The sequence below is a fragment of the Gossypium arboreum genome, chromosome 1, assembly GCF_025698485.1.
Source record: "Gossypium arboreum isolate Shixiya-1 chromosome 1, ASM2569848v2, whole genome shotgun sequence".
In the NCBI taxonomy this organism is placed as follows: domain Eukaryota; kingdom Viridiplantae; phylum Streptophyta; class Magnoliopsida; order Malvales; family Malvaceae; genus Gossypium; species Gossypium arboreum.
In genome coordinates this window covers 39,306,537-39,378,625 of record NC_069070.1, presented here as the reverse complement: position 1 = coordinate 39,378,625, position 72,089 = coordinate 39,306,537, and positions in this window count along the sequence as shown.

Below are 72,089 nucleotides of genomic sequence, written 5' to 3'. Positions count from 1 at the left end.
GAATTCAGTTAGTAGGACTTGTGTGACACTTTTGAAAGGTGATAGGCTAATCTATAAGGACCTAATAGTGCATGTAATCAAAAGGGAGGACTTGCATGTCAAATTTCCCCCCTAAGTGCTAGTGGCCGGCCATGACAAAGAGTTATGGGCAAAAACATGTCATAAAACATGTTGTGACAATGGTGTATGTAAAAATCAAATAAAATAATGAGCATGGGAATTGAATAATGAAAGGGAAGAAAAAAAAAGAAAATGGTGTGAGTGTCCCCCCCCCCCTTGCCGTGAGTTGAAGAAAAGAGAAAAAAAAAAATTTGCTCATCCTTTTTTTTCATTCTTTTGGCCGAAACTTAGAGGAAGAAAGGGAGATAGCATTTGGTTGTCTTAAGTTCAAAACAAGGTTAGTAATTCATGTTAGACTTTGGAATTTTAGCTTAATTTAAGTTAATTACTAAGTTCTTTAATAGCCTATGTTAAAATTTTGGACTTGGGGGGGAGGGGTGAATGAAGCATTCGGCCATGGTTGTTAGTGAAGAAATTTGATTACCTTCTTCATGTTTTAATGAGTAAATGTGATATGGGTGTTAAGCCGGAATGATGTTTAAGTACGAATGTGTTTGGATGGATGTGCTTATGAGTATGACTTGAGATAAAATGGTGGTAATGTTGTATACACTTGATAAGTATGTTAGATGGTTTGAGATTTGAACTAGTTATCAAGTTCTTTAGGTAGCCCATGCTAGGAATTTTGATTTTGGCATGACTAGGACTTTCGCCATAGTAGCTATTGAGGGTCTAGGTTTGTGATTCATGTTAAATTGGATGAATCTTGGTGTAAGGGTGTTTGAACTAAACTAATGATCAAATAGGTGCATAGATACAAAATGGAAGGAATCGCCTAAGTGTTTTAGTCATTGACATATATGTATATATGTTGCCGAATGTGTGCTTAAGGAATTGGTTAAGTACATTGTTGTTAAATGCTTGTTGCTAAGGGATTTTGAATGGGTTATAAATTGAGTTTAATGTTCGAGAACATTGGTTTGGACACCTAGTGCCGAATGTGTTCAAATGCAACTTACCAAGTGCATAAATATGATAATGCTATGATGGTAGACTTTATTAGAATTCGGCATTTTAAGTGATGCCTTGGACTCTTATGATGGTTAGGGACAAAATGTGTGTTGTGAGGAATGAAATGATGTCTATGAATTCGAAAATGCAAGGTATTAAGCTAGTCCTATTATTCGGTGGTGCATGAGTAGAGCACATGTATAATGCTTGAGTAACTACACAATAAAGCTATTCGCGCCTAATTGTATAATATAAATGTATGTAATCGGATTGTTAAATTGATAAATTATTAATAAGCTCTACTTGTTTAAATTAAGCTGAAGAGCTTAGAGGACCAAAGTTGGACAAGGGGAAGGAAAAAGTGAGCGAATAGCCGTCGAAATCGTTCGACAACATCCGAGGTAAGTCTTCGAGTAATGACTCTACTTGAATTATATTGAAATGATTTGTCATATTATGGCAGATAGCCGAATGTGCGTAGGGACTACGTTGTAAAGTCAATTGAAATCATGCTCTTTGTGTGCGGCTATTGAGCCGAAATTGGAAAGGTTTGATAAATGTTTTGTGTTTGAGCCTTAGTAACGAAAATGAAATATGGATGTGTCGTGATTATTGATATATGTGTACATGAGCATTTGATTGATACCGGGCTAAGTCCCAAGGCATTTATGCTAGTGATTGTATCCGGCTAAGACCAAGGCATTCGTGCGAAGTTGTTATATCCGGCTAAGACCCAAAGGCATTTGTGCAAGTTACCAACCGGTTAAGACCAAGGCCATTGTGCTTGTGGTTATATCCGCTAAATTCAAGAAACTTCGGTTTGAAGGTGAGCGTTTTGGTGCTGTAATAACTTCAATTAATACGCCGAAAAAAAACCCATACGATAAGGTATGTTTACATGTGCATCGGAATAGTCGATTCGTTTGAAATAGTGTTCGTTCAATCGACTAACGAACTTTTGACTCTTAGATAGGTTGATACCTTGTGTGTGTATATGTTGATGAAGTGTGAAGTAAGTATGATTATGAGAATGTGTATTAATAAAGTGATTCATTTAGCTATGTGAACGTAATGCTTTAGTCAAAGCTGATTTCATTACTTGAAACTTACTAAGCATTAAAATGCTTACCCCGTTGCTTTGGCTCTTTGTTTTCTAGATTTTGTTCGTTAGCTATCGGATTCGGGATTATCGAAGTCGAAGTCATCCACACTATCAAAGTCCTTTGGTACTCTTTTAGTTGAACTCTGGATATGGCATGTATAGGACTACCCTTTGTTGTTTTTCAAGTACTTTTTGTGATGTATGTGTGTACAGCCATGCGAAAATGGCTCGTAGAAGTGGAGTATGGCATTAGACCATTTGTGTTTATGTATATATATATGGTTTCATGATGTGACTATGGACTGGAATGGAAGTGTTGGGCAATGATCAGCCCTTGGAATGGCTAAATATGATCATATGTGGACCTATGTATGACAAAACTCTAGTTGGTCCATGGAAACCACGAAATAGGTAAAGTTACCTTGAAAACAGATGCTGACAGCAGCAGTGGTGTGGATGTGAAAAATCACTAACAATAGCAGGAATTGAATTAAATAGTGAATAAATTATGTAAATTAACCTTGATGAATCTACTTTCATATGGAAGAAACGAAATGGTCATATGAGTTGTATATTAAGAGATGTTTAGGTTTTCGTGAAACAGGGCCAGGACGGTTTCTGGAATCCTTGTTCCGACTTTGGAAATTCACTATAAATTAACCAAAGATAATTAGGAGTCATCCATATACGTATAGATTCCTCTTTGAGTCTAGTTTGTATAGAAACAAACGGCATCAGTATTGAAGCCCTGTACAGGGAGATATCAAGGTCGTAATGCATGAAGGTCAGTGTAGTCGCACCCTGTAACAGGGGAGACTTTAACTAATAAACTGTACTAATTGGCCCAACCAAAAATTCTAGAAAAAAAATGTGTAGGTGGACATATGAGTCTAGTTTCAGGGAAAAATTACAAAACTGATTTTCGAGCTTTGAAACTCAAGATATGATTTTTATATGGCACAGTGACGCAGTAAACAGCTTGCCTGGAAATTTTTTTATGGATCGTGAAAATAATTAAGTCTCAGACGCACCTTTGTGTTCGACTCGTGAACGGACTCTGCACGGGTGTTACATGTGAGACTTTCAAGAAAACTTTATCTCTGATCTGAAACTCTATATCCTTGCGTTTCAAGTCCACATATGATTTCTGACTATCTGATGATGCTTTTAGACTTTCACAGATCACTTTCACTTTCTGCTCAGTTTCTTTGATCAAGTCAACCCCGTATATCTTATTTTCACTGAGCTCAGTCTAATACAATAGTGTATGGCATTTGCGACTGTACAAAGCCTCATAAGGTACCATTTTGATACTCGATTGAAAGCTGTTATTATACGCAAATTCAATCAGAGGTACGTATCATTCCCACGTACCTTCGAACTCAAGAATGCAACATCTAAACATATCCTCAAGTATCTAAATGATTCGCTCAAACTGGCCATCTATTTCCGGATGGAAAGCAATACTGAAATGTAATTTCGTACCTAGTGCATCTTGCAGTGTCTTCCAAAACCGCGATGTAAACCTTGTATCTCTATCTGAAACAATAGATATAGGTACACCATGTAATCTCACAATCTGAGAAACATAAAATTCAGTCAGTTTATCCGGTGAGTAGTCTATACGTATTGGGATGAAATGAGCTATCTTAGTTAATCTATCCACAATAACCCAGATTGCATCTTTCTTGCTCGGTGTCTACAGTAAACCAGATAAAAAATCCATAGTAACTCTGTCCCATTTCCACTCAGGTATCATAACCAGCTGGAGCAATCCAGAAGGTACCTGATGCTCAGCTTTTACTTGTTGACAGACTAAACATCTTGTAACAAAGTCAAAAATGTCTCGTTCCATACCATGCCACCAATAAAGCTGTTTCAGATCATTATACATCTTTGTCCTACCTGGATGAACAGATAACTGGCTGCTATGAGCTTTATTCAAAATTATCTGAATCAACTCTGAATTTTTCGGAACCCATATTCAGTCTCTAAATCTCAAATAGTTATCAGCATCAACTCTAAATTCTGAATCCGCATCTATCTCACATTGAGCTCGTTTTGCGATCAACTCATTATCAACCTTCTGTGCATCACAAATTTGTTGAATAAATAACGGTCTTGCTTTCAATTCAATTACTATCGAACTATCATTAGACATGGCTATATGTGCATTCATTGTACACAAAGTAAATAGTGATTTTTGGCTTAAAGCATAAACAACAACATTAGCCTTTCTAGGGTGATAGTCAATTACAAGTTCATAATCTTTTAGCAATTCTAACCATCGACGTTGTCTCAAATTCAGATCTTTTTGAGTCATCAAGTATTTTAGGCTTTTATGATCAAAATAAACATGACATTTCTCACTGAACAGATAATGATGCCAAATTTTCAATGCGAACACAATAGCTGCCAATTCCAGGTCATGTGTCGGATAGTTCTTTTCATGTAGCTTCAACTATCTTGAGGCATAAGCTATAACTCTGCCTTCCTGCATCAAAACACAGCCTAAACCATTTAAAGATACATCACTATAAATAACAAATTCTTTATCCGATCCTGGCTGAACTAGCACTGGAGCTTCAGTTAAAAGGGCTTTCAACTGATCAAAACTTTTCTTGCACTTCTCTGACCACTCGAACTTAACATCTTTCTGAAATAGCTTCATCATCGGAGTTGCAATCATAGAGAAACCTTTCACGAACCGTCTATAATAACCAACAAGTCCTAGTAAACTTTAGACTTCAGAAACATTCCTCGGAGGTTTCCAATCGAGTATAGCTGAAATTTTGCTCGGATCAACCCAAATACCCGATGCTGAAACCACATGACCCAAAAAACTGACTTTACTTAGCCAAAACTCACATTTATTGAATTTCACATACAACTGCTTATCTCGCAAGGTCTATAACACAAGTCTCAAATTCTCGGCATGTTCAGTTTCATCACGAGAGTAGATCAAAATGTCATCTATAAACACAACTACAAATCGATCCAGATACGGTCTACAGATCCGATTTATCAAATCCATAAAAACAGCAGGTGCATTAGTGAGTCTGAATGACATAACTAAAACTCGTAGTGTCGATACCTCGTTCGAAAAGCAGTCTTTGGTACATCTTTGGTACATCGGAGTCTTTAACTCGCAACTGATAGTAGCTTGACCTCAAATCTATCTTTGAAAATACTATAGCCCCTTTCAGTTGGTCAAATAGATCGTCAATCCATGGCAACAGATTCTTATTATTTATAGACGCCTTATTAAGTTGTCTATAATCGATGCACATTCTCATTGTTCCATCTTTCTTTTTCACAAACAACACTGGTGCACCCCAAGGAGAGAAACTCAGTTGCGCGAAACCTCTATCTGTCAATTCTTGCAACTGAGCTTTCAATTCTTTTAATTCTATAGGTGCCATTCTATACAGGGCTATGGATATTGGAGTCGTCCCAAGCATTAACTTAATACCAAACTCTACCTCCCGAATAGGTGGCAAACTCGATAATTCTTCAAGAAACACATCTGGATACTCACATACAATAGGTACTATTCAATGTTTCTTTCAGCCACTTTACTATCAAGTACATATGCAAAGTAAGCTTTGTAGCCCTTTCTTACATATTTCTGAGCTAACATCGAAGAAATCACTGCTAGTAACCCTTTCAAGACACTAGATTCAATTTGAATAATCTCATCATTCTAGCTTCGTAAATCAATAGTCTTTCTCTTGCAGTTTACAACAGCATCGTGCAAAGTTAACCAATCTATACCCAAAATTATGTCGAACTCATCAAATGGCAACAACATCAAATCAGCCGGAAAGCACGAATCTCGAACCATCAAAGAACAATTCTTACACACTTTATCAACTATAACACATCGGCCTAAAGGGTTTGACCCTCTAATCACAAACTCAGTAGACTCAACAAGCAGAGTCTTGCTGAATACTAAAGTCTCATAGACATAAGAATGAGCAGAACCAGGATCAATCAATGCAATTACATTAGAATCATAAAGAGTGAATGTACCAGCAATAACATCTGAGGATGAAGCTTCCTCTCGCGTGTGAATAGCATAGGCTCTGGCAGGTGCACGAGCCTCAGATCTGACTGCTGTATCTTTATTTCCTCTCTGACTGCCACTCGCATTACCCGTATTTCTCGGTAGTCTACCCCGAGCCGCAGTATTACCCGATCTCGTGTTCTACACTGGATTTTCTTCAGCTAACCCTAGGCAATCTTGAATATAATGATCTGTCAATCCACATTTAAAACAGGCCCGATCATGCAATCTACAATTGCCGGGATGTCATTTACCACAGTGTTTACACTCGAGTTGACTTGATCTGACATTCCCCACACTCGCTACTGAGGTAGCTCTCAAGCTAATAGGTGGTCTATTCTGATCCAGTTGAGAATAACCCGGAGTGGCTTTTGAATGACTGAAATCATCTCGGAACTTCTTTGGTGTCGACTGGATTGACTTACTGAATGATCTCTTACGCGAGTCTCTAGCTTCAAAATCAGCTTTTTTCTTCTCTTTCCGGAGCTCTTCAGCTTTGCAGGCTCACTCAACCAGTACTATGAACTCTTTTATCTCAAGTATGCCAACTAACAGTTTAATGTCTTCATTCAGCCCATCTTCAAATCTTTTACATGTTTTTCATACTCTCGAGCATACCAACTGAGTAGCACAAATTTCCCCTCATACTCTGTTACGGTCATCCAACCCTGTTTTAGCTCCAGAAATTCTTTACGCTCCTGGTCGATAAATCTCTGGCTAATATATTTCTTACGAAACTCAGTCTGAAAGAATTCCCAGGTCACCCGCTCTCTCAGAACCACTGATACTAGGGTATTCCACCAGTGATATGCTGCATCTCGAAGTAAAAATATGGCACACTTCAAACATTCATCTGGGGTACAAGACAGTTCATCAAACACACGGATAATATTATCAAGCCAGAACTCAGCCTGCTCAGCATCATCATCATCAGTAGCTTTAAACTCTTCAGCACCATGTTTTTTGATTTTATCAACAGGTGGCTTATACAATCTCAACGGATCACTTACTTGAGGTACAGCAGGCATCGAAGATGGATTAGTGAGGGGTGGAGGTTGTTGTGCAGTCGGATTAGTCCGGATATACTGAGTAAACCAGTCATTCATCATTTGGTAAAAAGCATGTCTAGTGTCTCCATCCTGGTTACTCCAAATCGGTCGAGAATCAACCGGCACTGTCCCTTGCGTGGGAGCAGGCGTTACACTCTCGACATCATTAGCTACAGCTCTGTCGAGATCCATTTACTATATAAAAACACATTTCAAATGTCAGAACTCATCACACTATCCCAGTATATACTTCTGGCATGTATAGCTAGACTCACACATGCTACGTTGTCCTAGAACTGACTAAACCGTAGCTCTGATACCAATAAAATGTAACACCCCTAACCTGTATCCGTCGCCGGAGTGAGGTTACAAGGCATTACTAAACGAAAGCACAGTTCCAAATATTTTCATATCAATTCAAGTCATAATCATATATATTTAACAACTGCATTACAAAAGCAAATCATACGTTCGTTGCAATTCGAGATAGAGATCGCATCAACGCTTATAACTTAATTTAAATACCTAACCTTAAATTTACTATCATTCACCACATAACTTAAATAAAACATAATCCAAGATGATTTAAAAACATATACGTAATATATAACACATCAATAATTTTATTATTGAATATTAACCCTATATTATTATTATTAATTAAACCTTGCATATACACAAGTTATATATCAATTGAACTAAATTTCATTACTATTCTTTTCATTCATATTTGTGGCTTTAATGTGTTAGTCTATGTGAAATTCATATGTTTGCATATTATCTCAATTTAATAACAAACAATGGGTTATAAGTAACCCATTTCATTTCTATGTCTTCTTGGCTAACTTAATTTATTTATACATATATAATAACTTACAAATATCCAACGGATTTATATTGCTAAGCACATATGCATATCAATCATATTATAAGCACATATATTTGTACATGTAAAACATGTAAAAACTCAACTAACATAACATCCGTATTATAAACACCTTATACACAAGTAAAGTACAAATAAAAATTCAACTTAAATAATGTGGCCGAATGTCATATACACATGTTCTATATAACACCCTATGACCCTCATCCGTCGCCAGAATAGATTCACAAGGTATTACCTAACAGAAGACAGATTAGACTAGCCATTCATAATCAATCATGCATAAAATATAGTTTCTTTGATCTTTCAACCATGAAAGAATTTTAACCAAATTAAAATAACTAATAAATTTCAAAATAATCGACACATAAGTCCATTGAACCATATGCTCATGTTTAGGAATTAAGCAAGCCATTTTCGCATGGCTAGAATATTTACAATTTCAAATTATAACTTGTTTCAAAAGGGAGCTAAGCCTATACATGCCATCTTTTCAAAATATAAACTATCAAAAACTACCAAAATAGTGACGATAGTGTGGATGACTTTGGACTTGAAACCCCCGAGCTCGTAGCTTTCAAACAAGATCTATAAAATAGGACCAACACAAAACATCCACAGTAAGCAATTAAGCTTAGTAAGTTTTAAGTATTTTAAACAACAAAACTTATTTATGCACATTATTCACAAATAACATATTCGAAATGCAACACTAATTAGCCAAATATACATAGCCACATTAAATCCATTTCATTGACTTATCATTTCTTCAAAGTTCGAATTACATAATCACACCATCTAAATGACTCGAAGTAATTCTTTAATTCGACTTTATAAAATTAATTCAGATCACTGCATTTACATATAATTTCAATGATCATAATCATATATATATAACATATACTTTCATGCACTAAATTCAAAATGGCCGAATATAAATATACACAACCACATTTCATATACTTCTCGTTTCACTTCATAATTTAATTCACAATGCATAAACAATTTATACGTACCTGGACAATTTAATCTATCGAATGATTCTAGATGTCGTATAGCATAAATCTCATATTCATAGACTTTTATTATTTCACCGGCAATTAGCCTGCTAGGTAATAACCTGAACTTATCACCGACACGAGGCCTGTTAGGTATAAACCTGAATTTATCACCGGCACGAGGCCTGCTAGACATTAAGTCCAAAACTCATTCACTGGCATTATGTCTGCTAGGCTCATGGCCCGAAACAATTTCACCAGCTAAAAGCTTGCTAAGCCATCAGCCCGAATAATAATTCGAATATAAATTTCACAAAATCATAACATATACACTTCTTGTATTTATGCATTTCACACAAGTTAATCACATTAGTCCACTTAGACTTCATTCACGTATAATCACTTAATAACTATCACACTATTGCTTCTTAATTTACCATTACATATCTTCCATCTCATGAATATAACTTACGGCAATATGATCATAACAAATTTCCCTATTTCACTTTCATGCATACCATTCGGCTTTATGCATGTATATATATGTATATATGCTAAAGGTATGGCTAAATTCTCGTGACATATCATGATTCATTCACAAATGACTTATGTTTAAATACTTAAAACTTACCTCGAGTATTTTCGAACAACTACGGGTCGGCTATTCAACTACTTTAGCTTTCCCCTTATCCAAATTTGCCCCTCTATGCTCTTGAGCTTAATCAACTTAAAGGTTACCGAATGCCTTAACTTCAATTTCTTCTTTTCTTTCTTTAGGTACGGCAATAAGAAGAAATAATGAGCATGTCTTTATTTTATTGTTTTTATTATAACATATATTAACATGTTATTTATTTTACTTCATTAACCTTTAACATTAAATAATAAACCATTATATGTTAAGGTCATGACCGTCCACCACATATACTTTTGGTCTAATTGCATCTTAAATGCTTCCACTTACAAAGACATTAACAAATAAGCACTTTCACATTTAACCACCAAATTTTCATTTTACGCGATTAAGTACTTTTTTTAATCAGACACTCAAATGACAAAATTAAATCACGAAAATTCACAGATATAAAGTCACACGACATAAACACAGAAAATAATTTTTAAATATTTTTTTGACTCAGATTCATGGTCCTGAAACCACCGTTCCGATTAGAGTCTAAATTGGGTTGTTACAATCGGTGGAAAGCTAAAGCCATGGATTACTCGATCTTGTTCATACGCCCTAGTCATCAAGGTAATTTCGTATGTTAATGTTATATCAATTTATATGTTAATGTGTTATTTTCCGTGTAATTAAATGATGTACATCCAAAGCAATGTTATGACAATTATCAAGTCTCGGTTGAACCTTAAGAATTCATAAGATACAAATGACATGTCATTAGGGACTTCATGTTTTAGGTGCTGGTCTTGATTGTCCTACTGATGGCTAAAGTCCTGCATTTGTTGCAGATACTCCACAGTTGATGTAAGCAGTATTGTGTAGCTTACATTCTGACCTATAGCTCGTGTAAGCAGACCCATTTCATAGCTTGTGTGAGCAATGATATAAATGAAAGGTTATGGTTATATGTTTAAGCACACTTCATGTAAGCTTTCCCGAGTATCCGATGAAATTTTGATGGTTCAACGGGCATGAAATGGAAAGGAAAGGAAATGGTAAGTGTTCAAATGAAACATATCATGTACTTATGAAAAGGTGAATGAATCAAATGATAAATGTTCATGTGAAAATGGCTTACCTTATGTTCAATCCAAGTAAGTTATGTATTAATGCACTAACTTGTGTATTGTTGATGGTGATGCTTAGGCTTGTGCCAAGCTTGTGGTTGGATTACATTATGCTTATACTTAATGTTATTTATATGAAATGGAAAGTTATGTTTCATGTTCTACGAACTTACTAAGAATTATGTGCTTACGTAGTTTTCTTTGATATGTTTTATAGATTATCGGAAGCTCGTCGGAGATCTATCACACTATCCAGTATAAATATCGGTATTTTTTATGTTTTGGTCAAAGTTATAATGGCATGTATAGGTGGACTAATAATGATGTTTATTTGAATGTTTAGATGAATATTTGGTATGTATAAGTTATTTGATTTGGTACATTTGATGCCTTTCTAGTTTATGTCAATGTGGCTATGTTGTTACATGTTTGAATGGCTGAAATGGTATGTGTTAAGTTGGTTTGATTATGGTTAAGATATGGCATGTTTTGGGAATGTATTGAGCTAGATGTTGATGATTGAAATATGGTAACATATACAAGTTTAAGTAAGTTTATTGATGAATGCATTGAGATGCCTTGTATGGCCCATTGGTTGATTGATTTTAGACTATTGAATTTGTCATTACATGTAAGTTTTGGTCATGTTGTGATGTCTTGATTATGTGTACAAAAGGCCTTTAGGTGTGTGCATGGTTTGGTGTTAGAAATGGTTTGATTTTAGGCAAATTCATGTCCACACGGCCTAAGACACGAGCGTGTGACTCAACCGTGGTGAAACGATCGTATGTCCCTTGTAGGTTATATTGCATGCAAGTCAGTTAGTTATACGGCCTAACACAAGGTTTGGCATACGGCCGTGTGATGTTATTTCGAGAGTTACACAGCCAGGCACACGGACGTGTGACACAACCTTGTGACCCGGCTCAGAGAGTTACACGGGTAAGGACACAGGCTGCGACACGACCGTACATCCCTAGTTCGAAGGTTACCCGACGTGAGACACAAGTGTGTCTTAGCCGTGTGAGACAGACGGCTTGGCCACACAGCCGTGTGACCTCTATAGTCAAGTTTTTCTAACTTCTTCTTAAATTTTCCAAATGTTTCCAATTTGGTCTCGAACTGTTTCTAAAGTGTTTCTTGAGCCTCGATGGCTCGATTAAGGGATGATATGTATATGAATGAATGTATTAACATATTTTTTTAATGATGTATGAAATTTATGTTCTAATGTTCCATTTATATGATAATGCTCTGTAACCCTAATCTGACGACAGATACGAGCTAGGGGTGTTACAAAATCATTCTGACCTTGTCTTATAAAAATCATTATATCTCATAATATACATATCCATTTCTTAAAATGTCTCTCTTATGCAAAATTAGGCTCAATAATCTTTAAGCTTATGTTAATTCAACCTGTAAATTCATTTCTACAATTTTTGGTGAATTTTCAAAGTTGTACTACGACTGCTACTCATAAAGTGTTTAGTTGAACAATTTGCTCTTCCTTGATTTGAATAAGTTCTCATTTCATTATCCATACACAATAATCGTAATCATATTATATTTCATAAACATATTTAAATTGCTATCAAATATATACAAATTCATAATTCAAATACAATCATACCATATAAACTAACTTGATAAAAACAATAAACAAGTTGATCTACAGGGACTAGTAGATAGTTGTTTCTTTTCTACGATTATCTTCATTTGATCCAATTCTCGATCTATACAATAATTTAGTTCAATTTATCAATTCCAAACATCTAGCAGTAACAAGATGTACCGTGACTTCCACGAACTATATTCATGGCTTGGTTTAAAGCAAGCTGTTACAAAATTTGTAGGGAAGTGTTTAGTTTGTCAGAAGGTGAAAGCAGAGCATCAATACCCTTCAGGACTGCTTTAGCCACTCAAAATTTCAGAATGGAAGTGGGAAAGAATCACCATGAATTTTTTGTTCGGTTTTCCACTAACTTTGATAAAGAAATATGTTGTTTAGGAGATTGTAGATTGCTTTACCAAGAGTGCACATTTCCTAGATGTTCACACAAGTTTTACTCTACAAAGGCTCGTAGAGATTTACATTTCTAAGATAGTGAGACTTTATGGCATACCAGTTTCCATTACTTCCAATTGAGATCCTTGATTGACTTCGTGATTTTAGAAGAGTTTGCAAAAATCTTTGGGTTTAAAGCTTAATTTCAACACTGCTTATCACCCTAAAATAGATAGCCAGTTCGAGAGAGTGATACAAGTCCTAGAAGACATGTTGTGAAGCAATGTATTGAAGTTTGCAAGAATGTTATTTACCTTTGGCAGAGTTTGCTTATAACAACAATTATCAAGTAAGTATTAAGATGGCACCCTTTGAAGCATTGAATGGAAGGAAGTGTTGAACACCTCTATGTTGGGTTGAATTGCATGAAAAGTGAATCATTGGACCTAAATTTGTTCGTGAGATTGATGACAAAGTAAAGATGATATACAAGAAGATAAAAGCTGATTCAAATAGATAAAAGTCTTATGTTGATTTGAAATGGCGAGATATTGAGTACCAAGTGGAGAAGCATGTGTTTCTTTAAGTATCACAATGGAAGAAAGTCCTAAGGTTTGGGTACAAAGGAAAGCTAAGCCCAAGATTTGTTGGTCCTTATGAAGTGTTGAAAATAATTGGTCCTATAGTATACCGACTCAAGTTAGCCCGCAAACTTATTTGAATTCATGATGTGTTTCATGTATCCATCCTAAGGAAGTATCGTGCAGACCTATCCCATGTAATATCTGTAACACCCCTAACCCGAGACCGTCGCCGGAGTCAAACACGAGGCGTTAACAAACTTCAAACCACTTATTGATAATTTCCCAGACAAGCTGCCAATCTGTGTACTAGTCGCTTCAAAAATCATAACTTGAGTTCTACAACTCGAAAATCAGTTTTGTAATTTTTTCCTGAAACTAGACTCATATTTCCATCTACATATTTTTTTCTAGAATTTTTGGTCAAGCAAATTAGTACAGTTTATTAGTTAAAGTCTCCCATGTTACAGGGGTCGACTACACTGACCTTTGTACATTGCAACTCGAATAACTCCCTGTGCAGGGCTTTAATACTGATTCTGGTTGTTTCTATAGAAACTAGACTCAAAAAGGAATCTATACATATATGGCATGATTTCTAAATGTCTCGGGTTAATTTATAATGAATTTTCAAACTCGGAACAGGGAATCCAGAAACCGTTCTGGCCCTGTATCACGAAAACCCAAATATCTCATAACATACAACTCATATGACCGTTTCGTTTCTTCCATATGAATATAGATTCATCAAGGTTCATTTACATAATTTATTCACTATTTAATTCCATTCCTACTATTTTTAGTGATTTTTCACATCCACATCACTGTTGCTGCCAGCATCTATTTCTAGGGTAGACTTTCTCTAACACATAGTTTCTATGATTCAACCACCCCTTTTTCATATATAGTCCAAAATATAATCATGATGACCCATTCTAATGGCTGGTCATTGCCAAACATTTCCGTGCCTCTTAATGAGCATATACATACCAAATGATTATAACATTATGCTCAAAACATTTATAAGCCATTTTCGCATGGCTATTCAAAATTTTACATACCAAGTTCAAACAAAACATAATAGCCTATACATGCCGAAATGTTCTCTTAGACCATCTAAGAAGAAGATACCAAAAAGTCGCTAGTCAGTGTGATGACTTCAATGACGGTCCCGAATACGCAAAAAAGTCGAGTCCAAGAAACCTAAAATAGGTGACAAGCAAACACCGAATGAGTATATAACTCAGTAAGTCATAAGTAATGCACTACCAACCATTAATAACATTATCGCAAAAGGAAACAAAATGGAACGAGGCTAATTACTCCATTCAAACCGAACTATACCATAGTTCCTTAAACCATTCGATTCAACCACATACCAAGTTACACATTCACATTCCATATACTAATCAATAGGATATTTGAAGCATTTCTATACACCATTTTGTTTTCGTCACAATCATACATCTACATGACCTTTCACTCATTCCACGATAATTCTTATGTACGTGACTTCAATTTACATTGTCACATAGGTTACCAAGCTCAACCCCAAATATAAACATAGCGCCTATTAGCCATGAACTCAAGGTACTTACCCGATCCGCTGTCCGTGATCAACTCAATAGTGTCGCACACTCAGTGTCAATAGTGATTCAAAAGCATATAGTGAGTCCGCACACTTAGTGCTATATAATCAACTCGCACACTTAGTGCTATATGATCAAACTCGCACACTTAGTGCTGTACAAGTTTTAAACCCGCACACTTAGTTCCATTCTCATGATCACAAATGTTTATACCCGCACACTTAGTGCCGAAATCAACAACTCAATACATCTCACCTCTTTTCCTTTCATTCAATACTTCGATCACCACATGCATACATGTATATAAATTCATCATTCCTTTCGGCATAATTATATAGACATTATGTCTATTCAAATCAATACAAAATATATGCTTAGTGACTTACCTTGTGTTGGGTAAAATAGTCCAAGTCGGCTACTCGATGACCTTCGCTTTCCCTTGCTTGATTCTCCTTCTTTAACTCCTTGAGCTTAATCAATAAATCAACTAGTTTAACCATCTTGCTAAACATTCATAATTCAATTACACATGCATATGTATCTTTGTATATTCGCAACCATCCTCACTTATTACCCATTTAGTCAATAATCTAAGCCAAGATAAGGCTTCAATATGGTTGCCTCTAACCGAATACATGCACACCAATCTACTTCATTTGGCCGAATATGCATGTCTATGTTGAGGCCAATTTTACATTTAATACTACACAAAAAAAACAGCATACATTTTACTAACTAACGATTACATATTGTAGCTCAATACACATCTCTCGCTTACTTCATAACCAAACAACATCACAAGCAAATATACACCTTAAAATAGTATATATGTCATACCAATACATCATGTGCAAACATATATTCATGTAGGTGCAAGGGCCGAATCTCAAGTTGTTTATATCCAAATATAAACACATATCCAAAGCTCAAATCTTACCTACCATGCAACATGCATGAATCATACTTATGGATATACCATGACCGAATACATCACAACACCATAATTTTGGTCATGATTAAGCAAAGAACTTAATGTCTTACTCAAAAATACTAAAAAGAAAGTCCAAGAGCCATCAATCCACCTGTGACACCCCTAAAGTGACCCCAGTCGGAAAGTGGTTTCGGGACCACAAAACCGAGTCATAAAAATAATTAACCATTATAGTTGATGCTCATTATATGTACATATGCATGTGTGAAAATTTCATGTTTGAATTTTGTTAATTGTAAGTGAATTTTATCAAATAGGACTTATGTGAGAAAATTTAGAAATGTGCTAGGCAAATGTAAAGTGGCCTAATAATGCATGTTGTGAAAAAGATGGGTTTGCATGGCAAATTACCCAAAATTAAGCATAGTGGCTGGCCATGCTATGGGTGGAAACATGTTGGAAACATGTTGTGTTAGTGTGTTATGTTAGAAAGAATAAAATAAGAGGTTAGTATTAAAGAAATGAAAAGAGAGGGGTGATGAAAAAAAAAAAAAAAGGTTGTCTCACCTTGCTCCTCCATTGCCGTGACTTGGGGGGGGGGAGAAGAAAGTTGGGTTGCTTTAATTTTTAGCTTAGAAGATGGCAAGAAGGAGGAAAAACTATGATTTTAGCTAGTTAGGTAGCTGAAATTTCAAGTAACTCGGTAATCCATCGAAGAAGAAGAAGAGGGCTGCAACAAAAAGAAAAATGGAGACAGCTTGCATGTTGAAGGAAACTAAGGATTTAGCTTGTTTAGGAGTTGTATCCTAAGTTGGTAAGTTTTCCAAGCTCTCTTCTATCTTTAACTTTGTTTTAAAGAAAAATGATGATGGATTGTGGTTGGAAGGCATGAATGTGGGTTGTAGAAAAGAAAAGCTCTTAGATTAGTTGTAAAAAATTACTACCGTCCAATTTTGTGCCTTCGTTATGCTGTCCAAAATTTGAACAAATTAATGGTTCTATTTTCATGCCGATTAGGGGTTGATAAATTGAGTTTAATAGCTAAAATATTATGTTAATCTTACTAAGTTTCAATTGTTAGTAGTGACGTAACCATTTGACAATTAAATGCATAAATGACTGCTGGAAATTTCAGCTTGAAAACAAATTGTTCCAGCATGTAAATGCTGATTTGAATGTGCTGTAAAATGTGGAGAAATTGGTCTGCTGCATGCTTGAAATAAAAGAAAATAATGCTTGCTATCCAGATTGAAATTTTGCTAGAAGGTTGAACAATTGTTGTTCAAATGAAATTTTGGAGTGTTTAATGGACTCCATGTTGCTAAAATTTTCATGAATAGAAATTTCTAAGCTTAAATTGTAAGAAATTGAGTTGTGTGGTTTAAATTGTCAAAGATGCATTTGGCAATTGATTATAATTTGTTAAAGGGTGTAAAGTATTGATAGTTCTAAATGGTACATAGTTAAATGAAGATGGAAGCTCGATAAACTTTTATTTAGAATGGAAGTAGGAGAAGTGTGTATTCGGCCATGTTGTGATTGAGTTGAATTTGAATGGTGATTGCCAAATGTGATTGTTAAGTGAATAATATTAGTTAAGTACTTAAGCAATATATTGTTTTACTTAAGCTTAAGAGCAAAGAGGATCAAAGTCGGATAGGGGAAAAGAGAAAGTAAACGAATAGCCGTGGACATCTAATCGTCGACCACTTCCGAGGTAAGTTTTAAGCGATTAATCGTTGAGTAAATTCAATCATAATAGGACATAATGAGTTGATTTGATAAGATATGATGTGGCCATGATATGTCTTAAACTCAAATGGTAAGTTCATAGGTGTTTGGACTTGAAATTTAAGAGCAAATTGTAATAATTTGCTTTGGACAGCAGCAGTAACGTGATTTTAGAAAATCACTATAAATTGTTGGTGTGGAATTATAGGCTGAACAAGATATGTAATCGAAGCTTAGTTGGTCTAGTTTCTTATAAAAGAGACCGTGGAAGCAAAGAAATTTCCTATAAAGAGATATTTAAAGTGTAAGGGACAGTGTCGGAATGACTCCGAATCCCTGTTCTGTTTTTGGAAAATCATTATAATTTGTACAAAATGGTTATAAGATAAGATTTATATGCTTAGACTCCTTAATGAGTATAGTTTCAAATGGAATCAAATAGAACACATTATGAATTCTGTACAATGAAAAATTTGATTCAGAGCGAAGAGTGGTCAGATTAGTCAAACAGTGAAACAGGGAAACTTTAAGAAAAATCTGGTATTGATTGGCCAAACCTAAAATTCTGAAAATTTTATGGGTGAAAGATACATGAGTCTACATTCGGGAAAATTAACGGCAATTGATTTTGAGTTTTGTAGCTCCAGTTATAAACAACTTAGTGACTGTTGGTCAGGAAAACTGCTTGTAGTGAATATGTGATTTTGTTGTAAACTTCGATGAAACTATTTGAGTTGCTTATAAGCTATTGCTGAAATTGATGTACAAGAAAATATGAAATATGTATGATATACATATATGTGTGATAAGGCGAATGGCCAATGTGATGAATGCGAAAGTGCATATGTGTGATAAGGCCGTATGGCCAATGTGATGAATGTGAAAGTGTATATATGTGATAAGGCCTAATGGCCGATGTGATGAATGTGAAAGTGTATGTATATGTGATAAGGCCTAATGGCCGATGTGGTGAATGTGAAAGTGTATATATATGTGATAAGGTCTAATGGCTAATGTAAAATATATGTGTGATATGCATATGTGGTAAAGGCGAATGGCTAATGTGAATGTTGTAACATGTGATTAAATGTACATGAAACTTGGAATATGTTCCGGGTGAGACCCGATGACTACGTGTGGAGATTATGACCGGGTAAGACCCGATGACTACGTGTGGAGATTATGCCTGGGTAAGACTTCGTAATAAGAATTGCTTATAAATATACGCAATGCGAAAGGTTAAACAGGTATGTACTCCAAGTTTATATGTGAGCTTGATTTAAACTAAACCATAAGGTAGTTATGTGATGTATACGAGAGCAATCTATGAGACTATTCCTATGATCATGATGAGATGTGCATATTCGGATAAAGGGTGGTATACCCAAGGAACGGTGAAATAAAAATACGAACAACTATGTTATAACTTGATTGTTATCTGTTGACACTGCTTGAAACTTACTAAGCATTGTAATGCTTACTCCGTACTTTGTTTCCTCTATTTTATAGATCTCATTTGGAAGCTACAGTGCTCGAGGATCGTCAAGAACTAGTCACACTATCACTATCCACCGTTTGGTACTGCTATGTTTTGGAATATCTTATGGCATGTATAGAATAGACTAGTAGTGAGAGGATATCTTGGTTAATGTATAGGACTACCCTTTTGTTGTAGGTCATGTACCCTTCGGTTTTGTGTAAATTTGGATAGCCATGCGAAAATGGCTTAGATATACTTTGATCATAGCTTTATAATCGTTTGTATGTTGTTTGTCAAGAGGTATGGAAATGTTGGTAACGGTTAGCCATGGAATGGTCATTCATGATCACTTTTGGTATATGTATGACAAACTCTAGCTGATCCATGGAGGATCATGAAATAGGTAAAGTTTACCTTAAAAATAGATGTTGGTAGCAGCAGTGACGTGAATGTGAAAAATCACTAAAAATAGTAGAAAGGGAATTAAATAGTGAATAAATTATGTAGTCGAACCTTGGTGAATCTATTTTCATAGGAAAGTAACGAAACTATCATATGAACAGTATGTTAAGAGATATTTAAGTTTTCGTGAGACAGGGCCAGAACGGTTTCTGGATTCCCTGTTCCGACTTTGGAAATTAATTGTAAATTAACCAAAGATAATTCGGAGTCATGCCATATATGTATAGATTCCTCTTTGAGTCGAGTTTCTATAGAAACAAATGGCATCAGTATTGAAGCCCTGTACAGGGAGATATCCAGGTCGTAATGTATGAAGGTCAGTGTAGTCGCACCCTGTAACAGGGGAGATTTAACTAATAAACTGTACTAATTGGCCTGACCAATAATTCTAGAAAACAATTTGTAGATGCATATATGAGTCTAGTTTCAGGGAAAAATTACGAAACTGGTTTTCGAGTCTTGGAACTCAAGATATGATTTTTAAAGTGACAGTGACGCAGTTAGCCAACTGCCTGGAAAATTTTTTTAAAATGGACTGTGAAAGTGAATGGTTTAAGCCGTTAACCCCTCGTGTCCGACTCCGGCAGCGGACTTGGGTACGGGGTGTTACACCACCATCACATATACCATTAGCAAGCTTCATATTTAACATGCAATGGCATTAACACAAAATCCACCTTGGCCAAATACCATCCCCATGATATAACAAAGATTTGAACCATGGGCTAATAAGAACATCAAGCTAGCAACTAAAAACATGCATGAATCTCATGGCACAACCTCAAACATACCTTAATCTTGACGTAAGTATAGCCAAATCTCTTCCTAATCCCCTTCCAAACCAAACATGAAGAAAAAATTCCTTCCTTCCTCTTTGGTATTTTCGGTCAAGAGAGAATGAAATGGATGAGCAAAATTTTTTTCTTTTCTTTTCTTTTCTTCAATGCACGGCAATGGGGGGGTTCACTCACACATTTTTTTTTTCTTTCTTTATTACCCATACTTATTTGTTTATTATTTCTCCCTAATGCACCAACAAAACATGTTTCATGACATGTTTAGCCCATACTCCCTTGTCATGGCCGGCCACCTCCTATAAAAAGAGGGATATTTGACATGCAAGGCCATTGTTTTGCATGCATGCTTTAATTAGTCATCACACATTTCCCAATCATACTTTCAAAGTTTTCTACTAGGTCCTTTCTAGTGAAATTCACATTTATAACTCTAAATCAAACATCAAAAATGTCACACACGAATTAACACATATCATAAGCATCAAAATGAGCATTAAATTATTTTTATGCCTCGGTTTTGCGGTCCCGAAACCACATTCCGACTAGGGTCAATTTTGGGCTGTCACAACTCTCCCCCACTTAAGAAATTTTCGTCCCCAAAAATCTTACCGGTAAATAGATTTGGGTATCGCTCTTTCATAGAGTTCTCGGGTTCCCAAGTAGCTTCTTCTATCCCGTGTTTGAGCCATAACACTTTCACCAATGAACCCTTTTGTTTCAAACTCCTTCACTTCACGAGCTAGGATACGAATCGGTTCTTCTTCATAGCTCATATCGGCTTGAATTTCAACCTCGATGGACTAATTACGCATGCGATGGATCAGATCTATAGCGTCAAGCATCGAAACATGAAAGACGTCGTGAATCTTTTCAAGTTCGGGGCAAAATCAAACGATACGCAACCGACCGACTCGTTCGGATATCTCATATGGCCCGATGAACCTCGGACTCAATTTGCCTTTACTACCAAATCGAGTATCTTTTTCCAAGGCGAAACTTTAAGAAACACTTTATCTCCCACCGATACTCAATGTCTTTTCGCTTCAAATCCGCATTTATTTACGACGATCCGGGCCGCCTTCAGACTTTCACGGATTACCTTTACTTTCTGCTCAGCATCTTTAATCAAATCCACTCCGAAAATTTTGCTTTCGCGAGCTCGGTCCAAAACAATGGTGTACGGCATTTACGCCGCATAAGGCCTCGTAAGGCGCCATCTTAATACTTGATTGAAAACTATTGTTGTAAGCAAATTCAATCAAAGGTAAATCTCGTTCCCATGAGCCATCGAACTCGAGGACGCAACATCTCAACATATCCTCAAGTATCTCAATTATCCGCTCGGATTGACCATCGGTTTGTGGATGAAAAGCGGTGCTAAAATGCAGCTTGGTACCCAAATCTTCTTGCAATTTCTTCCAAAATCGCGAGGTGAATCTCGGATCTCTATCCGACACAATGTAAATCGGTACCCGTGTAATCTCACAACTGAGAAACATACAATTCAGCTAGTTTATCCAATGAAAATCTATACGCACGGGATAAAGTGAGCCGACTTAGTCGATCTATCAACAACAACCCAAATCGCATCCTTCTTGCTCACGACAATGGTAGTCCGAAACAAAGTCCATTGTGACTCGATCCCATTTCCACTCGGGTATCATGATCGGTTGAAGTAACCTCAAGGCACTTGATGTTCCGCTTTCACTTGTTGACATATTAAACATCTCAAACAAAGTCGAGATGTCTCGCTTTCATACCATGCCACCAAAACCGACATTTCAAATCGTTGTACATCTTTGTACTCCCGGTGAATTGACATTCGGCTACAATGAGCTTCGCTCGTAATCATCGAAATGAGTTCTGAATTTCTTGGAACACACAAACGATTTCAACCTCAAACAATCGTCATCATCAATTTGAAACTCCGATTCCTTGTTCGAACACACTCACCCGCTTTTGCAACCAACTCATCGTCAACTTTCTCGAGTTTCGCGAATTTGATGAGTCAATAATGGTTTGGCCTTTAATTCGCTATTAACACATTGTCGGGTAGGATAGACAAGTGTACATTCATAGCTCGTAAAGAAAATAGTGATTTTCGCTTAAGGTGTCCGCAACCACATTAGCCTTTCCCGGTGATAATCAATGACAAGCTCATAATCTTTTAACAAATGAGCCAACGCCTTTGTCGCAGATTTAAGTCTCTTTGAGTCATCAAATATTTGAGACTTTTGTGATCCGAATACACATGGCACTTCTCACCAAATAAGTAATGTCGCCATATCTTTAAGGCGAATACGATGGCAGCCAATTCAAGATCATGGGTCGGATAATTTTTCTCATGTGGCTTTAATTGTCTCGACGCATAGGCCACAACTCGACCTTCTTGCATCAATACGCAACCTAACCCAAGTAGGGAGGCATCACTCTAGATGACAAACTCTTTGCCGATTCGGTCAGTACTAGTATTGAGCTCCGTCAATTGAGTTTTCAATTGATCGAAACTTTTCTGACACTTTTCCGTCCATTCAAACTTGACATCTTTCTAAAGCAGTTTCGTCATGGGTGTGGCTATCATCGAGAATCCTTTTACAAACCGTCGGTAGTAACCGCAAGTTCCAAAAAGCTCGAACCTCGAATGTTTCTGAGGCTTCCAGCTAAGTATGGCTGAAATTTTGCTCGGCCGACTCGAATACCCGTCGCAGATACCACATGACCCAAGAAGCTAACCTCTCTAACCGTAACTCACACTTGTTGAACTTAGCATATAACCGCTATCCCGTAATATTTGCAACACTAATCTCGGGTGCTCGCATGTTCGGTCTCATCTCTTGAATAGACCAGGATGTTGTCAATGAACACAACTACGAACCGATCCAAATATGGTCTCAAGATCCGATTCATCAAATCCATAAATACCGCAAGGGCATTAGTGAGCCCAAACGGCATCACTAAGAACTCGTAGTGACCATATCTCGCTCAAGGCGCTTTTGGTATGTCCGAATCTCGGATTCAAGAATCGTAATAGCCCGATCTCAAATCTATTTTTGAGAACACCGAGGCTCCTTCAGTTGATCGAACAAATCATCGATACGCTGAATGATATTTGTTCTTTATTGTCACTTTATTGTCGACGATAGTCGATGCACAACCTCATGGTTCCGTCCTTCTTTTCACAAACAACACTAGTGCACCCTAAGGTGAAAAACTTGGTCGAGCGAAACCTCTATCCGTCAACTCTTGCAACCGAGCTTTCAACTCCTTCAACTCGGTTGGTGCCATACGATACGGAGCTATCGAAATTGGCGTAGTCCTGTACAAGCTCAATACCAAACTCTACTTCCCGAACAGTGGTAAACCCGGTAATTCTTCTGAAAAACATCCGGTATTCACAAACCACCGACACGCATTCGGTTTTATTTCTAACTCCTTATCATCAAGTATATACGCAAGGTATGCTTCGCACCTTTTCTTACATATTTCGGGCCAACATTGATGATATTACGGTTGGCAACCCTTCAAGTCCGTAGACTCAATTCAATCATCTCGTTATTTGCACACCTCAAATCAATAGTCTTGCTTTTGCAATTCACAACCGCATCATGCACGGTCAACCAATCTAAACCGAGTATAACATCAAATTCATCAAACGGCAAAAGCATCAGGTCCACCGGAAAGCAGGACCCTCGATTACTAGGGGACATTTCTTGCACACTTTGTCGACAAGCACGTATTGACCCAAAGGGTTTGACACTCGAATTACGAGCTCAGTAGACTCAACAGGTAGAGTCTTATCGGATGCTAAGGTTTCACATACATATGAATGAGTAGAGCCAGGTCAATCAACGCAATCACACTAGTATCAAAGAGAGTGAAAGTACCAAGGATAACATCGGGGAGGATGCTTCCTCTCGTGCACGGATGGCATATGCCCTAGCAGAGTACGGTCTCGGATCGAACAGCCAGACAAGGTGGCCCTCTCGACTACCACCCCTACCTCCTGAAATTCTTGGTGGTCTACCTCTAGTCGTCATTCCACTAGGTCTTGCACCTTGCATCCTATTCTTCTCATCAAGCTCGATGCAATCTCTAATGAAGTGGTCCTTCAACCGCATCCGTAATAAGCCCTATTGGTAGACTTACCCCAACATTCACCTATGTGTCTTCTCCCACATTGGGGGCATTCAGGTTTCTCTTGACGGTTATTGCCCACACTAGCTATCAAGTAGCTCTGAGTCCGTCAATGGTCGTGCTTTATAGAAATTCCCGCATCGTCCTCGATTTATTGGTGTCCTCCCTGAACTTCTTTACAGCCGAGAACGGAGCTTTACCCGTCGATCTTTTACGATAGTCTCTAGTTTCAAATTCAGCCTTCTTCTTCTCTTTTCCAAGTTCCTCCGCCTTGCGTGCTCGTTCAACTAGTGTTACGAATTCTTTTATCTCCAAAATACCCACTAGTAGCTTTAAATCTTCATTCAATCCTTCTTCAAACCTCTTGCACATAGCAACCTCATCACCACACACTCCCGTGCATACCGATCGAGTCTTACGAACTCATGTTCAGATTCGACATCTTGTCATACGGCCTTGCTTGAGCTCCAAGAATTCCTTATGCTTTTGATCGATGAACCGCTGACAAATATATTTCTTTCAAAATTCTATTTGAAAGAAATCCCAAGTAACTCGTTCGTTTGGGACTATGGAAATCAAAGTCCTCCACCAATAGTAAGTGAGTCTCGCAACAAGGATATAGCACACTTTAGACATTCATCGGTGTGCATGATAGTTCATCAAACACCGAATGGTGTTATCAAGCCGTAACTCTACCTTTCGGCATCATCAAGAATTATGGCCTGAACTCTTCAGCCCCGCTCTTCCTAATCAAGTCTGGTGGCTTACTCACCTCACGGTCAAGAATCGATGGCATTACGGGCTCTTGGGGTGGATTATTCAAATTCAGAATTGTTGGATAGCCGATTGGTTCGGGCATATTATGCAACCCACTCATTCATCATGGTAAAGAAGGCTTGTTTAGCCCCTCACCTTGATTATTCGCAGATGACCGAGGTTCAACAGCGGCGTCCTTGTGCAGAGCAGCCGCTACACTTTCAACGTCATCCGCCAAGGTTCTCTCTACATCGGGATCCATTTACTAATCAAAACAAAAAATTTTAACCGTCAGAAGTCATCACACATTTAAACATTAACATTAAGGCATGTATTGTGACAGCCCAAAATTGACCCTAGTCGGAATGTGGTTTCGGGACCACAAAACCGAGGCATAAAAATAATTTAAAATTTATTTTGATGCCTATAATATGTGTATGCTCATGTATGACATTTTTTGATGATTGATTTAGTGTTATAAAGGTGAATTTCACTAGAAAGGACTTAGTAGTGAACTTTGAAAGTACGATAGGGAAATGTGTGATGACTAATTAAAGCATGCATGCAAAACAATGGACTTGCATGTCAAATTCCCTTTTATAGGTGGTGGCGGCCATGACCAAGAATATGGGCTAAACATGTCATGAAACATGTTTTGTTGGGCATTAGGGAGAAATAATAAACAAATAAGCATGGGTAAGAAAAGAATGAAAAAAAATGTGTGTGTGAGTGTGGTATCTCCCCATTGCCGTGAGTTGTAAAGGAAGAAAGAAAAAATTTGTTCATCCTTTCTTTGAGCCAAAACTAAGGGGAAGAAGAGATTTTTGCTTCATTTTATTTGTTTAGAAGAGATCTAGAAGGAGATTTGGCTAAACTTGCACCAAGATTAAGGTATGTATGAGGTTGTGTCATGAGATTCATGCATGTTTTAGTTGCCAACTTGATGTTCATGTTAGCCATGGTTCAAATCCTTGTTATGCCATGGAAGTGGTATTTGGTCAAAGTTGATATTGTGATAAAGCCATTGCATGCTAAGTGTGAAGCTTGATGATGATGCATGCAATGATGGATTGTCTACTCTTGAAATTTCCTTGTAGCCATCTTGAGTAAGACTTTGAGTTTTCTTTTGTTTAACCATGATTGAAGTTGAAAGGGCATGATTGTGATGTATTCGCCATGATGCATTCATGAGCATGGTTCATGCTTCTTGCATGTTAGTTAAAATTTGGGTTTTGGATGGCTATGGACACCTTGAAATTGACCATGCACATATATGTATATATATGTTTGCACATGATGTTTTGGTTATGAAGTAAGTGATGAATATGTTTGTTTAAAGAAGAAAATGTTGAAGAATGTTTGTGAAATTGCAAGTACATTCGCCTAGAATACCTATGATGTGGAAATCTTGGAATTTATTGTTGATTTGGTGCAAGTATGACTAAGTATAATCGGCCATATGAATTGCTTGATGTAGTATAAAATGTGCATGACCATTGTGTACTCAAGCTAAAGGGTGGCCATATGACCATTTAAACTCCTTGTCATATTCGCCATAAGCTAGCATAATGAGGTATTAATAAATTAAATTTGTTTGAATTAGCTCAAGAGCTTAGAGGGCCACAATTGGACAAGGGGAAGGAAAAAGTGATCGAATAGCCGTAAAAGCCGTTCGACAACATCCGAGGTAAGTCCTCAAGAAGTGACCCTACTTGAATTATGTGAAATGAAATATGGATGTGTAATGATTATTGATTTATGTGTGTATGAGTATTGAATGATACCGGGCTAAGTCCCGAAGGCGATTATGCTAGTGATTACATTTGTGTTTGAGCCTTAGTAACGAAAATGAAACATGAATGTCTAATGATTATTGATGTATGTGTGCATGAGCAATTGAATGATATCCGGGCTAAGTCCCGACGACATTTATGCTGGAAATTATATCCGGGTTAAGACCCGAAGGCAATTGTGCTAGTGGCTACATCCGGACTAAGACCCGAAGGCATTCGTGCGAGTCGTTCTATCCGGGCTAAGACCCGAAGGCATTCGTGCACGTGGTTATATCCGGTTGTATTCCGAAGAAGCTTGGGCTGGAGGTGAGTGTTGGTTGCTGTAATGAATTCAATTGGTACGCTCGAAAAGCCCAAAGAATAAGGTATGTTTATATGTGCATTGGAAAGTCGACATGTTTGAGCAACATTCGCCGATCGACTAACAATTTCAGCTATTGAATTGGTTGATACCTTGTGAAAGTATATAATGATGAAGTGTGAAGTAAGAATGATTATGTGAATGTGCATTAATGAAATGATGCATTTGGCCATGTGAATGTATTGCTTTAATTAAAGCTGATTTTATTCCTTGAGACTTACTAAGCATAAAAATGCTTACCCGTTGCTTTGGCTCTCTGCTTTATAGATTGTGCTCGATAGCAATCGGATTCGGGATCATTAAAGTCGAAGTCATCTACACTATCAAAGCCTCCATTTTGGTATAATTTTGGTTGAGCTTTGAAATGGCATGTATAGGACTACCCTTGTCGGTTCAATTGTGTTGTGATGTATATGTGTAAGGCCATGCGAAAATGGCTCGTAAAAGTGAAGTACTGAACTTAGACTATTTGCGGTTTGTATATATATATATATGGTGTCATGATGTGATTATGGATTGGAAATGGGAATGTTGGTCACATGATCAGCCATTGGTATGGTTAAAATGATCATATGTGAACCTATGTATGGCAAGACTAGTTGGTTCATGGAGACTACAAACTAGGTAAGACCTACCTTAAAAACAGATGCTGCCAGCTGCAGTGACGAGAATGTGAAAAATCACCAAAATTTGTAGGAATGGTATTAAATAGTGAATAAGCTATGTAAATGAACCTTGATGAGTCTATTTTCATATGGAAGAAACGAAACGGTCATAGGAGTTACATGTTAAGAGATATTAAAGCTATTGTGAGACAGGGCCAGAACGGTTTCTGGGTCCCCTATCACAACTTTAAAAATTTACTATAAATTATCCAGAAAGAATTATGAGTCATGCCTTATATGTACAGATTCCATTTTGAGTGTAGTTTCATTAGAAACAAACGGCACCAGTATTAAAGCCCTGTACAGAGAGATATTCAAGTTGTAACGCGCGGAGGTCAGAGCAGTCGATCCCTGTAACATGGGTGACTTGAACTAATAAACTGTACCAATTGGCCTGACCAAAAATTCTAGAAATAAATCCATGGATGGATATAAGAGTCTAAATTCAGGGAAAATTTACGAAACCAGTTTCCGAGTTTTGAAACTCGAGATATGATTTTTAAGGCGACGGTGACGCAGTTTTCCAGCCTGACTGGAAATGTCAATTGGTGGGCGAAATATGTGGATTTGGCTTGTTAACCCCTCGTGTCCGACACCGGCGATGGTCTCGGGTTCGGGGTGTTACATGTATAGCTAGACTCATACGTGCTATGGTAGTCCTAGAACCGACTAAACCATAGCTCTGATACCAATAAAATTGTAACACCCCTAACCCGAGACCGTCGCCGGAGTCGAACACGAGGCGTTAACAAACTTCAAACCACTTATTAATAATTTCCCAGACAAGCTGCCAATCTGTGTACTAGTCACTTCAAAAATCATAACTTGAGATATACAACTCGAAAATCAGTTTTGTAATTTTTCCCTGAAACTAGACTCATATGTCCATCTACATATTTTTTTCTAGAATTTTTGGTCCAGCCAATTAGTACAGTTTATTAGTTAAAGTCTCCCATGTTACAGGAGTCGACTACACTGACCTTCGTGCGTTGCCACTCGAATAACTCCCTGTGCAGGGCTTCAATACTGATACCGTTTGTTTCTATAGAAACTAGACTCAAAAAGGAATCTATAAATATATGTCATGATTTCTAAATGTCTCGGGTTAATTTATAATGAATTTTCAAAGTTGGAACAGGGAATCCAGAAACCGTTCTGGCCCTGTATCACGAAAACCCAAATATCTCATAACATACAACTCATATGACCGTTTCGTTTCTTCCATATGAATATAGATTCATCAAGGTTCATTTACATAATTTATTCACTATTTAATTTCATTCCTACTATTTTTAGTGATTTTTCACATCCACATTACTGTTGCTGTCAGCATCTATTTCTAGGGTAGACCTTCTCTAACACATAGTTTCTATGATTCAACCACCCCTTTTTCATATATAGTACAAAACATAATCATGATGACCCATTCTAATGGCTGGTCATTGCCAAACATTTCCGTGCCTCTTAATGAGCATATACATACCAAATGATTATAACATTATGCTCAAAACATTTATAAGTCATTTTCGCATGGCTATTCAAAATTTTACATACCAAGTTCAAACAAAACATAATAGCCTATATATGCCGAAATGTTCTCTTAGACCATCTAAGAAAAAGATACCAAAAAGTCGCTAGTCGGTGTGATGACTTCGATGACGGTCCCGAATACGCAAAAAAGTCGAGTCCAAGAAACCTAAAATAGGTGACAAGCAAACACCGAATGAGTATATAACTCAGTAAGTCATAAGCAATGCACTACCAACCATTAATAACATTATCGCAAAAGGAAACAAAATGTGTAACACCCCGAACCCGAGACCATCGCCGGTGTCGGACACGAGGGGTTAACAAGCCAAGTCCACATATTTTGCCCACCAATTTGACATTTCCAGTCAGGCTGGAAAACTGCGTCACCGTCGCCTTAAAAATCATATCTCGAGTTTCAAAACTCGGAAACTGGTTTCGTAAATTTTTCCTGAATTTAGACTCATATATCCATCCATGGATTTATTTCTAGAATTTTTTGTCGGGCCAATTGGTACAGTTTATTAGTTAAAGTCACCCATGTTACAGGGATCGACTGCTTTGACCTTCGCGCGTTACAACTTAAATATCTCTCTGTACAGGGCTTTAATACTGGTGCCGTTTGTTTCTAATGAAACTACACTCAAAATGGAATCTGTACATATAAGGCATGACTCCTAATTCTTTCTGGATAATTTATAGTAAATTTTTAAAGTTGCGACAGGGGACCCAGAAACCGTTCTGGCCCTGTCTCACAATAGCTTTAATATCTCTTAACATGTAACTCCTATGACCATTTCGTTTCTTCCATATGAAAATAGACTCATCAAGGTTCATTTACATAGCTTATTCACTATTTAATACCATTCCTACAAATTTTGGTGATTTTTCACATTCACGTCACTGCAGCTGGCAGCATCTGTTTTTAAGGTAGGTCTTACCTATTTTGTAGTCTCCATGAACCAACTAGTCTTGCCATACATAGGTTCACATATGATCATTTTAACCATACCAATGGCTGATCATGTGACCAACATTCCCATTTCCAATCCATAATCACATCATGACACCATATATATATATACAAACCGCAAATAGTCTAAGTTCGTACTTCACTTTTACGAGCCATTTTCGCATGGCCGTACACATATACATCACAGCATATTTAAACCAACAAGGGGTAGTCCTATACATGCCATTTCAAAGTTCAACCAAAAATTTATACCAAAATAGAGGCGTTGATAGTGTGGATGACTTCGACTTTAATGATCCCGAATCCGATTGCTATCGAGCAAAATCTATAAAACAGAGAGCCAAAGCAACGGGGTAAGCATTTTTATGCTTAGTAAGTCTCAAGGAATATAATCAGCTTTAATTAAAGCAATACATTCACATAGCCAAATGCATCATTTCATTAATACACATTCACATAATCATTCTTACTTCACACTTCATCATTATATACTTTCACAAAGTATCAACCAATTCAATAGCTGAAATTCGTTAGTCGATTGAGCGAATGTTGCTCAAACATGTCGACTTTCCAATGCACATATAAACGTACCTTATTCTTTGGGCTTTTCGAGCGTACTAATCAATTTATTACAGCAACCAACACTCACCTCCAGCCCAAGCTTCTTCGAATACAACCGGATATAACCACGTGCACGAATGCCTTGGTCTTAGCCCGGATAGAATGACTCGCACGAATGCCTTCGGTCTTAGCCGGATGTAGCCACTAGCACAATTGCCTTCGGTCTTAACCGGATATAATTTCCAGCATAAACGTCTTGATTTAGCCCGGATATCATTCAATTGCTCATGCACACATACATCAATAATCATTAGACATTCATGTTTCATTCTCGTTACTAAGGCTCAAACACAAATGTAATCACTAGCATAATCGCCTTCGGACTTAGCCCGTATCATTCAAATACTCATACACACATAAATCAATAATCATTACACATCCATATTTCATTTCACATAATTCAAGTAGGGTCACTTCTTGAGGACTTACCTCGGATGTTGTCGAACGGCTTTTACGGCTATTCGATCACTTTTCCTTCCCTTGTCCAATTGTGGCCCTCTAAGCTCTTGAGCTTACTCTTGATGCAAGTATAGCCAACCTCTTCCTAATCCTCTTCCAAACCAAGTATGAAGCAAAACTCCTTCCTTATCCTTAGTGTTTTCGGCCAAAAAGAGAGTGAAAATAGATGAACAAATTTTTTCTTTTTTTCTTTAGGACATTCGGCCAAGAGCTATGGAGAAAGATGAACACTTTTTTTTGTTTCTCATCCTACTAACATTAATTTTTTTTCCATACTCTTATTTTATTATTTCTAACATCCACCACTAGCAAAACATGTTTAAGACATGTTTTCTTTTGCCCATATTCATCACCATGGCCGCCACTTCCTTCTCTTTGGGTAAATTGACATGCAAAACCATTCTTTTGCATGCATGTACTATTAGACCTTTGAAGATTGGCCTATCACCTTTCAACAATGTTTCATATAAGTCCATCTAAATAAATTCACATAGAAATGATCAAATTAATGCATGCAACTTTCACACATGCATTTGCTAACATCATAAACATAGAACATAACTTCTAATTACTTATAAGACTCGGTTTAATGGTCCCGACACCACTTCCCGACTAGGGTCAAATTAGGGACGTCACAACTCTCCCCCACTTAAGAAATTTTCGTCCCTGAAAATCTTACCGGTAAATAGGTTTGGATATCGCTCTTTCATAGAGTTCTCGGTCTCCTAAGTAGCTTCTTCTATCCCGTGCTTGAGCCATAACACTTTCACTAGCGGAACCCGCTTGTTTCGCAACTCTTTCACTTCCCGTGATAGGATACGAATCGGTTCTTCCTCATAACTCAAATTAGCTTGAATTTCAATTTCTGATGGACTAATCACGTGCGATGGATCGGATCTATAGCGTTGAAGCATCGAAACATGAAAGACATCGTGAACCCTTTCGAGTTCAGGGGGCAAAATCAAACGATATGCCACTGGACCGACTCGCTCGGATATCTCATATGGCCCAATGAACCTCGGGCTCAACTTGCCCTTACGGCCGAATCTGAGTATTTTTTTCCAAGGCGAAACCTTGAGAAACACTTTATCTCCCACCTGATACTCGATGTCCTTACGCTTCAGATCCGCGTACGACTTCTGACGATCGGAGGCTATCTTCAGACTTTCACGGATTACTTTCACTTTCTGTTCAACATCTCTAATCAAATCCACCCCGAAAATTTTGCTTTCACCGAGCTCAGTCCAAAACAATGGTGTACGGCATTTACGACCGTACAAAGCCTCGTAGGGTGCCATCTTAATACTTGATTGAAAGCTGTTGTTGTAAGCGAATTCAATCAACGGCAAATACCGTTCCCATGAACCACTAAACTCGAGGACGCAACATCTCAACATATCCTCAAGTATCTGAATTATCCGCTCGGATTGACCATCGGTTTGGGGGTGAAAGGCGGTGCTGAAATGCAACTTGGTACCCAAAGCTTCTTGCAACTTTTTCCAAAATCGCGAGGTAAATCTCGGATCTCTATCCGACACACGATGGAAATAGGCACCCGTGTAATCTCACAACTGAGAAACATACAATTCGGCTAATTTGTCCATTGAAAATCCGTGCGTCACGGGGACAAAGTGAGCCAACTTAGTCAATCTATCTACCACGACCCAAACCGCATCCTTCTTACTTGCGACAATGGCGGTCCGGATACAAAGTCCATTGTGACTCGATCCCATTTCCACTCGGGTATCGTGATTGGTGAAGTAATCTCAAGGCACTTGATGTTCCGCTTTCACTTGTTGATGATTAAACATCTCAAACAAAGTCGAGATGTCTCGTTCATACCATGCCACCAAAACCGACGTTTCAAATCATTGTACATCTTCGACACCCGGATGGATTGCCATTCGGCTACAATGGGCTTCATCTGAATTATCGAAATGAGTTCTGAATTCTTTGGAACACACGACGACTTTTGAACCTCAAACAATCGTCATCATCAATTTGAAATTCCAGTCCTTGTTCGAACACACTCACCCGTTTTTCAGCCAACTCGTCGTCGACTTTCTCGAGCTTCTCGAATTTGATGTATCAATAGTGGTTTGGCTTTCAATTCAGCTACTAACACACTATCGGATCGAATGATAAGTGCACGTTCATCGCTCAGAAGCGAATAATGATTTACGACTCAAGGCATCCGCAACCACATTCGCCTTTCCCGGTGATAGTCAATGACCAGCTCATAATCCTTTAACACTCGAGCCAACGCCTCTTTGTCGCAGATTTAAGTCTCTTTGGGTCATCAAATATTTGAGACTTTTGTGATCCGAGTACACATGGCACCTTTCACCAAATAAGTAATGTCGCCAAATCTTTAAGGCGAATACGATGGCGGCCAATTCGAGATCATGGGTCGGATAATTTTTCTCATGTGGCTTTAATTGCCTCGACGCATAGGCCACAACTCGACCTTCTTGCATCAATACACAACCTAACCCAAGTAGGGAGGCGTCGCTATAGATGACAAACTCTTTGCTTGGACTCGGGTTGCACTAGAATTGGGGCTTCACTCAAATAAGTTTTCAGTTGATCGAAACTTTTCTGACATTTCTCCGTCCATTCGAACTTAACATCCTTTTGGAGTAGCTTCGTCATCGGCGTGGCTATTGTTGAGAAGCCTTTACAAATCGTCGGTAATAACCTAAGCCCCCCCAAAAGCTCCGAACCTCAAGAATATTTCTCGAGGCTTCCAATTAAGTATGGCTGAAATTTTATTTGGGTCGACTCGAATACCCGTGCAGATACCACATGACCCAAGAAGCTAACCTCTCTTAACCGAACTCACACTTGCTAAACTTAGCATATAATTGCTTATCCCGTAAAATCTGCAAAGACTAACCTCGGTGTTCAAAGATGTTCGGTCTCATTTCTTGAATAGACCAAGATGTCATCAATGAACACGACTACGAATCGATCCAAATATGGTCGAAGATCCGATTCATTAAATCCATAAATACCGCGAGGGCATTAGTGAGCCCAAACGGCATCACTAGGAACTCATAGTGACCATATCTCGCTCAAGGCGGTCTTGGGTACGTCCAATCTCGGATTCGCAATTGATAATAGCCCGATCTCAAATCTATTTTCGAGAACACCGAGGCTCCTTCAGTTGATCGAACAAGTCATCGATACGTGGTAACGGATATTTGTTCTTTATCGTCGCTTTATTAAGTCGACGATAGTCGATCTACAACCGCATGGTTCCATCCTTCTTTTCACAAACAACACCGGCGCACCCAAAGGCGAAAAACTCAAGGCGAGCAAAACCTCTATCCACCAATTCTTGCAACCGAGCCTTCAACTCCTTTAATTCGTTGGTGCCATACGATACGGAGCTATCGAAATTGGAGTGGTACCAGTACCAATTCGATGCCAAATTCTATTTCCGAATGGTGGTAAACCCGCAATTCTTCGTGGAAAACATCCGGTATTCACAAACCACGGGCACAGATTCGGGTTTCTTTTACGATTCCTTGTCATCGAGCACATACGCAAGGTACGCTTCGCACCCTTTTCTTACATATTTTCGGCCAACATTGCGATATTACGGTGGCAACCCCTTTAAGTCCGTAGACTCAACCCGAATTATCTCGTTATTCGCGCACCTCAAATCGATAGTCTTGCTTTTGCAATTTACAACCGCATCGTGCATGGTCAACCAATCCAAACCAAGAATAACGTCAAATTCATCGAACGGCAAAAGCATCAAGTCCGCCGGAAAACAAGAACCTCGGAACACTAGGGGACTTTTCTTGCACACTTTGTTGACAAGCACGTAATGACCCAAGGGTTTGACACCGAATTACAAACTCAGAGACTCGATGAGGCAAAGTCTTCTTTGGATGCTAAGGTTTCACATATATAAGAATGAGTAGAACCAGGGTCAATCAAAGCAATCACATTAGTATTGAAAAGAGTGAAAGTACCGGTAATGACATCCGGAGAGGCAGCATCTTCAAGTCTTGCGTATGGCATAAGTCCTAGCAGAGCCCGAGCCTCGGATCCGATGGTAGCATCTCTAGATCCTCTCGACCGCCACTAACATTGCCCACATTTCTAGGTGGCCTACCTCGAACAATGGTAGCCCCGGTTTCCACTCGACTTACATTCTGCTCAAGCATCCTCGGGCAATCCTTCATAAAGTGGTCGGCCGATCCACACTTATAGCAGAGCGATCACGGAACCAACAGCTCCCGAATGCCATTTGCCACAATGCGAGACACTCGCCTCTCTCGGCGATCATTTCCACCACTAGCGATCGAAGTGACTCGTGTGGTCACAGGGGTCGATCGCGTCCTCGTCTAGAAAAGCCCGGCGCCTCTAGACCGGCTCACATCATCTCGAAATCTCTTCGATGCTGTTGAAGAGACTTTCCGAGGACCTCTTCGAATTCTCCGGTTCCCACATCAACTTTTTGTTTCTCCTTTCTAAGCTCTTGACTTTACAAGCTCGCTCAACAAGTACTACGAACTCTCGTATTTCGAGAATGCCAACGAACATCCTTATATCATCATTCAGCCCATCCTCGAGCGTTTACATAATAGCTTCGGACGAAATGCATTCTCGCGTGTGTCGGCTAAGCCTCACAAATTTTCGTTCATAGTCGAATCGACATAGAACCTTGCTTAAGATCAAGGAATTCCCTTCGCTTTTGGTCGATGAATCTCTGATCGATATACTTTTTTCGAACTCGGTTTGAAAGAATTCCCAAGTCACTTGCTCTCTAGGTACCACAAGTCGAGTACTCCACCAATAGTAGGCGGAATCACGTAGCAAGGAGATGGTACACTTTAAGCACTCATCGGTGTACAAGATAGCTCATCGAGCACCGGATCGTGTTATCCAACCAAAATTCGGCTCGCTCGGCATCATCATCATCCGTATCTTTAAATTCAGTGGCCCCATGTTTTCGAATCCTATCGATCGGGGCTTACTTGACCTTATTTGGTCATCACCGGAGGTATTGTAGGTGCGGGGTTGCATTTGTCGGGAATGGAGGTTGTGGAACAGTACCGTGTTAGTTCGAATGTATTGGTTAAACCATTCGCTCATCACACTATAAAAGGCTTGCCTAGCCTCATCATTCGGATTGCTGGCCATAGGTTGAGAGTCCGCCGGCGCTGTCCCTTGCGCGGGAGCAGGCGCCACAATCTCCACATCATCAGCTATCGCTTCGGTTGGGATCGGGATCCATTGCTATAAACAAACACAAAGTCAAATTGTCAGAAATCACCACACTATCGATTCATCATTTAATGGCATGTATAGCTAGACCCCAAACACATCACGGTAGTCCTAGAATCGACTAAACCGTGGCTTTGATACCAATAAAATTGTAACACCCCGAACCCGAGACCATCGCCGGTGTCGGACACGAGGGGTTAACAAGCCAAGTCCACATATTTTGCCCACCAATTTGACATTTCCAGTCAGGCTGGAAAACTGCGTCACCGTCGCCTTAAAAATCATATCTCGAGTTTCAAAACTCGGAAACTGGTTTCGTAAATTTTCCTTGAATTTAGACTCATATATCCATCCATGGATTTATTTCTAGAATTTTTTGTCGGGCCAATTGGTACAGTTTATTAGTTAAAGTCACCCATGTTACAGGGATCGACTGCTTTGACCTTCGCGCGTTACAACTTGAATATCTCTCTGTACAGGGCTTTAATACTGGTGCCGTTTGTTTCTAATGAAACTACACTCAAAATGGAATCTGTACATATAAGGCATGACTCCTAATTCTTTCTGGATAATTTATAGTAAATTTTTAAATATGCGACAGGGGACCCAGAAACCGTTCTGGCCCTGTCTCACAATAGCTTTAATATCTCTTAACATGTAACTCCTATGACCATTTCGTTTCTTCCATATGAAAATAGACTCATCAAGGTTCATTTACATAGCTTATTCACTATTTAATACCATTCCTACAAATTTTGGTGATTTTCACATTCACGTCACTGCAGCTGGCAGCATCTGTTTTAAGGTAGGTCTTACCTATTTTGTAGTCTCCATGAACCAACTAGTCTTGCCATACATAGGTTCACATATGATCATTTTAACCATACCAATGGCTGATCATGTGACCAACATTCCCATTTCCAATCCATAATCACATCATGACACCATATATATATATACAAACCGCAAATAGTCTAAGTTCGTACTTCACTTTTACAAGCCATTTTCGCATGGCCGTACACATATACATCACAGATATTTAAACCAACAAGGGGTAGTCCTATACATGCCATTTCAAAGTTCAACCAAAATTTATACCAAAATAGAGGCGTTGATAGTGTGGATGACTTGACTTTAATGATCCCGAATTCGATTGCTATCGAGCAAAATCTATAAAACAGAGAGCCAAAGCAACGGGGTAAGCATTTTTATGCTTAGTAAGTCTCAAGAAATATAATCAGCTTTAATTAAAGCAATACATTCACATAGCCAAATGCATCATTTCATTAATACACATTCACATAATCATTCTTACTTCACACTTCATCATTATATACTTTCACAAAGTATCAACCAATTCAATAGCTGAAATTCGTTAGTCGATTGAGCGAATGTTGCTCAAACATGTCGACTTTCCAATGCACATATAAACGTACCTTATTCTTTGGGCTTTTCGAGCGTACTAATCGAATTTATTACAGCAACCAACACTCACCTCCAGCCCAAGCTTCTTCGGAATACAACCGGATATAACCACGTGCACGAATGCCTTCGGGTCTTAGCCCGGATAGAATGACTCGCACGAATGCCTTCGGAACTTAACCCGGATGTAGCCACTAGCACAATTGCCTTCGGGTCTTAACCCGGATATAATTTCCAGCATAAACGTCTTCAGGATTTAGCCCGGATATCATTCAATTGCTCATGCACACATACATCAATAATCATTAGACATTCATGTTTCATTTTCGTTACTAAGGCTCAAACACAAATGTAATCACTAGCATAATCGTCTTCGGGACTTAGACCGGGTATCATTCAAATACTCATACACACATAAATCAATAATCATTACACATCCATATTTCATTTCACATAATTCAAGTAGGGTCACTTCTTGAGGACTTACCTCGGATGTTGTCGAACGGCTTTTACGGCTATTCGATCACTTTTTCCTTCCCCTTGTCCAATTGTGGCCCTCTAAGCTCTTGAGCTTACTCTTGATGCAAGTATAGCCAACCTCTTCCTAATCCTCTTCCAAACCAAGTATGAAGCAAAACTCCTTCCTTATCCTTAGTGTTTTCGGCCAAAAAGAGAGTGAAAATAGATGAACAATTTTTTTCTTTTCTTTCTTTAGGACATTCGCCAAGAGCTATGGAGAAAGATGAACACTTTTTTTTTGTTTCTCATCCTACTAACATTAATTTTTTTTCCATACTCTTATTTTATTATTTCTAACATCCACCACTAGCAAAACATGTTTAAGACATGTTTTCTTTTATATATTCATCACCATGGCCGCCACTTCCTTCTCTTTGGGTAAATTGACATGCAAAACCATTCTTTTGCATGCATGTACTATTAGACCTTTGAAGATTGGCCTATCACCTTTCAACAATGTTTCATATAAGTCCATCTAAATAAATTCACATAGAAATGATCAAATTAATGCATGCAACTTTCACACATGCATTTGCTAACATCATAAACATAGAATATAACTTCTAATTACTTATAAGACTCGGTTTAATGGTCCCGACACCACTTCCCGACTAGGGTCAAATTAGGGACGTCACAAAATGGAACGAGGCTAATTACTCCATTCAAACCAAACTACACCATAGTTCCTTAGACCATTCGATTCAACCACATACCAAGTTACACATTCACATTCCATATACTAATCAATAGGATATTTGAAGCATTTCTATACACCATTTTGTTTACGTCACAATCATACATCTACATGACCTTTCACTCATTCCACGATAATTCTTATGTACGTGACTTCAATTTACATTGTCACATAGGTTCAAACTTACCAAGCTCAACCCCAAATATAAACATAGTGCCTATTAGCCATGAACTCAAGGTACTTACCCGATCCGCTGTCCGTGATCAACTCAATAGTGTCGCACACTCAGTGTCAATAGTGATTCAAAAGCATATAGTGAGTCCGCACACTTAGTGCTATATAATCAACTCGCACACTTAGTGCTATATGATCAAACTCGCACACTTAGTGCTGTACAAGTTTTAAACCCGCACACTTAGTGCCATTCTCATGATCACAAATGTTTATACCCGCACACTTAGTGCCAAATCAACAACTCAATACATCTCACCTCTTTTCCTTTCATTCAATACTTCGATCACCACATGCATACATGTATATAAATTCATCATTCCTTTCGGCATAATTATATAGACATTATGTCTATTCAAATCAATACAAAATATATGCTTAGTGACTTACCTTGTGTTGGGTAAAATAGTCCAAGTCGGCTACTCGATGACCTTCGTCTTTCCCTTGCTTGATTCTCCTTCTTTAACTCCTTGAGCTTAATCAATAAATCAACTAGTTTAACCATCTTGCTAAACATTCATAATTCAATTACACATGCATATGTATCTTTGTATATTCGCAACCATCCTCACTTATTACCCATTTAGTCAATAATCTAAGCCAAGATAAGGCTTCAATATGGTTGCCTCTAACCGAATACATGCACACCAATCTACTTCATTTGGCGAATATGCATGTCTATGTTGAGGCCAATTTTACACTTAATACTACACAAAAAAAACAGCATACATTTTACTAACTAACGATTACATATTGTAGCTCAATACACATCTCTCGTTTACTTCATAACCAAAACAACATCACAAGCAAATATACACCTTAAAATAGTATATATGTCATACCAATACATCATGTGCAAACATATATTCATGTAGGTGCAAGGGCCGAATCTCAAGTTGTTTATATCCAAATATAAACACATATCCAAAGCTCAAATCTTACCTACCATGCAACATGCATGAATCATACTTATGGATATACCATGACCGAATACATCACAACACCATAATTTTGGTCATGATTAAGCAAAGAACTTAATGTCTTACTCAAAAATACTAAAAAGAAAGTCCAAGAGCCATCAATCCACCATCACATATACCATTAGCAAGCTTCATATTTAACATGCAATGACATTAACACAAAATCCACCTTGGCCAAATACCATCCCCATGATATAACAAAGATTTGAACCATGGGCTAATAAGAACATCAAGCTAGCAACTAAAACATGCATGAATCTCATGGCACAACCTCAAACATACCTTAATCTTGATGCAAGTATAGCCAAATCTCTTCCTAATCCCTTCCAAACCAAACATGAAGCAAAAATTCCTTCCTTCCTCTTTGGTATTTTCGGTCAAGAGAGAATGAAATGGATAAGCAAAATTTTTTTCTTTTCTTTTCTTCAATGCACGGCAATGGGGGGTTCACTCACACATTTTTTCTTTCTTTCTTTATTACCCATACTTATTTGTTTATTGTTTCTCCCTAATGCACCAACAAAACATGTTTCATGACATGTTTAGCCCATACTCCCTTGTCATGGCCGGCCACCTCCTATAAAAAGAGGGATATTTGACATGCAAGGCCATTGTTTTGCATGCATGCTTTAATTAGTCATCACACATGTCCCCATCATACTTTCAAAGTTTTCTACTAGGTCCTTTCTAGTGAAATTCACATTTATAACTCTAAATCAAACATCAAAAATGTCACACACGAATTAACACATATCATAAGCATCAAAATGAGCATTAAATTATTTTTATGCCTCGGTTTTGCGGTCCCGAAACCACATTCCGACTAGGGTCAATTTTGGGCTGTCACAATATCAGCAGATGACATTTGTAACACCCCTAACTCGTGACCGACGCCGGTGTCGGACACGAGGGGTTAACGAGACAAATCCTCTTAAAGTACCGACCAAGTTGGCATTTCTGGACAGGCTGGAAAACTGCGTCACCGTCGCCTTAAAAATCATATCTCGAGTTTCAAAACTCGGAAACTGGTTTCGTAAATTTTCCCTGAATTTAGACTCATATACCCATCCATGGATATATTTTTAGAATTTTTGGTTTGGCCAATTGGTACAGTTTATTAGTTAAAGTCACCCATGTTACAGGGATCGACTGCTCTGACCTCCGCGCGTTACAACTTGAATATCTTTCTGTACAGGGCTTTAATACTGGTGCCGTTTGTTTGTAATGAAACTAGACTCAAAATGGAATCTGTACATATAAGGCATGACTCCTAATTCTTTCTGGATAATTTATGGTAAATTTTCAAAGTCGCGACAGGGGACCCAGAAACCGTTCTGGCCCTGTCTCACGAGAACTTTAATATTTCCCAGTATACTGCTCATATGGTCGTTTCGTTTCGTCCATATAAAAATAGATTCATCAAGGTTCAGTTCCATAATTTACTCACTATTTAATTCTACTTATACTATTTTTAGTGATTTTTCAATCTCATCTCACTGCTGCTGTCCGCAACAGTTAGTGCAGTAGACTATGCCAATTTCATGAATTTTTCCTTGGCCTTAATCATCCATCATACATGACACAAATTATGGCCACCTTAACAAAATTTGAGTTTCTAAGACTCGTGGCTATAGGTTCTAGCATCCCACTCGACGACCACATAGGCCATTTTCACATGGCTTAAAGTTTACAACCCACAATTCGACAAAATATAATAGCCTATACATGCCAAATGTTCTTCAACAACAAAAACAATACCACAAGATTTCAGCCGGTGTGATGACTTCAACGACGGTTCCGAGCACGCAACAATACGAGTCCAAGAGACCTAAAATGGGTGACAAGAAAACACCGAGTGAGTTTACAACTCAGTAAGTCATAAGCATTCGTCAATCCACTGATAAAGTTACTACTACATGTACAACAAATGAGGCTAGGTACTCGTCCATATCGAATCTATACCATAATACCTCGGACCTTTCGGTCCAATCTCGCACCAATTCATACATCCACATTTCATATTCTACACAACAAGATAATCAAGCATTTTTACACATTAACTCATTTTCCAGCACAACCATACAATTTCAATCATCACATAGAATTAAGGCTTACCAAATTCAACCCCAAGCATGAACGTATTCTCTATTCGTCATGAGCTCGAGGTACTTACCCGATCCGCTGTCCATACCCAATTCGATGGAGACACACCCTCCATATATATAGAGTACGCACACACAGTGCTTATTACTTGATTTCGCACACTTAGTGCCACGTAATTTAAGCCCGCACACACGTGCCATACCCTCCGAGCTCGCACACCCAAAGGTCAGTATTTTTCAGCTTGCACACTTAGTGCCATATATTTCCAGCACGCACACTTAGTGCCGATCTCGCCACCGTACACACGTATTGCCCAAGACACTTAGTGCCGAAAGCAAACTTTCTACACATTTCACTATTTCTTTTACATTCAACAAATGTCATCACTCCATACACATACATTTTCATTTATATATATATCATCCCATTAAACACAATTGCATAAATTTTACAATCATTTAAGCAATATCAAATACGTGCTTAATGACTTACCTCGTGTTGGGTAAAATAGTTCCAAGTCGGCTACTCGATGACCTTCGTCTTTCCCTTGCTTGATTCTCCTTCTTTAACTCCTTGAGCTTAATCAATAAATCACTAGTTTAACCATCTTGCTAAACATTCATAATTCAACTACACATGCATATGTATGCTTGTATATTCGGCAACCATTCTTACTAATTGCCCATTTGGTCGATTATACACCTAACCGAATATGCACCAAAAACTTGATTCAACATTACCTACATACTCACTTTAATGGCGAATATATATATATATATGTACAATGTCAACTAACATCTTTTAATCACCTAATTTCATCTCATGAACATTTAATCAAATTTTCCCAATCTAGCATATATTTTCACATCCATTTGTAACATCATGTACAAACACATATACACATATATCAAAACACAATTTTTACCTATCATGCAACAAGCATAAATCGCACTTATGAGCATGCCATGGCGAATACATCCCACACCATCCCCTTTCAATTTTTGGTCATGGTTAAACAAAGAAAACTCCATGTCTTACTCAAGAATGCTAAAAGAAATTTCAAGAGTAGTCAATCCATCATTACATGTATCATCAACAAGCTTCACATTTAGCATGCAATGGCTTTAACACAATATCAACCTTGGCCAAATACCATTTCTATGGCATAACAAGGATTTGAACCATGGGCTAACATGAACATCAAGTTAGCAACTAAAACATGCATGAATCTTATGACACAACCTCAAACATACCTTAATCTTGACACAAGTATGACCAAATCTCCTTCTAGTTCTCTTCTAAACCAAGCATGAAGCAAAAATCCTTCCTTTTTCCCTTAGTATTTTCAGCCAAGATTTGAGAATGGATGAACAAATTTTTTTCCTTTCTTTTTCCTCTACTCACGGCAACAAAGGGAGGGGGGCATCCATGCTCATTTTTTTTTTCATTTCTTTATTTTTTTCTACATAATCCACTAACTAAACATGTTGGAAACATGTTCCCTTGCCCATATTCTTGTCATGGCCGGCCACTCACCTTAGGAAGTGGGTTATTTGACATGCAAGGACAACTATTTTCCCACATGTATTAATAGGCCACCTTACAATTGCCTAGCACATTTCTAAATTTTCTCACATAAGTCCTATTTGATAAAAATTCACTTACTATTAACAAAATCCAAACACGAAATTTTCACACATGCATATATACATATAATGAGCATCAATTATGATGGTTAATTATTATTATGACTCGGTTTGGTGGTCCCGAAACCACTTTCCGACTAGGGTCGATTTAGGGATGTCACAACTCTCCCCACTTAGAAATTTTCGTCCCCAAAATCTTACCGTAAATAGGCTCGGTATCGCTCTTTCATAGAGTCCTCAAGTTCCCAAGTGGCTTCTTCCATTCCGTGTTTATGCCACAACACCTTCACTAACGGGATTTTCCTATTAGCAACTCTTTACTTCACGCCTCATAATGCGAACCGGTTCCTCTTCATAGCTCAAATTAGGTGAATCTCAATCTCGATGGAGCAATTACGTGCGATGGATCAGACCTATATCGTCGAAGCATCGAGACATGAAAAACGTTGTGAATCCTTTCGAGCTCGGGGGCAAAATTAATCGATATCGATCGCCCAACTCGTTCGGATACTTCATATGGCCCGATAAACCTCGGACTCAATTTGCCCTTGCGACCAAATCTAAGCACCTTCTTCCAAGGTGAAACTTTGAGAAAGACCTTGTCTCCAACCCGATATTCAATATCTTTTCTTTTCAAATCCGAATACGACTTTTGGCGATCCGGCGACTTTCAAACTTTCACGAATTACTCGAACTTTTGCTCGGCATCCTTAACCAAATCAACCTCAAGAATTTACCTTCACTAAGTTCACCGAGTAATGGGGTATGGCATTTACGACCGTATAAAGCCTCGTAAGGCGCCATCTTAATACTTGATTGAGAGCTATTGTTGTGTTTAATTCAATCAAAGGCGATACTGTTCCTATGAACTACTAAACTCAAGGATGCAACATCTCAACATATCCTCGAGTATTTGAATTATCCGTTCGGATTGACCATCGGTTTGGGGTGAAAAGGTGCTAAAATGCGCTTTGGTACCCAAAGCCTCTTGCAATTTCTTCCAAAACCGCGACGTAAATCTTGGGTCTCTATCCGACACGATAGAAATAGGTACCCCATGCAATCGAACAATTTGGGAGACGATAATTACGCCAACTTATCGAGCGTAAAATCCGTGCGACGAGGATAAAATGAGCGGACTTGGTCGATCTATCAACAATGACCCAAACCGAGTCTTTCTTATTCGAGTCAATGGTAACCTGACACAAAGTCCATTGTTACTCGATCCCATTTCCATTCGGGTATCATGATCGATCAAGTAATCCCGATGGCACTTGATGTTCCGCTTTCACTTGTTGACATATCGACACCTTGAAACAAATTGAAATGTCTCGTTTCATACCGGCCACCAAAATTGGCATTTCGGTCATTGTACATTTTAGTACTACCCGGGTGGATTGACATTCGACTACAATGGGCTTCATTTAGAATTATCGAAATAAGTTCAATTCTTTGGAACACACGACGACTTACTTCGAACCTCAAACAATCGTCATCATCAATTTGAAACTCGATTCCTTGTTCGAACACACTCACCCGTTTTGCAAGCAACTCATCGTCGACTTTCCGAGCTTCACGAATTTGACGTATCAATAATGGTTTGGCTTTCAATTCAGCTACTAACACATTGTCGGGTAGGATAGACAAGTGTACATTCATCGCTTCATAAAGCAAACAAAGTGATTTCGGCTTAAGGCATCCGCAACCATATTAGCCCTTCCCGGTGATAATCAATGACGAGCTCATAATCTTTTAACAACTCGAGCCATCGCCTTTGTCGCAGATTTAAGTCTCTTTGGGTCATCAAATATTTGAGACTTTTGTGATCCGAATACATGGCACTTCTCACCAATTAAGTAATGTCGCCATATCTTTAAAGCGAATCGATGGCGACCAATTCGAGATCATGGGTCGGATAATTTTTCTCATGTGGCTTTAATTGCCTCGACGCATAGGCCACAACTCGCCCTTCTTGCATCAATACGCAACCCAATCCAAGTAGGGATGCGTCACTATAAATGACAAACTCTTTGCCCGATTCGGGTTGCACTAGAATTGGGGCTTCATCAAATAAGCTTTCGGTTGATCGAAACTTTTCGACATTTCTCCGTCCATTCGAACTTAACATCCTTTTGGAGTAGCCGTCATTGGCGTGGCTATCGTCGAGAAACCTTTACAAATCGTCGGTAATAACCGGCAAGCCCCAAAAAGCTCCTAACCGGTAACATTCCTCGGTGGTTTCCAATCGACTATGGCGAAATTTTGTTCGGTCCACCGACACCGATCGCGACACCACGTGCCCCAAAAAGCTAACCTCTTTCAACCAAAATTCACATTTATTGAACTTTGCGTATAATCGCTTATCTCGTAAGATTTGCAACACTAGCCTCGGTGTTCAAGATGTTCGGTTTCATCTCCGAATAGACCAAAATGTCGCCGATAAATACAACTACGAACCGATCCAAGTATGGCCTGAAAATTCTATTCATTAAATCCATAAACACCGGGGGCATTAGTGAGCCCAAACGGCATCACCAAGAATTCGTAGTGACCGTACCTCGTTCTAAAAGCGTTTTGGGTATGTCCGATTCTCGGACCCTCAACCGATAGTACCCGACCTCAAATCTATCTTTGAAAACACCGAGGCTCCCTTTAATTGATCAAACAAATCGTCAATTCGTGGCAATGGATATTTATTCTTTATCGTCACTTTATTGAGTTGACGATAGTCGATGCACAACCTCATGGTTCCGTCCTTCTTCTTCACAAACAATACAGGTGCACCCCATGGAGAAAAACTCGGTCGAGCGAAACCTCTATCCGTCAATTCTTGCAATTGAACCTTCAATTCCTTTAATTCCGTTAATGCCATACGATACGGGGCTATTGAAATCGGCGTAGTACCTGGTACAACTTCGATGCCGAATTCCACTTCTCGAACCGGTGGCAATCCCGGTAACTCCTCAGGAAAAACATCTGAATACTCACAAACCACTGGTACCGATTCGAGTTTCCTTTCCGTCTCTTTACTTCCAAACACATACGCAAGGTATGTTTCACACCCTTTTCACATATCTCCGGCGGTCATAGAAGATATTATCGCTGGCGCTCCTTTTAAATCGAGAGACTCGACTCGGACTACCTCATTATTTGCACTCCTCAAATCAATGGTTTTCCTTTTGCGATCCACCTTTGCATCATGTACGGTCACCAATCCATACCAAGAATAACATCAATTCATGAAATGGTAGAAGCATCGGATCGGTAGGAAAATAGGATTCTCGAATTATTAGGGGCATCTCTTGCACACTTTATCAACAAGCACGTATTGACCCAAAGGGTTTGACACTCGAATTACGAACTCGAGAGACTCAACGGTAGAGTCTTCTTGGATGCTAAGGTTTCACATACATATGAGTGAGTAGAGCGGGGTCAATCAATGCAATCACAATAGTATCAAAGAGAGTAAAAGTACCAAGGATAACGTCGGGGAGGATGCCTCCTCTCGTGCGCGGATGGCATATGCTCTAGCAGAGCACGGGTCTCGGATCGGACGGCCGTATTAGAGGCTCCTCTCGATTACCACCCCTACCTCCAGAGATTCTCGGGGCCTACCTCCACCGTCGTTCCACTAGGTCTTGCACCTTGCGTCTTATTCCTCTCATCTAGCTCCGTGCAATCTCTAATGAAGTGGTCCTTCAAACCGCATCCATAACAGCCCTATTAATGACTTACCCCAACATTCACCTAGGTGTCGTCTTCCACATTGGGGGCATTCAGTCTCTCTTGACGATTATTGCCCACACTAGCTATCAAGTAGCTCGGAGTCCGTCAATGGTCGGGCTCTAATGGAAATTCCATGATCGTCCTCGACTTCTCGGTGTCCTCCCGAACCTCTTTACAGCCGAGAACGGAGCTTTACTCGTCGATCTTTTACGGTAATCTCTTGCTTCAAATTCAGCCTTCTTCTTCTCCTTCCCAAGTTCTTCCGCCTTGCGTGCTCGTTCGACTAGTGTCACGAACTCCTTTATCTCCAAAATTCCCACTAGTAACTTTAACTCTTCATTCAATCCTTCTTCAAATCTTTTGTACATCGCAACCTCATCAGCCACACACTCCCGAGCATACCGACTAAGTCTTACGAACTCATGTTCGTATTCGAGATCTGATCATCCGGCCTTGCTTGAGTTCCAAAAATTCCTTACGCTTCGATCGATGAACTGTTGACTAATGTATTTCTTTGAAATTGGATTGAAAGAAATCCCAAGTAACTCGTTCATTTGGGACTATGGAAATTAAAGTCCTCCACCAATAGTAAGTGAGTCTCTTAACAAGGATATAGCACACTTAAGACATTCATCGGTGTGCATGAGTTCATCTAACACTCTAATGGTGTTATCGAGCGAACTTCGGCCTTTTCGGCATCATCAAGAACTATGGCCTTGAACTCCTCGGCCCGCTTCCTAATCAAGTCCACAGGTGGTTTACTCAGCCTCACAGGATCAATAACTGGAGGCATTACGGGCTCTTGGGGTGGAGTATTTAAATTCGGAATGGTTGGACAATCGGGTTGGTTCGGGCATATTCGCGACCCACTCATTCATCATAGTGAAGAAGGCTTGTTTCGCCCTTCATTTTGATTATTCGCGGATGATCGAGGCTCAACAGCGGTGTCCCTTGCGCGGAGCAGCCGCTACACTTTCAACGTCATCCGCCAAGGGTCTCTCTACCCGGGTTCCATTTACTAATCAAAACAAAAATTTCAACCGTCAAGTCATCACATTTTAAGCACTAACAATTTGGCATGTATAGCTAGACTCACACGCGCTATGGTAGTCCTAGAATCGACTAAACCATAGCTCTGATACCAATTAAATTGTAACACCCCAAACCCGAGACCATCGCCGGTGTCGGACACGAGGGGTTAACGAGACAAATCCTCTTAAAGTACCGACCAATTTGGCATTTCTGGACAGGCTGGAAAACTGCATCACCGTCGCCTTAAAATCATATCTCGAGTTTCAAAACTCGGAAACTGGTTTCGTAAATTTTCCTGAATTTAGACTCATATACCCATCCATGGATTTATTTTTAGAATTTTTGGTTGGGCCAATTGGTACAGTTTATTAGTTAAAGTCACCCATGTTACAGGGATTGACTGCTCTGACCTTCGCGCGTTACAACTTGAATATCTCTCTGTACAGGGCTTTAATACTGGTTCCGTTTGTTTCTAATGAAACTAGACTCAAAATGGAATCTGTACATATAAGGCATGACTCCTAATTCTTTCTGGATAATTTATGGTAAATTTTCAAAGTCGCGACAGGGGACCCAGAAACCGTTCTGGCCCTGTCTCACGAGAACTTTAATATTTCTCAGTATACTGCTCATATGGTCGTTTCGTTTCGTCCATATAAAAATAGATTCATCAAGGTTCAGTTCCATAATTTACTCACTATTTAATTCTACTTCTACTATTTTAGTGATTTTCAATCTCATCCCACTGCTGCTGTCCGCAACAGTTAGTGCAGTAGACTATGCCAATTTCATGAATTTTTCCTTGGCCTTAATCATCCATCATACATGACACAAATTATGGCCACCTTAACAAAATTTGAGTTTCTAAGACTCGTGGCTATAGGTTCTAGCATCCCACTCGACGACCACATAGGCCATTTTCACATGGCTTAAAGTTTACAACCCACAATTCGACAAAATATAATAGCCTATACATGCCAAATGTTCTTCAACAACAAAAACAATACCACAAGATTTCAGCGGTGTGATGACTTCAACGACGGTTCCGAGCACGCAACAATACGAGTCCAAGAGACCTAAAATGGGTGACAAGAAAACACCGAGTGAGTTTACAACTCAGTAAGTCATAAGCATTCGTCAATCCACTGATAAAGTTACTACTACATGTACAACAAATGAGGCTAGGTACTCGTCCATATCGAATCTATACCATAATACCTCGGACCTTTCGGTCCAATCTCGTACCAATTCATACATCCACATTTCATATTCTACACAACAAGATAATCGAAGCATTTTTACACATTAACTCATTTTCCAGCACAACCATACAATTTCAATCATCACATAGATTTAAGGCTTACCAAATTCAACCCCAAGCATGAACGTATTCTCTATTCGTCATGAGCTCGAGGTACTTACCCGATCCGCTGTCCATACCCAATTCGATGGAGACACACCCTCCATATATATAGAGTACGCACACACAGTGCTTATTACTTGATTTCGCACACTTAGTGCCACGTAATTTAAGCCCGCACACACAGTGCCATACCCTCCGAGCTCGCACACCCAGTGCCGTATTTTTTTCAGCTTGCACACTTAGTGCCATATATTTCCAGCACGCACACTTAGTGCCGATCTCGCCACCGTACACACGTATTGCCCGCACACTTAGTGCCGAAAGCAAACTTTCTACACATTTCACTATTTCTTTTACATTCAACAAATGTCATCACTCCATACACATACATTTTCATTTATATATATATATCATCCCATTAAACACAATTGCATAAATTTTACAATCATTTAAGCAATATCAAATACGTGCTTAATGACTTACCTCGTGTTGGGTAAAATAGTTCCAAGTCGGCTACTCGATGACCTTCGTCTTTCCCTTGCTTGATTCTCCTTCTTTAACTCCTTGAGCTTAATCAATAAATCACTAGTTTAACCATCTTGCTAAACATTCATAATTCAACTACACATGCATATGTATGCTTGTATATTCGGCAACCATTCTTACTAATCGCCCATTTGGTCGATTATACACCTAACCGAATATGCACCAAAAACTTGATTCAACATTACCTACATACTCACTTTAATGGCGAATATATATATATATGTACAATGTCAACTAACATCTTTTAATCACCTAATTTCATCTCATGAACATTTAATCAAATTTTCCCAATCTAGCATATATTTTCACATCCATTTGTAACATCATGTACAAACACATATACACATATATCAAAACACAAATTTTTACCTATCATGCAACAAGCATAAATAGCACTTATGAGCATGCCATGGCGAATACATCCCACACCATCCCCTTTCAATTTTTGGTCATGGTTAAACAAAGAAAACTCCATGTCTTACTCAAGAATGCTAAAAGAAATTTCAAGAGTAGTCAATCCATCATTACATGTATCATCAACAAGCTTCACATTTAGCATGCAATGGCTTTAACACAATATCAACCTTGGCCAAATACCATTTCTATGGCATAACAAGGATTTGAACCATGGGCTAACATGAACATCAAGTTAGCAACTAAAACATGCATGAATCTTATGACACAACCTCAAACATACCTTAATCTTGACACAAGTATGACCAAATCTCCTTCTAGTTCTCTTCTAAACCAAGCATGAAGCAAAAATCCTTCCTTTTTCCCTTAGTATTTTCAGCCAAGATTTGAGAATGGATGAACAAATTTTTTCCTTTCTTTTCCTCTACTCACGGCAACAAAGGGGGGCATCCATGCTCATTTTTTTCATTTCTTTATTTTTTCTACATAATCCACTAACTAAACATGTTGGAAACATGTTCCCTTGCCCATATTCTTGTCATGGCGGCCACTCACCTTAGGAAGTGGGTTATTTGACATGCAAGGACAACTATTTTCCCACATGTATTAATAGGCCACCTTACAATTGCCTAGCACATTTCTAAATTTTCTCACATAAGTCCTATTTGATAAAAATTCACTTACTATTAACAAAATCCAAACACGAAATTTTCACACATGCATATATACATATAATGAGCATCAATTATGATGGTTAATTATTATTATGACTCGGTTTGGTGGTCCCGAAACCACTTTCCGACTAGGGTCGATTTAGGGATGTCACAACATTGAAGTACAACCTGATTTTTCATATGAGGAAGAACAAATGAAGATTGTGACTCGCGAGGTGAAAGTCTTGTCAGACAAGAAGATTCCTTTGGTCAAGGTGTTGTGGCGAAATAATAAGTCTAGTAAAGCTACTTGGGAAACAAATGAAGCAATAAAGCAACATTATTCTCAACTATTTGAAAGAGAACATTTCAAGGACGGAATGCTCTAATAGGGGAGAGTGATAACATCCCAGGATAGAGCTTGGAAGGTTTGGCCTCGCAAGTAAAAGGTTCATCAATGTTTCGATGACCTAAGGGTTCATCGAAAGGATATCAATGGGAGGGTTCACCAAATTCATTGGAAATTGTGTTCACCAGTTGGTTTGGCGAGCTAGGGTTCGCCAGTTGAGTTTCGCCAAAAAAATATCAGTAAAGGGGTTTGCCAAATTGATTGCAAGTTGTGTTCACCAGTTGGTTTGGCAAGCTAGGGTTCACCAGTTAAGTTGCTAATTGGGGTTCGCTAGTTAAAGTCAGGTCAGGCTTAAATCAGGAAATAAAGATATTGTGTCTCTAGGATATTTTTCATGCACGTAACCTTTTTCTAAATTGACTAGCATTTCAAAGTCAAGTAGGGTATCCTAAGAATACTAAGACACTTAGTGTCTATAAATAAGCTCCTTTCCATGAAAATTCTCTTATCAATTATTCTATTGTCAAGTCACTATTTAGAACCAAGTTCATAGAAGCCAAGGTAAGTCTCTGTCCTGGTTTGTCACCAGAAAGTTAGGTTTACTTGCATGTTTGAATTTCGTAAGTTTTGTCTGTTTAAGAAATTTGTGTGTTTATGTATGTTGTGAACCAGCCAGACCATTTACCAGTAAGGATAAAGGCAAAGCAAAACTTGTTTAAATTCTCAGCTTTTTGGTTAGTGTTCAAGTATCGTCATATGTGTGCAAATTATTATGTTTGTTACTGTATACAAGCTATTATGTTTGTTTCCTAAAATTTATGTCTTCCAAAACTAAGCTCCAAGAAAACTCTATTTTTAAGTTCTAAAACTCTATTTCCAAGTTAAAATTTTAAGATATGTTTTAAATTACGATATTATAAATTGTATTTTTACGAGCTTTTGTGCGAGCTCTATATGAACAAATGTTTTCAAGAAAGCTCCCTATGCGAGCTCTATGTGATAAGTATTTTGTGCGAGCTCCTTTGCAAGCTCTTAAATATAGATATATTGGTATACCAAAAGATTGTGAGTACTCACGTATAAGTTTTGTGATTTTGGGCAATGAGGCCTTAGGACATATGGAGAGATAAGGGAATGTTGAGCTATGCTCCATTCAATGGCACATATTGGTGTACAAGATAGTGTTTAGCTTAAGCTACACTTATGGGACATGTTCAGCACTCTTTGAGTCATTCTAAGCTGTTATAAGGAGATCCGCTTATCCAATTATAAGTTAAGACAAGTGTTGAAAACATGTTCTATGTTCTTCAATGATTTTGACAAGACAAGTATAAGGGTTGTTTCATGCTATACAAGATTTGTTTACAATCAAGAATAAACCAAATTTTTTAAGTAATATTTTCAACAAGCACTTTTGAAATTGGTTACAAACTTACATGTTTCTTGACAAGCAAGTTCTACGAACTGGGTCTTGCACCTTCACAGCGAGTCCAACTCATGAAACAATTTTCATACTAAGTTCTTTTTAGTTTTAAACTTTGTATTTTAAGCATACTCTAATGTTTTTGTATATTCACTGAGTGCTCAATGAACTCACCCACTCCTCTCTTACTTCAAAGGTAAGTAGGTCGTAGACGACAACAGCGAGGTAGATGACTTGGGGGAGGTTAACCCCTGAAAAGATATCTGTGAACTTGGGAAATAGGTGATGTGGTTATCTGTTGGGATTAGTTATAGATTTATTTAAGTTTGCTACTATCATTTGAAATAATTTTCGTAAGTCTAGTTTTATTTTATTTTGCGAACCTTGAAGTTAAACCTTTGTTATAAATTTCCTCTCATCATAAATAAAGTTGATGTTTCCTCATTTCTCCTTGCGTGTATACCATGTTGCATTATATTAATTTTTCCAAAGTATGTCTTAATATCATATACAAGCCAGTTTTTTTTTTTTGTGAAGTGCAATTTTCTATGGCCCTTGTATTTTTGCGACCCCTTATATGTATGCGAACTCTTGAAAGTGATAATCATTCTATTTAACGAATCCTACCAAAGTCTAAAAACCTTTACATAAATAAACTCTTTTGTATGTGAAGCTTGTTAACATGGGAACCTATGATGTTTTGTTTAAGTGCAAACTTAAGAAGGTTGCAAACCACAAATATTTTTATGAACCTGTGTTTTTGTCTGAACTCATGCTTTATGTTGTTATGCGAATTCATGTGTTACTTTTTTATGCAAACCTATGTTGTATGATGTATGCAAATCTTAAAAAAAACTTCTATGTATGATTTTATTCTATTAATGTGTTATACCTTAGCACATTATATGTTGTATATAAGTGGTGTATTGGAGGTTAACTTGGGATTTAATGGAGAATCACTCCAGTGGCTAATATAGCTCGCCAGATTTGGGTCGAACCAATTTAGTCAGGTTTGGGGTGTTACACTTGTAAATGTAACACCCTATGTAAGGGCCTGATTTTAGGCCCAGTCAGAACAGTGGTTTCGGGACCACTAATCCGACGTTGAAGAAATTATTTTTAATATTATTTTATGTGTTGTGGCATTATTGTATGAGAGTATAAAAATTTTGGTGAATTAATTTTAGCGATTTCATACTTAATTGTGAAAAATGACTAAATCGCATAACGTACAAAAGTCCTATGATAGCTAAGGGTGTCAAATAGCTAGAGAACCAAGATTGGGGGTCTTTAAAGGGCAATTAGACCCCTTAGAAGCTGATGGCCGGCCATAGGGGACATGAAATTCAAAGGGTCAAATGGGCAGGCGACTTAATGTATAATAAAATATTACCCTAGTGTCTAGCCATCATCTTTTTCAGTTCTTCCTTTTCTTCCACTAAAATTTTCAGCAAAAATGGGGTTTTTGGGAGCTTGAAATTTCAGCAACTTGTAACCCTCACAAGTAAGTGATCTTGATGATTTTCGTACTTTTAGAACCCTTGTAGCATAAGCTTTCAAATAAGGGGACTATTTTGCAAAATGGTTGAAAGTCCAGGGTTTTACCATGAGTTTTTTTTCTAAAATTTTATGGAAGAAAATGAATCATGGTTTTGAAATAAACAACTTTTGTGAAGTAGTTTTCATGGAAACCCTAACTAAGGACCATTTTGCATAAGTTGTAAAATAGTTGATAAATATGTGAAATAATGAGAATTGCGAGCTGATTCTAGTACAAAAAGTATTTAGCTATGCTTTATTAATGAGAATTTGTGATAAAAATTGATTTTTGGGTCTAGGGATAAAATGGTCATTTTGTGAAAGTTTAAGGGCAAAATGGTCATTTTGCCCAATTATGAAATGTTGCGTACCTAGATCAATAAAATGATTAGATTTGTGAATTTTTATCATTATAGATCAAGAATTACAAAATCTGAGCCTAGACTAGGGAAAAGCAAAACAAGTAGACTAAGCCGAACTAGTTGTCTACATTTTGTAATACGAGGTAAGTTGTATGTTAATAATGCAACTAAATCTTTATGATTTGTAATTTAGTTGTTATGGTATAAAGTATCTTGATTTTGAATATGAGAATACACATTGAGAAATTTACGTAGTAAAGACTTTCGTTGAACATTTGAAATAGACTTAGATATTTGTACCGTGATAATGGGTGATACGTGTGCTAGTGTAAGACATGTCTGGGACATGCATCAGCCACAGCATGAGAGCTAGTGTAAGACATGTCTAGGACATGCATCGGCCTCGCGATATACAAGCTAGTGTAAGACTTGTCTGGGACATAGCATTGACACCGATAGATGAGAGCCAATCTAAGACCTGTCTAGGATATGGCATTGGCGTCGCTATATGAAAGCCAGTATAAGAGCATGTCTGGGACATGGCGTTGGTATCTTAACCCACGTTAGGGCTATTGAGTATCCGGTAGTATTCTAAATGGTTCAACAAAAGGTTTATGATTATCATTGAAATGAAAAAAGTTATGATCAGGTGATGAGTGGTACAGGTACCTAACTGAAATGTATGAGATATGGGCTCAATGTATGCAATATGAGTTGTATTGGATGGTGATGAGTAAGTTGTACATATGTTTATTTATGGTATTCATGAATAAGCTATGAAAAGTTATGTGCATATCGTTCTATGATTAGTTGATGATTATTTTCATGCAACTTACTAAGCTTTATGCTTACCCTATTTCTTTTCCATTTTCTTATAGTGTCGCCAAAGTAGCTCGAGGATCATTGGCTACGTCAGAGAAGCCAGTTACACTATTATCTGAAGCACTTGGTATAGTTAGATCTTTTATTTTGATTATAGCATGTATAGGACCCTGACTTTTGAGCTTTGTGTCATTGTTAATTAGCCAAATGTGTGACATCCCAAAATTGACCATAGTCGGGATGTGGTTTCGGGACCACAAAACCGAGACACAAGGATAATTAATTATTATTTTCTATGTTTATTGTGCATGAACGTACATATGTGAAAATTTCGTGCCTTAATTTCGTCATTCGTAGGTGAAATTTATTAGAAAGGACTTATGTGAGGAAATTGAGAAATGTGCTAGGCTAATGTTAAAGTGGCCTATTGATACATATTAGAAAATGCTTGGACTTGCATGTCAAATTGCCAAATTTTCCTTATGGTGGCCGGCCAAGTTAGATTGATGATGGGCAATATATTTGTTTGCCTTAGATATTATAATAAGAAATTGGATTATGGGAGACATACTAAAATAAAGAAAGGAATTAAAAAGAAAGGGGAATAAAATAAGAAAAAAAAAAAGTGTGTGGATGCCTCCCCCCCAATTTGCCGTGAATGGAGCAAAGAAAGAAAAAAAAAGAGAGCTTCATTTCCTTTGGTTCTCTCTTAGCCGAATTGAAGAAAGAAAGGGGGAGGGGAGATTTCGGTCAACTTTAAGCTCAAAACAAGGTTAGTAATTCATGTTAGATTTTGAAATTTCAGCTTAATGTAAGTTGATTACGAAGTTCTTGAACTAGCCCATGTTAAAATTTTGGATTTGAGTGGTGCATGAAGTATTCGGCCATGGTAGATAGTGAAGGGAGTTGATTATTTTCTTTGTGTTAAATGAGTGATTGTGGATGGGTGAAGTGTGAGCTAGTTAAATATTCATATAGTTAGGTTGGATGATAGGAAGAAAAAAATCAGCTTGTGTATGTACACTAAGGCCGAATATGAAGTTGGAGATTTGTGGGAACTGTATGTGTCTTGAAGTGTTGGAATGGAGAGGATGCTTTAATTGTGTTATGAACAATTATGTGTTAGAAATTGTGATTTTGGGTTGACTAGGATTTTCGGCCATAGTGGTCATTGAGGATTAAGGTTATGTTTCATGCTAAACTTGATAAATCTTGGTGTATGGGTGTTTGAACTAAACTAATGATCAAATAGATGCATAAATACAAAGTAAGAAGAATCGGCTATTGTATGTAATATTATTGCGAATGTAAAAATACTATACTTGAGTAATGAATGTGATTGGATTATTGATAGTATGGTAATTGCATAAGGCTATTAGCCGAATAGCTAAGAACGTAAGGTAGTAAGATAAAAATTTTACCATGTCGTTCCGTATGTCATAAGATCATTAAAATGTGGATACCAATATATGTACCAAAGCGGTTGAATGAGCTAATTTATTTGTTTAAGCTCAAGATCCTAAAGGAGAGGCGTCCAACAAGGGGAAATCGAAGATCATCGAGTAGCCGACTTGGAATTATTTACCGAACACAAGGTAAGTCATTAAGCACATATGTTTGATATTGCTTAAATGATTGGAAAATCTATGCAATTGTGTTTAATGGAATGCTATATATATGTATAAATGAAATTGTATGTGTATGGAATGAGGATAATTGTTGAATGTAAAAGAAATAGTGGAATGTGTAGAAAGTTTGCTTTCGGCACTATGTGTCTTGAACAATACGTGTGTATGGTGACGAGATTGGCACTAAGTGTGCATGCTAGAAATATATGGCACTAAGTGTGCGTCTTGGAAATATATGGCACTAAGTGTGCATCTTTGGAAATATATGGCACTAAGTGTGCAAGCTGGAAAAATACTGACCTTTGGGTGTGCGAGCTCGGAGGGTATGGCACTTGTGTGTGCGGGCTTAAATTACGTGGCACTAAGTGTGCAAAATCGAGTAGTAAGCACTGTGTGTGCGTGCTCTGTATATATGGAGGTGTGTCTCCATTGAATTGAGTATGGACAATGGATCGGGTAAGTACCTCGAGCTCATGACGAATGGAGAATACGTTCATGCTTGGGGTTGAATTTGGTAAGCCTTAAATCTATGTGATGATTGAAATTGTATGGTTGTCTGGAAAATGAGTTAATGTGTAAAATGCTTCGATTATCTTGTTGTGTAGAATATGAAATGTGGATGTATGAATTGGTACGAGATTGGACCGAAAGGTCCGAGGTATTATGGTATAGATTCGATATGGACGAGTACCTAGCCTCATTTGTTGTACATGTAGTAGTAACTTTATCGGTGGATTGATGAATGCTTATGACTTCTTGAGTTGTAAACTCGCTCGGTGTTTTCTTGTCACCCATTTTAGGTCTCTCGGACTCGTATTGTTTGCGTGATCGGGACCGTCATTGAAGTCATCACAACTACTGAAATCTTGTGGTATTGTTTTTGTTGTTGAAGAACATTTGGCATGTATAGGCTATTATATTTTGTCGAATTGTGGGTTGTAAACTTTAAGCCATGCGAAAATGGCCTATGTGGTCGTCGAGTGGGATGCTAGAACCTATAGTCACGAGTTTGGGGTGTTACAAAATGTGTTGGCTTACTTTAGCATTTGATTCATTTTGTATAAGGCCATGGAAAATGGCTAATATTGAAAGTTTATATATGAATGCAAGATAGTCTTTCATGAATGTGAAATTGTTAGCATGGTTGAATATAAGAAATGTATATTGGCCTTGGCTATGGTTGTTTGGTTGAGAAATCATATTAAGTTAGACTTTGATATGTTGGTTGGCATTAGATGGTGTTTCAGGATGGCAAAAGGCTTGGTAGATAGCCTTATATTGTCCACACAGGTAGACACACGGGCGTGTGTTTAGGCCGTGTGTGACACACAGTCAGCCCCATAGGCATGTTGCTTGGTTGTGTGTCCCCTGGACGTAAAATTTGCAAGTCAGTATGCATGGTAGTAAACACACGGGCAGAGACACAGTCGTTTGTCTCAGCCGTGTGAAGGACACGACCTCTGGCCACGGGCGTGTGCCTTGGCCGTGTACCCCTTATTAGATACTGACGCCAGAAACAAATTGTCAAGGTTTTTAGACACGGGCTAGGACACGGGCGTGTTATGGCCGTGTGAGGGATACGGGCCATAGACACGGGCGTGTGTCAGGCCGTGTGAAAACCCCTGTAGGTTCAAATTTTGAATTTTAATTTACATGGGTATGGGACACGGGCGTGCTGCCCTTCCATAAGGTGTGTGCCCTGTTTCAAGAGTTATTTTTCTAAAGTTAGTTAAGGACCCGGGTTGGTCCCGAATAGTTTTCAATAGATGTTTGGGGCCTCGTAGGCCCATATTAAAGAGTTTAGACAAAGTTCGAAAAAGTTTTTAATTTGACTGAGTCTTAATGACATTGAAATTATTGTATGCATGTGATTAAGTGTAGTAACGCCTCGTATCTCATCCCAGTGTAGGGCTCGAGTGTGGGGTATTATATTTAGTGGTATCAGAGATATGGTTTAGTCAATTCTAGGGCTAACCTAGCATGAGTACGAGTCTAGCTATACATGCCAAAATTGTATATTGATAGTGTGACGACTCCTGATGAGATAAATTGTGTTTTTATTTATATAGTGAATGGATCCTGATGTAGCTACGGCAGATGATGTGGAGAGTAATGCGCTGACTCCTGCTGAAGAGACCATGCCAATAGATAGTGGGCCCGTGACAATGAGTCAGGGAGGAGGAGCTAGAGAAGCTTACCTCCATATGATGCACGCGTGGTATTTAGAGTTCATTTGTGTGAATCCGAATAGTCCACCTCCCCACCTCTCCTAATCCCTCAACTGTTCGTATAACACCTCAAGGAGCAAAGGTGGCTAGGAGAGAGAAACCTCCAGTGGACAAAATTCATAAACAAGGGGCCGAGGAATTCCAGGCGAATATTGATGATGACCCGGGGAGAGTAGAGTTTTGGCTAGAAAATACCATTAAGGTATTTGATGAGCTATTATGCACACCCGAAGAGTGCATGACGTACGTAGTGTCATTTTTGCGAGATCCAGCTTATCAATGGTGGAACATTCCCGTGTCAGTCGTACCGAGAGAGCGAGTAACTTGGGGATTCTTTCAGGAAGAATTCCGAAAGAAGTATATTAGTCAGAGGTTCATCGACCAAAAGAGGAAAGAATTTCTCAAACTAAAGTAAGGCCAAATGACAGTAACAGAGTATGAGCGTGAGTTTGTGAGGCTCAACAAATACACTAGGGAATGCGTATCTATCGAAGCCATCATGTGCAAGAGATTTGAGGATGGATTGAACAAAGACATCCAATTATTAGTTGGCATCTTAGAATTAAGGGAATTTGTGGTGCTCGTGGAGAGAACATGTAAGGCTGAGGAATTGGCCAAAGAGAAGAGAAAAGCTAACATCGAGTCCCGAGCCTCAAGGAAAGGACAAATGGGGAAATCATATCAGTCCTCATCTAAAAGATCTAGAGAGTTCACTACCCGATCGAATGCTTCAGTAGAGTTTTCAGGTAGAAAGAAGAACAAGCAACACACGGCGTCAAAAGCTCAAACTACTTCTGTAGCGAGTGTTGGTTATGCTAGCCCGAATAGACCAGAATGTCCATAGTGTGGCAGATGTTATTTTGGTGAATGCTAAGGAAATGAAAGAGGCTGTTTTAAATGTGGGTCATTGGACCATTTTATTCGTAACTATCCCGATTTGGATGAGAAAGAGAAAAAGCAAGACGCGAGGGCGAGTAGTGCTCCTTCAAGGGGTAAACCACATAAGAGTCCTAGAAGTGGGGCTAGTAGTAGAGGTGCACCAAGAGATGCTGCAGTGAGGTCCAAGGGCAGAGCGCCTGCAAGGACTTATACTATACGTGCCCTTGAAGAGGCAGAGTCTCCTGATGTGATCATGGGTACATTTTCTATCTATAATATATCTGTTGTTGCTTTAATTGGCCCGTGGTCTACCTATTCTTATATTTGTATGGAATTGATACCTCGTATGAACATGCTAATAAAGTCCACTGAATTTGTGGTAAAGGTGTCCAACCCTTTAGGCAGACACGTGCTAGTTGACCAAGTGTGTAGAAATTGCCCTTTGACAATTAGAGGTCATTGTTTTCCGGGTAACTTGATGTTATTACCATTTAATGAATTTGATGTAATCTTTGGGATGGATTGGTTGACTTCTCATAGTGTAGTAGTGGATTGTAGGAGAAAATTTATTGAGTTGAAGTGTGAAAGCGAGGATCTTCTTCGGGTTGAATTGGGTAGAACGGATAACTTGCCTGTGGTGATATCATCCATGTCGGCAATGAGATATTTGAGAAAAGGATATGAGGCTTACCTCACTTTTTTGCTGAATACTCAAACGTCTGAGTCAAAGATTGAATCGGTACCAGTGGTATGCGAGTTTACGGACATGTTTCTGGAGGAATTACCCGGATTGCCTCCAGTTAGGGAAGTTGACTTTGGAATCGAGTTAGTCCCCGGTATGGCACCCATCTCGATTGCACCATATAGGATGGCTCCTACGGAGTTGAAGGAGTTGAAAGTTCAACTACAAGAGTTAACTGACAAGGGTTTTCCGAGACCGAGTTTTTCCCCATGGGGTGCACCGGTACTTTTTGTGAAGAAGAAAGACGGGTCGATGAGGTTATGTATAGACTACAGACAACTCAACAAGGTGACTGTGAAGAACAAGTATCCGTTGCCACGGATCGATGATTTGTTCATTCAGTTGAAGGGAGCCACCGTGTTTTCTAAGATCGACTTAAGGTCTGGCTACTATCAGCTAAGGATTAAGGAAGAAGATGTACCAAAAATCACGTTTAGGACGAGGTATGGGCACTACGACTTTCTTGTTATGCCCTTCGGTTTAACAAATGCCCCTGTGGTGTTTATGGATTTGATGAACCGCATTTTACGGCTGTATTTGGATAAGTTCGTAGTGGTCTTTATCAACGACATACTGATTTACTCACGTGATAAGAGTGAACATGCGAAGCATCTGACAACGGTTTTACAAACTATAAACTGAAAAATATATAGGATTTTTCCTATATAAACTATCACCTTTTTACTTAAATTTTTTGTTAAAACCAAGTAATTGTTTAATAAATTAATGAAATATGTGAAAATATGAAAACAGGACATAGAAATTATTAAAATGTGATTTTATGTTTTATTATATAGTTTTCATGCATAAAATGGCTTATTTTATATTAAATTGAGCATATTATATTTTTATGACATAAAGTGGGCCATGCATGACTAAATTAAATAATAAAATATAAAATTATATTTAATAATTCATTTTAAAATATTTTATTAATAATTTGGGTTTTAATTAGTTTAATTACGTTGGTAAATTTAATGCTTTGGTCCTCTAACTTATTGATTTATTTTTGGACAGGTTTGAGAGCTTTAATTTGATTACAAAACCGTCCGAATGGAGGGCCAAGTCAACCCAAAATTCGGCTGAATATAGAGGTTCATAAACCATATTTTGGTTTAATTACATAAGGTCCTTGAAAAGTTGAAGAAATCATAGATTTGCCCAAAGATTTGCTGGTGACTGAGTCTTAGTCCTGAGTTGTTGTGGCACTCAAATTGACCACGAATCAAGCAAAATCAGCCATATTCCCTCAATTCATGGCCGGCCACCCTTGGAAGGAGTTTTGAAAGATGGACACTCCTATTTTTAGCAAACTAGCTCCCATGTTTCACCTATAAATAAGAGCCCATTCTCACTTTTTCAATGATCCCTAATCCCTCATCCCTCATTCATCATTCTCTCCTCTGTCAATTCTCTTAGCTTTCTTAGCCCTCACGCCTATCATCATCTTTGCACAAAGATTTTGAGCAAATTAGCCTCTTAAATAACCTTTGGTTGGTGACCTCGGAGAGCCATCAGCAAAGAAGCAAAACAAAGGAACGAAAGAACAAAGGAACCCTCATCAATCAGAGTCTTGGGTGACAGCCACTTTGATTTGGGTTTAATCTTTCTTACTTTAATTTAATTCAAGAATGTTTTCTATGTGTTCTTTGTTCTTGTTTACAACAATGATAGCTTAATTTTATTTATGTTAGGATGATTGCTTTGATTTAATAATAATTATTTGATTAAAGCCTATAATATTTGTGCCTCAATCGATCATGTTTTTAATTAAAATCAAGTCTGTATTTCATTCATACGTGATTGAAATGCACCCAAATTAGCTGAGCGATCCTAACCAGACGATGGCTAATGGACGCATAATTGAAATGTGCATGCTCAATTTGGATCCTAACCCGATTAAATTGCAGGTTGCATAACATCCCTAACCAGGCTCTATTATTTGCATAGTTTTTAGATTTGTGTGATTAAACTGTTTCAAACCTAACACGTCCCTGTTACCTCGCACTAATACTAAGAAACCTTTAGTAAATAAGGATCAGTAAAATGCGTATTTACTAAGTAAAGGGTTTCAAAAAGACCTAACGTGGTTTCCAAACTCATGAAAGATCGAGTTTCCATGGAATGTTTTTTCGAATATTGATAAGCATGTTGATAATAATTTGAGTTTAATTAAAGTAATTGTCCTAGCTTATTTATGTTATAATTGTTGCTTATTGTGTTAATTCTGCTAAAATCTATCTTATTCATATAGTTTGCATACTTAGGATAAATTGCATTAGGGATCATTGCATTTAGCTTCATATACTTAATTTGTCATCACTTCTCAAGTATATTGTTTTTATTTATCAAATTGTTAATACACTTTTATAAATTAAGTGACTTAGCACAAATACAATCCCTGTCGAGATGATAACTCAATACTTACTTATTACTTGATAACAACTGTGTACACTTGTACAAACCTGAGCGTTCCACAATCCTTGAAAGATAAGAAGTTATATGCCAAGTTCAGTAAGAGTAAATTTTGGCTTAAAAAAGTAGGATTCCTAGGACGCATCGTGTCGGGAGATGGAATTGGAGTTGACCCAAGCAAGATCTCGGCTATTGTTGAGTGGAAACCGTCGAAGAATATTGGAGATCAAAAGCTTTCTGGGCTTAGCTGGGCACTACAGATGATTTGTTAAAGGATTCTCGATGATAGCTACTCCGATGATAAGGTTGTTACAAAAGGATGTCAAGTTTGAATGGACAGAGAAGTGCCAATAGAGTTTCGAGAAACTAAAGGCTTTATTGACCAAAGCCCTAGTTTTAGTGCAACCTGAATCGGGAAAAGAGTTTGTGGTGTATAGTGATGCATCCTTGAATGGGTTAGGGTGCGGGCTTATGCAAGAAGACAAGGTAATAGCCTATGCCTCCAGACCGCTAAAGCCACAACAGAAGAAGTACCCGACCCACGATTTGAACTAGCAGCCATCGTGTTCGCATTAAAAATTTGGAGACACCATTTGTATGGTGAGAGATGCTGAGTGTTCACTGACCATAAAAGCCTCAAGTATTTGATGACTCAGAAAGAGTTGAATTTACAGCAACAAAAATGGCTAGAGCTGATAAAGGATTACGAGTTGGTGATTGACTACCACCCCGGAAAGGCTAATGTAGTATCTGATGCATTGAGTAGGAAATCATTGTTCGCCTTGAGGGCTATGAATACTCAGCTGACCTTGATTGATGGTGGCTCGATTCTAGCTGAGATGAGAGCTAAACTTACGTTGCTTCAAGAGATTTGTGAGGCTTAGAAAGGTGATAGGGACTTGTAAGCTAAAATGGCTCAGTGTGAGACGGAAAATGAATTAGAGTTTAGTATTGGTATTGACAATTGTATGATGTACCGAGACAGAATTTGTGTACCCAAGGATAATGAGCTCATTCAGAAAATGTTCTGGTGGTTGGGAATTGAAAGAGACATTTCAGAGTTTGTTTCTAAGTGTCTAATTTGTCAAAAAGTGAAAGTCGAACACCAAGTACCTTCGGGTTTAATTTAACTTGTAATGGTTCTCGAGTTGAAATGGGACCGTGTAACCATGAATTTTATATCAGGGTTGCCATTGACGCCAAGGAAAAAGGATTCTGTTTGGGTCGTTGTTGATAGGCTTACAAAAATGGCACATTTTACACAGGTGCATACTGATTATTCCCATGAGAAATTGGCTGAATTGTATGTTTCCAAGATCGTGAGACTTCATCGAGTACCTTTGTCGATTATTTTGGATAGAGATCCAAGGTTTACCTTGCATTTTTGAGGAAGTTGCAAGAGGCACTAGGGACGAAACTAAATTTTAGCACGGCTTTTCACCCCTAAACTGATAGTTAGTCAGAAAGGGTGATTCAAACCTTAGAAGACATGTTATGGTGTTGTGTTCTCGAGTATCAATGCAGTTGGGAAAGGTATTTACCACTAGTCAAATTCGCATACAACAACAATTATCAGTCAAGTCTGAAAATGACGCCTTATGAGGCTTTGTATAGGCGTAAGTGTCGAACACCCTTGTGTTAGACTGAGCTGAAAGAGAATCAAATACATGGGGTTAACTTAGTTAAAGAGACCGAAGAGAAAGTTAAGGTGATTCACAACTGTTTGAAGGCTGTTTCGAATAGACAGAAATCCTCCGTGGCTTTGAAATAGAAAGAGATCGAGTTTCAAGTCAGGGATAAAGTGTTTTTGAAAGTATCCCTGTGGAAGAAAGTTCTCTGATTCGGAAGGAAAGGCAAATTAAGTCCACGGTTTATTGGACCTTATGAGGTGACTGAGAGAATTGGACAGGTAGCATACCAATTAGCGTTGCCATCAGAGTTAGAAAAGATACACAATGTATTCCATGATTCTATGTTATGTCGCTACCGTTCGAACCCCTCGCATGTGATCTCGTCGACAAAGCTTGAGATTAGCTCGAACATGACTTATGGCGAAGAGCCAGTTAAGATTTTGGCTCAGGAAGTAAAATAATTAAGGAATAAGAGTATTGTACTTGTTAAAGTATTAAGGCATAGACACGGAGTCGAAGAAGCCACATGGGAACCCGAGGAGACCATGAGAGACCAATACCCGAATCTATTCATCGTAAGATTTTCGAGGACGAAAATCCATAAAGGGCCTGATTTTGGGCCCAGTCAAAACAGTGGTTTCGGGACCACTAATCTGAGGTCAGGGAAATTATTTCTAATATTATTTTATGTGTTGTGGCATGATTATATGAGAGTATGAAAATTTTGGTTAATTAATTTTAGCGATTTCATGCTTAATTGTGAAAAATGACTAAATCACATAAAGTACAAAAGTCCTATTTTGATAGCTAAGGGTGTCAAATAGCTAGAGAACCAAAATTGGGGGTCTTTAAAGGGCAAATAGACCCCTTAGAAGCTAATGGCCAGCTATAGGGGACAAGAAATTCAAAGGGTCAAATGGGTAGGTGACTTAATGTATAATAAAATATTACCCTAGTGTCTATCCATCATCTTTTTCATTTCTTCCTTTTTTTCCACTGAAATTTTTAGCAAAAATGGGGTTTTTGGGAGCTTGAAATTTCAGCAACTTGTAACCCTCACAAGTAAGTGATCTTGATGATTTTGTACTTTTAGAACACTTGTAGCATGAACTTTCAAATAAAGGGACTATTTTGCAAAATGGTTAAAAGTCTGGTTTTACCATGAGAGTGTTCATGTTGTTTTTTGAAATTTTATGGAAGAAAATGAATCATGGTTGTGAAATAAAAAACTTTTGGGAAGTAGTTTTCATGGAAACCCTAACTGAGGACCATTTTGCATAAGTTGTAAAATAGTTGATAAATGTGTGAAATAATGCGAATTGTGGGCTGCTTCTAGTATAAAAAGAATTCAGCTAGGCTTGATTAATAAGAAATTGTTATAAAAATCAATTTTCGAGTATAGGGGTAAAATGGTCATTTTTCCCAATTATTAATTTTTGAGTACCTAGATCAATAAAATGATTAGATTTGTGAATTTTATCATTATAGATCAAGAATTACAAAATCGACCAGGCAAAAGCAAAACAAGTGGACTAAGCCGAACTAGTAGTGTACATTTTGTAATCTGAGGTAAGTTGTATGTTAATAATGCAACTATATCTTTATGATATGTAATTGAGTTGATATGGCATAAATTGTCTTGATTTTGAATAAGAGAATACAAGTTGAGAAATTTACGTAGTAAATACTTTCGTTGAACATTTGGAATAGATTTGGATATTTATACCGTGATACTGGGTGATATGTGTGCTAGTGTAAGACATATATGATACATGCATTAGCCACAGCATGAGAGCCAGTGTAAGACATTTCTGGGTCATGCATCAGCATTGAGACGAGAGCTAGTGTAAGGCATGTTTGGGACATGCATCAGCCTCGCGATATACAAGCTAGTGTAAGACCTGTCTAGGACATGGCATCGACGTCGCTATATAAAAGCCAGTGTAAGATAATGTCTGGGACATGGCGTCGGCATCTTAACCCATGTTAGGGCTATTGAGTATCCACTAGTATTCCAAATGGTTCAACAAAAGGTTTATGATTATTATCAAAATGACAAAAGTTATGATCAGGTGATGAGTGGTACAGGTATCTAACTGAAATGTTTGAGATATGGGCTTAATGTATATGAGCTATGAGAAGTTATGTGCATATCGTTCAATGATTAGTTGATGATTATTTTCATGAAACTTACTAAGCTTTATGCTTACCCTATTTCCTTTCCATTTTCTTATAGTGTCACCAAAATAGCTTGAGGATCATTGCCTACGTCAGAGAAGCCAGTTACACTATCATCCGAAGCACTTGGTATAGTTAGAACTTTTATTTTGATTATGGCATGTATAGGACCCTGACTTTTGAGTTTTATGTCATTGTTAATTGGCCAACTGTGTTGGCTTACTTTAGCATTTGATTCATTTTGTATAAGGCCATGGAAAATGGCTAATATTGAAAGTTTATATATGAATGCAAGGTAGTCTTTCATGAATGTGAAATTGTTGGCATGGTTGAATATAAAAAATGTATATTGGCCTTGGCTATGGTTATTTGGTTAAGAAATCATATTAAGTTAGACTTTGATCTGTTGGTTGGCATTAGATGGTGTTTCAGGATGGCAAAAGGCTTGGTAGATAGCCTTATATTGTCCACACGGGTAGACACACAGGCATGTGTCTAGGCCGTATGTGACATACAGTCAGCCCCATGAGCCTGTTGCTTGGCCGTGTGTCCCCTACATGTAAAATTTGCGAGTCATTATGCATGATAGTAAACTCACAGGTAGAGACACGACCATGTGTCTCAACCGTGTGGAGGACACGGCCTCTGGCCACGGACGTTGGCCTTGACCTTGTACCCCTTATTAGACGCGAACATCAGAAATAGAATGTCAAGGTTTTTAGACACGGGCGTGTCATGGCCGTGTGAGGGACACGGGCAATAAACATGGGTGTGTGTCAGGCTGTGTGAAAACCCCTGTAGGTTCTAATTTAGAATTTAATTTACATGGGCATGGGACACGGGTGTATTGCCCTTCCACAAGGGCGTGTGCCCTGATTCAATTGTTATTTTTCTAAAGTTAGTTAAAGGACTTGGGTTGGTCCTGAATGGTTTCCAATAGATGTTTGGGGCCTCGTATCCCATCTCAACGTAGGGCTAAGGTATGGGGTGTTACACCCTCGGCAAATCCCATATCAACAAAAGATGAGAAAGATCTAGTTTATGTAAAAGGGTAGCAACACTTAAGTAGTAATAAGCGTTTTGGGGGTTTATGGGTGCTCCCAAGAACAAAGTCATAAGGGCCATGTACATCCAAAGCAGAAAATATCTTACGGGGTTGGGTGTTGGCTATGACATTTATTGGTATCAGAGCCACTATCGTACCTTTTAAGTGATTATGGGGCAAACCTTAGCAAGGATGTTGAGTCCCTGAAGGGGGTGAATGTAACACCCTGGGCAAATCCCACATCAACAAAGCAAGAGAGAGACCATGGCTATATAAAAAGATTACAACACTTAAGTGGTAAGAGGCCTTTTGGAGGTGTATGGACGTTTCAAAGAACAAAGTCGTGAGGGCCATGTGCACCTAAAGCGGGTAATACCTTATCAGGTTGAGTGTTGGCTGTGACATTTATTGGTATCAGATCCACTCATCGTGCATCTTGAATGATGATAGGGAAAATATCAGCGAGGATGCTAAGTCCTTTAGGGGATGAATGTAACACCCTAGGCGAATCCCATATTGGCAAAGTACGAGAAAGATGATAACTCTTGAAAAGAGTTATATTTCATGCCTTTAGACCTAGCTAATTGCCTATACTTAAGTAAACTTAGTTGCATTTTAGGAAATTTCATTCATAATTTTCACTATATTACATTAAGAAGATTGGAATATGCTTAAATGTTATTATATGTTATTTTTACTTGTTTGCTGGAAAGACTGTTTGGTAGTAATTGGCAGCTGCAGGATGCAAAAAAAGAAACAAACGAATGAAGGTTTGTCGTGGCAAAAGGTTGGATAGTTTACCAACACGAATCCCATGGCAATTTCGGGAAGACCGAGTCAACACTCAACGCATAACAATTTTAGTCCAACTCTACTTGTACTAGAAAAATCTACCTAAAAAGGAAGGAAGAAAATCATGGGCTGATTGGATTTACCCTAGAGAAAAAGCTTATAAAAAGCCAAAGGATGAAACCTAAAATGGGGGGAATGAAAAAGAACAATAAGAAGGAGGAACCCTAAAAAGGGCAAACACAAAAATAGAGAGATCCTTAGGCAAAAATAGAGGGTAGTGGTTGAACAGTGATGGCAAGAGGAAGACAAAGGTAGTCCCTCTCAGCCACCATAAGACACTGTGTCGTTGGAGTATGGGCTGGATAAGCGAAAGCTATCCTCCCGAAATTCTTCCGTTATTTCTTAATTGTTCTTTGTGAATTGATTTGTTAAAACGATGTTGAATTATATTTTGATTTTGAATTTTAATTGCTGACCCATGAGCTAAATCTCATAGGTTTGGGATTACATGATGAAACATTTATTTTCTTTAATGGTTGAACCACAGATCTGAATTAATTTACTGTTTCATTCAATTGTTTTTATTTCTAAAATTGTATGCCCGCAATCCCTAGATATAGATGACTATGCAACATTCCCATAAACTAATCTAATTCTGAAAAGGTAGTTAGACTGTAATTGAATGATATGAGCAAGCACTCGAGAGATACTTGTAGTAGACTTTAAACATAGAGCAGCATTCATATAGAATGAAGACAAAATAGTGCAGGGTCTCATGCTAAAGCCTATAGACACAGGCCAGGTAACTTGAGATCTTGCTCTCAAAGGAAGCAGGTCATTTTAGTAGATTGAGTTGGAGGAATTACTGAAAATAAGGGCAGATTCTTAGTAATCCCAACCTTCAAAATCAACATCGTAGACCCTTTATCCTTTGCCACAGTATCTTTGTCATATCATTCATAGTTGTTTTTTTTATTTGTTTACTTATTATTCACATAATTATTCTCGTAATTGCCATTGCATTTTCACTCTCAACTTGTCATAGCAATCTCCATTATTTATCAGTTACACATATCACACACATTATTATTCCTTTAAATTACCATTGCATACTTATCTTTGTTTTACCATAACATTAATCATAATTCGTTATAATAACTTGATCACTTTTATACCTAATCCGATTCATTTGAAGACGATCTTACTTATCACTCTTATTACTTGATTCGACATGTATACTTGCACAATTCGCATATTATATTCACACACGACAACTTTTTGGCGTCATTGCCGGGGGTCAGCAATTTGGTTTTGTTATTTTACTTAATTCCATTAGTTTTATTTAACTTAGTTTACTCTGATACTTACAGGTTTACCATCAGTGCATAAGAAGAGGCATTCCTGCTAACAAAGAATATCCTTTTGACCTAGAGATTGAAAGAAATTTACGAAGAAGGTGGAAAGAACTATGACAAATGGCTAGGAATAGGAATGATCTTGGTCTCAATGATAATCCAAATCATCAAGATGCTAATCCTCCTATTTGTAAGGTGATACCTAGTATGAATGACAATTTGAATGGTCAAGATGCTAATCCTCCTATTCGTGGGGTGATAGATGATCGAGATAGACCAATCCAAGAGCATATTGTACCAATTGTGGATCACTTGAATCTAGGGATAGTCAGACAACAAATA